At 45.6% G+C, this 56,717-nt stretch overlaps 4 protein-coding genes across 5 annotated transcripts in view; all 4 read left to right on the forward strand.

Annotated features, from left to right (window-relative positions):
• The first annotated feature begins 3,765 nt into the window (after positions 1-3,765).
• LOC135383938 (uncharacterized) lies at positions 3,766-28,647 on the forward strand. Of its 2 annotated transcripts, none has more exons than XM_064613221.1 (3): positions 3,766-3,887; positions 26,063-26,340; positions 28,448-28,647. In XM_064613221.1, the coding sequence occupies exons 1-3, from the start codon at positions 3,876-3,878 to the stop codon at positions 28,464-28,466; spliced, it is 309 nt and encodes a 102-aa protein (XP_064469291.1). In that variant the 5' UTR covers positions 3,766-3,875; the 3' UTR covers positions 28,467-28,647. The 2 variants fall into 2 exon arrangements, with proteins under 2 accessions (XP_064469291.1, XP_064469292.1); XM_064613222.1 differs by having other exon boundaries at positions 28,461-28,647.
• A 2,975-nt stretch (positions 28,648-31,622) lies between these two features.
• LOC135384940 (uncharacterized) lies at positions 31,623-39,745 on the forward strand. The gene is made up of 3 exons (XM_064614121.1): positions 31,623-31,692; positions 36,350-36,384; positions 37,797-39,745. The coding sequence occupies exons 1-3, from the start codon at positions 31,623-31,625 to the stop codon at positions 39,360-39,362; spliced, it is 1,671 nt and encodes a 556-aa protein (XP_064470191.1). The 3' UTR covers positions 39,363-39,745.
• Positions 39,746-44,601: 4,856 nt separating this feature from the next.
• LOC135384941 (rhomboid-related protein 4-like) lies at positions 44,602-45,318 on the forward strand. Its single transcript, XM_064614122.1, has one exon. It carries the CDS (start codon positions 44,602-44,604, stop codon positions 45,316-45,318), a length of 717 nt encoding a protein of 238 aa, XP_064470192.1.
• A 6,667-nt stretch (positions 45,319-51,985) lies between these two features.
• Positions 51,986-56,717, forward strand: part of LOC135385930 (rhomboid-related protein 4-like) — a 4,819-nt gene continuing 87 nt past the window's right edge. Inside the window, exon 1 of the mRNA XM_064615562.1 lies at positions 51,986-56,717. This exon is cut by the window's right edge and continues 87 nt beyond it. Within this exon, the coding sequence (XP_064471632.1) occupies positions 52,229-53,599 (1,371 nt within the window). The 5' untranslated portion in view covers positions 51,986-52,228 and the 3' untranslated portion in view covers positions 53,600-56,717.

Genomic DNA, 56,717 nt, shown 5'->3' on the forward strand with positions numbered 1-56,717 from the left:
GTTAAGTTTCCGCGTCCCTCAATCTCTTCCGCGTTCCATGGAGTGCCTTATCCACCGGCTCCGGCTGAATGTTCCCTACACTGCGCGGCTGCTTCACAAGATAGGGAAGGGGGATTCACCCAACTGCCCTGACTGTGGCGCCCTCAAGGATTCAGAGCATATACTGGTGTTGTGCACGCGATACTCTGAGGCCCGATCGAAACTTCAGCGCTCTCTCGCGGCCCTAGACAGTCGCACTCTTGGGTTATCTACGGTTTTGGGTTCCCGACCCCGGCATGAAAGTCTGGTTGCGCTGCGTGCCTTGGTCTCGTTCCTGTACGATATTGGTGCCAACGATAAGTTTTGACTTTTGTGCCTTTGTTTCCATAACTGTTCTTTTTCCTTTCTCTTTTTTTTTTTTTTTCACTGTCCTAACTTTGTGTGACCATTGGTATGTTTTCTGATTTGTCTACGTGGTATGGAGTAGCCGGCTTCCACGTTGGTGGTGCCAATTTTCTCCGTTTTTTTCTTTTTCATTCACTTACTCACTCCCATTAGCACGTGCGTTCTGAATAATTATTGGAGTACATTTACACGTGAGCTGCGTGGGCCCGACATGCTGCACGTGCCGCAGGGTAGGACTGCGGATAATTTCGACTACCTGGGGGTCTCTTTGACGTGCACCAGAAATTTGCTACCGTCGGACATACCGTAATCTGCTACCGTTTGCTACCGCCAGAAATTGCTACCGTCCGCCTCGGCAGGGATTGAACTCGTGATCTTGAGCTGAGCAAGCCAACACGTTACCAACTGAGCTACTGACGACGGCTGAAGTGCCGGCTGAAGTGTCCCCAAACAAAACTGAGAATGCACGCGAGTTGCTTGTGTGCATTCTGAGTTTCTCATGGGGACACTTCAATATCTTCCTACCACAACTTGCTGTATGCTCAGTGGGTCAAGCTTCGGACATAGTGAGTCACTTGGGATTTCAAAGTTAGAATGTAACACGGCCGAGCGCTTCTTATTGTGGAGGCATTGAGGGTTAACGCCTTGGCAGGGGCTAAATGCACAAAGAAAGAAGTTGGGCAGAACACTTGAGTTCGATACTGTCATGTCGACTATCTCTCCCGATTTATCGCCATGGCTTCAGCCTTTCGGAAACGTTCATGGTATGGGCAGAAAAGATGAAAACAGTTTCTTGTTTAAATGCATGATATGTTTTGCATAAAATTAAGCTTTTATCTTGTTCAAAGGCGACGGACTGCAATCTCAGAAAGCGCGTCAAGGTGTGTGTAATTTTACAAATTTGTTTTGGCCACATGACTAATTGGACACATGTGATTATCGAAAGTGGCGGACTAAGAACCTCTTTACTTTTTAGACATTACTTGTTTATAATTTTAGCCGAGTAATTTGTAACGGTAAAAATTTACATTTGTCACCCGAATAATAGTAACGGTAATCAATGACCTTCTTCGACTAACGTATACAAGTCTGGCTTCCGTGAATCAAGAATCGTCAACACTGGACGAAACGGCGCTGTGTCAAGGAGGTTTCGCGAAGCTAGAAAACAGCGCTTGGTTTCCAGTGTTGTTTTCGAGCGCTCTGGAGCAAAGCGCTGTATGTTAAAATATGCCCTTATTCTTTGTTTGTGTCTGTCTTTTCTTTTAACGAGGCCATGGTATTTGCTATTCGCACTTCTATTTTACCAGAGACTACGTCAGTTTGGAGCAGCCACTCTATCATCAGGACTAACGCCTCCATATGTTTCTTTTGCACCGAATATATAATCTTGAACTTGGTCCGCCTGGCACAGTTGAAGGCATATTAGACTGCGAGAAAGACCCATACATCGAGTCGCATATGAGTGGGTCAGTGGGTGCTAGTTTGCGCTCACCTGGCAGGGCGTGGCCGCATACGTTGGAGTCTAAACTAATTCTCGCACAAGGTCACTCTCATGTTGGTATAGTAAGGTTAGGTTGTGAAAGGTGTTCTCTCCTTTACTGCCCCCGTTAACGTTTCTCCCTGATACCAAATTCCGTCGTATCAAAATGAGCACGTGTCGTTTCCACTTTTGAGCGTCGCGTGCTGCTTTGTGAACGCTTCAAAGACAACGAGGATAGTGGTGGCGGTAACGTTACGTTGTTGATCAGTAAGTAAAGTAAGCTTATTAGCGACACTCTCTGGATAAAAGAACAAAATGACTTTTTTTTTCTTTTTTTCACACATGTGAAGCGGGATAAATAGTTCGATAACCTGTAAATGCAAACTTTGCTAATTACATCTTTAATAATGCACGATACGTTGTCTAGATGACTAGATAACGTAAAGTCAAGCGTGAGAGGATAATTAAGCAGCACTGCTGAGAGTCCTGGCTGTGATCTACGCTCATGAATAAGGAAAAGAAGAACTGGGGGGAGGTGGATATATTTATTCGAAACAGAGCAAAGGTCAGAAAAACGCGAGGTCGACTTGTTGTTCCATTAAAAAAAAAAGTGGAATGGAAAAGGAAAGAAGTGAGAAAAAGAATAGGAAAACTTACAAAACAAAAAGTTGGGTCATCTCTTGACCATTAAACGTGTTTGCAACTATCTGCAAATGCACTCTCATGTCTTACACAAGACATTCCTCACCGTCTAACCGGTGGTGTACACCATAACTCACCATCGGGAAACCATTTCACAGTGAAACAAAAAAATGCTGTGTTTCATTTCTCCTAGTCATCTAATTAGTACATTTCGAGGAAAAAGCAACAAACCCTGTCACGCTTCCTAGCAAAATGCAGCAATTTTATGCCCATTCTGCAGCGTTACACGCTCGAAAACGCAACGCAAGGCTGCAGTGGTCAAGGCTTCTTTTGCGTTGGGTGGTGATAATTGGCAGTGCCGTACTAGAATCCAAGATGTTAACGAGCAGACTGATAAGCGTCGGAAGTTTGTGTACCCAAGGAATCATGGCTGCAAACGGATACTTTAAACCTCGACCTTATAAATGTAGCCACGGTCCTGGTTTCTTTTTTCTTTTTTCTCATCTGTTTCATCATTCGTTTACGTGTTCTTACTATATCATGAGCGTGGCCGACTACAACAAGCAGTTCCACCACCACCACCACCACTACCACCTGACAGCTTAACGACAAAGTAGCTAAAACGTTGCCACGCAGCATTCAATTCAGTTTGGAACCTGTTTTAGAACCAGCTGAGGTGCAAGGAACAGTGTAGTGAACACCACCATCGCAATTTTCCGCGTTGTAAGAGTCCACTCACTATTTGAATTAATTGCAGTGATGACATGTTTGGCAATTGGTACTCCCTCAATTTAAACGTGTCTGTAGGTGGACTGTGGTAGAAGGGAATTAACTAAGCTGTTTATACTTGAAGACCGCTGCACGTGTGACACAGAATTATTCACTATTTCACTCGTAGGATTCCAGCTGCAGCATGCACTGTTCTGGGCGTCTCGTCTGCTGCATGACGTAGGAGAGAAATAACGTATACTTAAAAGCGGATGCAGTTCATTGAGTCACACTTGCCACAATGAGAAACCGCGTCGACGACAACTGGCCGTATAGCAAGACTCAGTACCCTTCGAGGTAAACTCGAAACAAGGGCAGCAGTATCACTGTCCCATGAATTATGAAACCGGATCTAGTCACAGAAACGGTGTGCATATATGTCTGCACTGGGCTGGGTCGGGGAAGGAAGGGGGACCAACGTCGCGAAGAGAAAGGGGGGCGTTTCCAGGGAGCGTTCGGGGTCACTGGTTTTCACTATGGCCGCGCCGCCGCCGCCGACGTAATAGGCAGCCCAAAACAGGATCGGCGGTGGCAGCAGCGCCGACGACAGCAGAGGCCAAACGCTTGCTCACCACCGGACGCATAGTATGCCAGCTTGGGGATGCCCACAACGGTAAGTCTGCCTCGCCTAATGCACGAGCCACTTTACGTACTCCCCGGTGCAATCGCTGTTATGCGTCGTTGTGGGGGGTTGGTAATTAATGAATTATCGTGACTGCATTGAGAGGCATTATCGAGAGGCATTGATTAGAAAAATCGGAAAATGATTTCTTTTTCGTGTTAGTGGTGGATAATTATAATAATGTGATGAAGTTCCGGATGCAACTGAGTCCGTGCATAGGGAAATGCTGTACCAGGGGGATCTATATGAAATAACATAGTATGATATTACACTTTTTTTAAGCTATGGGAATGATGTAGCTTAACTAGGTTCTCAAGTATCACATGGAAATCCGTGTGCGCCACGGCTGTATGGGTCGTCTTCGAGTGCTTTCGAAGTACTATCTATACTCTTGACATCAGGATACTCCATGATTTCGTTTCGTTTCTTCTTTTTTCTTTCTTTCTTTCTTTTTTTGGGTAGGTAGTCCCAGGTGTGACAAATGTATTGCGTATAAATATACCTGTACTATGCCGCTATCTGTACTATTGGTTATAGCTGTTCAGAGGGAGTTGGAGCTTTACGTCAGTACAAACGCGTTTTTCAAATAGTTGCTCGTACCGAAACTTGATTTTAGTGCATCCTATGTGAACTGGGAAGAGACATACCAGTCTCTAGTGCTTTGAGACTAACATCTCCTTTTTTTTTTTTCATTCAATGAGAGACTGCTTACACTACACGACTTCCCTCACATTCCGTGTAGATTTATTGCACCAATTACAGCAATACACCGATCAGGCAATCGGCTACATAGCTTTGGCTTCAGGCGAAACGCGTAGTCTCAGGAGAACACGCGCCTTCCGCGTGTAGAAGGGGTGTGTAGTGCTCTCCAGCGGTGAATCACCCCATGTCGTAGTCACGATTTATTTGTTGCTGTTGCGTACTCTGAATAATTACCCGAGGAGATGACAGCTGATAGAACTGATGTAAAACCCAATATTTGTGTCATGAGAAGCGCTGCATGGGCTCGAAAGATTTCTTGCTTTGGGTGTAACAAGTTCACTTCCCCATGCTCACGACGAAAGTAATGCCAGGCAGGGGTGGGCAGTAATAATATTATTGTATTATAAGAATAACACATAATACTGGAAGAAAATGCGTATTATAATAATAATACAGTGATACGTTTGAAACCGCGTATTATATACTGATACTGTATTATAATACACTGATAATACAGGAAATACATATTACTTTAGAACTTGCCTTTAGAAAACATCCACGCACATGCAATATGTATTTCGGTACGTAATTTGCCTGCGCTATCACACAATAGGCGTCTACACACAATTTGAATTTAACAGACACAAGTTGCTGTTTAACCTTAAAAATACAGATTTCACTGTGAACCACCACAAAAAAAAAAAAAAAGAAGATTTACTGTTTAGCATCGTGCGCCTTTCTATGGTTGGAAGAATGAGGCCTTCCGCCTCTTTTTTAAGTCGTTCAACCTGCAGGTTCGATATGTTAATAAAAACCATAGCCTTCTTCAGACCTAAAAATTGTATGACTGCTTCACGGCAGTTATATCGCAATATTGCTAATGCCTTTTTCTAGAATATGTGCCTTTATTAGCCTTTACTGCCTTTTTTCGGCGCCAAAACAAAGTTTTTTTAAGTGCCTAAAAATCCGCTTTCTGGTAATGACATGGTTCTGGTTTGAAGGCTCAAGTTACCTTTGTTATCAGTGCATACCAGAGCAGAGTCATACAGGAGCAATGGTCAATGTTAAGGCCAAGAAGTATTACTGTCTTTAATACCAGTAATACACATTTTTGCGTATTTATAATACTAATACAAATACCTTTTCAAGCTCGTATTATAATACGCAACACTAATACAAAAAAGTATTACAGTAATAATATTATAATACTTTGCGCAATAAATCTACTTTGTATTATAATACATGCCCGCCCTGTTCATCAGAGCCGGATTTTAGTGTGACTTTGCACGTCACGAAATTGTTCCTGTGCAAACTATTTCTTACATCAGCTTTACCGTGATGACAGAGCTGTACGAACGCGTTACATGTAACGCATTACCTAGTAGCGTTACTGTTTTTGGTGACTAAGTAACGACTTAAAATGTAACTAACAACGTACTTAGTTACAAAAATTGGTAACGCGTTACTGCAAGTTACTCATTCCTGTTTATTTTTATTTTTATTTATTTTTTCGTCTTCACTGTCACCAACCACGACCGCCGGTTGTGGCGGCACATGGCGGCATTCCACGAGGCTGAAGCTCGCGGAAAAATCCCCAGCGAAGGGAAAAGGATACCAGAGAGCAACGCCTTTCTCATTGCTCTAGTGTATACAGTGTTTCAGAACACTCAATGTGTTCTTTGTGTTCCTCCTTTCAAGGATTCACTGCGCTCAGGGCGTTTAGTGCTTTGTCTGTCTGTCCCCTGCTCGGGAACTCATGTCAGCCAGCTTTGAGTACCAGTTGCTACTGAAGTGCAATTGATCATGGATGAGCTGAAAAAAAAAAGTAGGCGATGCTTTCTTATTTCGGCTGTCTGATATGCAAATGTAACGTATAGAAGTAACTCGCTACTTCCAAGTAACGAGAACGCGTTCCTTTGATTTGTTAGTAACGGGTGTAGTTGCTATTTTTTCGAAGGAACCAGTAACGAATTTTGTTCCTCTTCTTTTTTTTTTCTTTTTTCTTTTTTTTTCTTTTTTTTTGAGGGGGGGGGGGCTATCGTGTACAGCTCTGCGTGATAAAACAGCTTAACGTACAGCAGTGTTTTCCAAACTGTGGGTTGCGACCCCCATGAAGGGGGGGGGGGGGCGTGGCAGATTCAGCATGGAGCCGCGAAGCTGCTCGGGGACGTGCCGAATTTTGATCAGTTTTAGCAGGAGCGTCACCGCCCTTCAGTATGCAATCCATGAAAATCTTCCTTCCCTTCTCTGTCGTGGTGTCGATGGAAACAAAATACAGGTCGCAGCTCAACATCGAGCCGAAACTGAGTGTTGCGCCCTTCAAGCTCCGTCATCATATTGAGAAACTGTACTCTGTTCTCTGTTAATGCAGTGAAGCTTGTGGCATCGCGAAAACCAGGGTAGGTGATCGCGATGCGACATTTTATATTTTTCGTGGGTTGCAGACAGAGCCGTCGCGAGGCGAGTTTGCAAGGCAAGGCAAATCTGAAGCGCCCTCCCCCCTCCCTCACTGCCGTCAGAATCCTTGTAGACAGAGTAAAGAGAACGCCCATTTACATTTTCGAGTCTGTAAGTTCAAATTCTCTTCATTCTTACTTCATAGTGCCCTACCAACCTGCCAGGGCTTGCCGTTGTGCGCCCTCTCTGGCGAGGGCGCCCAGGGCTGCTGCCACTCTCGCACCCCCGTCGCTACGGCTCTGGTTGCGGAGTTTGGGAAGCACGTTCGTGTACGTTTGGGAAGCACTGCCATATACAGTGATCTAGCTTCTTGCCAGTATCGTTACGACAGTGCTCGTCGTACCTGCACTCTAAAATCTGTACCTCTTAAAAACCCCTTTTATAAGGTACATTTTTGCAAGAATGTACCCTTTATTTTATGCGGTACGAAAGCACCTAAAAGGTACAGCACACAAGGTAGAGCATCATTTTTAAGGTACTGCCGTGTAAGAGGTACAGCGATTTTAGAGGTACCGTCGTCTAAAGGGTACAACCGTCTAAGAGGTACTGCCGTCGAACAGGTACGCCCGTCTAAGAGGTACATCCGTCTAAGAGGTACATCCGTCTAAGAGGTACATCCGTCTAAGAGGTACATCCGTCTAAGAGGTACGCCCGTCTAAGAGGTACGCCCGTCTAAGAGGTACGTCCGTCTAAGGGGTACAGTTGTCTAAGAAGTATACAGTCCGCACACGACAGAGAGGAGCATGTTTGTGGTGACATAATCCGCACGTGACGTATGGCAGTAAAATGCACGATGCGCATCATGTATTGTGCGCTTATGCTTTGGTATCGATAGTGGTAATACACACTCGCAGAAGTGTGCACCTGTAACATACGCGAAGGCGACCAACGTGTTGCAAGCACATGCGGAACAAAGACAAAAGGCGATCTGAATACTGATTCGCTCTTTATTTGACCTTCAGCGATTTCAGCAGCTGCGAAAGCCGTGGCTTTCTGTACGACTTCGGGAATTCGTTGTCGCCCATGACATATATTTGCAGCAGGCCTAACAACTGGCCAAAAGCAGTTGGGTATGGCAAGTTTTTTTACGTAGTAAACTCTCAAGCAGCACAGCAGCACAAACTCATATAAGCATGTCCGATGGTTCCAGCTGCACAGCCTCTCCGTCATTACACCAAACAAGGCTCTCCTGCCCGAAAAAGAGTTTCGGTCCGGGAGAGACCACCTCTTCGTGGACGCCGGAGAGAGGAACGCCGCAATTAGTTCGTGGTTGTGCCTTCCAAAAGATTTGTCTCAAACAAAGGAAGCAGTCCATATACCGTTGATATCAGGTCATACTTCGAATTTTTTTGGACGTAAGTATACGTCCACATCGACGAACGTCGGCGATTCTTTTGCTTCATGGCTGAAAAAGCCGCCAGGATGTTGGTCATCACCACCATAGCTTGATCAAAGCTTTTGCAGAATCTGACGTCGAATTCCAGTATCAGCTGAGAAACAAATGAAGTTTAGATATTAGAGATAAAACTACACTGTCGGCTTGAGCAGTAACAGAATAGCAAAACCGATCACATCGCTTGATTTATTTCGATCGTATGTATTGGCATCATCGTGGAAGACCAGCCATATTGGCGTATGAATAATTAGTGTTGACAAACTATACATCGCTACGCCGTTAAGTGAAGACGTCATTATTACACCCATGGGTGTTTTGCTGACTGGCTACTCTTGCTGGTGGCTGACCTTCCAGCAAAGCAATGTATAAAGGTGATCAGATTTCCCTCCAATATAAAATTATAATTTTATTCCTTACTCGGAGAGCTGGATTCGAAAGGGTCCATTGGAGGTGGCCATGCCACGGGGTAGTAGTGTTCGTTATACTGACGGGAGGTACATTGACGCGCGCAGACATTGTCTTAACCAGTGGAGCGCGTGTCATTGGACGCTGAGACGCAGCTGGAAGCGAGGTTGGGATGATCCACTATCCCCTTGAAGGGAGGTCGATACGCACAGCGGATGAGGTCGCGTTTCGGCATCTCCGTTGTTCGTACCGACCCTCCCTTCAACGGGATTGTAGATAATCCTGATCTTGTTTCCAGCTGTCCAGCAGCGCTCGATGACACGCGCTCCGCTGGTTAAGGCAAGTGTACGCGCCACTGTATCTACATCGGAAAATATTTCAGAGCTACAACTGGGACGATAACTTGCAGCGCTAGACAAGCACGAAATAATACACTGACGTGGAACGCTTCTAGGTTGTTAGAACACCCAATGCCATCGCATACGCACTCTGGCAAGCTAGCGTTCACAAAGCTCACCCCACATGCACGTAGTTGTAACGAAAATGAACAACGTTAAAGAGCAACTTACCATCAGGTGCACCTTCCCGGCCTCTCCATGTCCCTTAACCGGTCAACTTAACCGTGCGAGGACGGCGGCTTCCTGATCACAAATAACCTTCACACGCGGACGCGGCTGCACTTATAACGCATGTTTCTTCCGTAGGTATCAAAAGTTCGATTCGCTAGATATGAAGCAAGATAAAGGAAAAATAAGAAACTGACCCGCATGACCTCATGAAACCACTGGAAGGTGTGGCTTGTCGGTTCGTCGACAGCTTATCTGCTCCGGAATGTTATTTTTCTTTTAGTTTTCATGTTGGCCAAAAGAAAACCTGCCTCCTTCACGAACTCACGGAGAGAGTTCAATCTTTTTCTGTTTTATCGATGTAAATACCCAATAAGCAATAAACCACGCCTATACAGAACGGCATTTTCCTTCCTCACTGTCTAGCCTATGTTCCTAGTAAACTTGAAACAGACGCAGACAATTTAAACAAAAGTACCACCGTTGAGGCTCTTTTGCTGACGACGCAGACAGGAACGTTTTATCATCTGCCGTGAATGAAACAATCATAGTTGTAAATCAATCTTTATTTCCAAGTCCGTGCGATGTGCATGCATTATCTGACTGCATCGTACCCTTTGGGGCGTTCCTTGAACGCAAGAAGTGCTGAAAGCAGTGGAAACCACAATAAGATTTTGCGCAAGAGGTACTGCTTTATACGGTACAAGACACGGTGCATCATAAACTGACCGTTTACCCCATAAATATGCTTGTACCTCATACATACAAAGCGAGATCCTTTGTCTCGCCCAGTACCTCTTAAAGCAACTGCGGAAAAGCACTGATGTACCTGATATTTACCAGGTACAGCTCGATATAAGGTACGTTATAAGGTACCGATTTTAGAATGTGTATATTCTGTGCATCTGTATCCACGATCGATCCGGCCTGAAGTAGACAACTCTCGTACTATAGTTTTGCAGAATCAGAAGGTGCTCAAACGATTAGTGTCCTTACGAATCATACATGGATTACGCTTACATGGATAGTGACGCAGTTGATCGCAGCAGGGATCGATCCGCGGTATACTTTATATGTTCGTAACTGATTGATGATGAGCACCAATTTACGATGTTCTCTTACCATTCTCTTGCTGCTTTTACAAACATGTTCGAGCTGGAACATTTGAAACGGTGTGGTCTTTAATAATTCTTAATAGTGCTGGCCGACTCTGTCGTTCGCACGCGTGTGCCCTGCCGGAACTAGGACTGCATATTTTGTGTCATTGGGCCTTCGGCTAGAGATATTGAGAGTAGCAGCCTGAAATATACGTTGTTTGAGGAAATTTATTAAGCACCTGTCAAGACTATTCACAATTCATTATTTACACTACATACCTCGATGAGAAAATGCACAAGATGCTACGAAGTACAATATACGATGTTCACATCCCCAGGGAATGTGCACGACTATGGCTGTCTGCATATGATTGAATTTCGGTATATATACATTTAGACAACCAGGTCAGCGATGGTAACATGTGCACCCTAAATGTTAATGGAAGCGTGGTCGCGCTATGGACACAAGAAACCCTCTCCCCGCAATCTGCGTATCAGAAAGAACAGGAATTGCTGGATCGCGTCAAGAACCCTTCTGGGAACAGGACAGAATGTGACGCAAAATTCAACAGGAATAGGCCATCACAGCCGGGCATCGTTCCGGGATCTGCGCCGGTCACCGCGCTGTCCAAGTCCTAAATAGTCAGCGGCAGCTGAAGAGAAAGCTCATTCGTATTTGAAGGTACCGGCAGTTCACGGAAAAACGTATGTGAGACAGCAACGGACACTCAAGGTCTCACGTAAAGCTGCGAAAGAACTCTTCTAAGCCACTCACGACTTCGTCCATGTTATCAGCTAAGAGGCCACCAGGGCGGCGTAGTCTGCGCGGAGGCCGCTGACTGCTCTGAGAGTGATGTGTGCAGAGACGAACTGTCGATACTGCACCAGGCTCCAACAGCTCCCCATAGAGCCCATAGTTTGAGATAATTCACACAACACTGGGCGCACGACCAATGAGAGTGCAACGTTGTAGAAATTATGCAATACCAGTCGGCCAATCAGGAGCCTTAACCTTGGCTGACCTTTCGACCGGTTCTGGCTACCATCGACTTCTACCGGATTTCACGCCTACCGCAGTTACCCGATATTCAAAATAACTGAAGCTTCTTTTGGCTAAAAGAAATATTTATTTGACACAAAGCACTGATTCAAAGATCTGATACATGGATGCACTGTGGATACAAAGTCCACAGCGTTGCTGACGCACTGTAACTAAGTTCGAACTTGAAGCAAAACGAACACAGCTCTCGAAATCCGACGGGGCCCGCGCTTTTTCTTCACTCTCCAACCGCTCCAACTCACGAAGCATTCCAGTTCCGGAGTTGATAGGCTGTTCGTGGGATAATAGTCGTGTCCAGGAACAGCACAACACACGTTGAATCACATCGACGCATGAATAAACCAGCGAACACTTCTACAAACTGTTCTGCCGATTGACATCACCGAAACACGGAACACAAAGAGGACGCCTTGCCGGCCGATTTTATGATGAGCATCTTCTTTCGTTGTTTGCACAGCGGAAAAGGCGCTTGTGTGGCACGTAATCGTAATCCTGTCTTCGTTGTCAGGCCTCAAAGTCCGACGGCGCCCGAACGCGTTCTTCACGCTCCAACCGCACCAGCCCACGAAGCATTCCAGTTCCGTAGTTGATAGACTGTACGTGGGATAATAGTCGTGTCCAGGAACAGCACAACACGCGTAGAATCACAAACTGTTCTGCCGACTGACATAACCGAAACACGGAACACAAGAGGACGGACGCCGTGCCGATCGATGCGAGCTATTTCGAACCTATGCTGAAACTGCTGAAACGGCCGCCGGGACGCTGCACACACATGCGCGCGTACAAAATGCGATTTCAAAACGTTGTCGACCAATCGGAGTGCGCACGCAGTCTGGGCCAATGAGCTTGCAACGTTGTAGATTGGCGCAGTAGTACATACTCTACAGCCGCATCCTCGGTTACCTGAGGAGGACTGACTGCACCACGCCAAGTCCTGCACGTGATTGTGCTCGAAGGTGCTCCTCCCGTGCGGGCTCCGAACGGGCAGCTCCCGGTGACTCCAAGTATTCCTGCATTACTGATATTAAAGAACGCACATTACTGATCTTCCCGGTAAGCCGTTTCAATGACACACGTCGATCCCAAGCACGTTGTTGACCTAACGACTGGAAAAGGCGACGTGCCCAACGGCTGAAGATCTCCCATGTTTCCGGTGAGGAAGTTCAGTTTTAGAGGTACCCTGTCTGCTCAGCTGCTGTCTTTCGTCTTCCCTGAGTTCGCCCTTGTGTTGTTCGGCAGCCAACATCTGTGATGTACGTCAACCAACTACCACGTCTGCACACATTGATCAAGAGGTACTCTGCTATTCTAGATTTGTCCTCTGCCATAACACCATCATCATGAAGCAGAACAGTGTCCAACATCCAGCGCGCTGCAGAACCGTCTGAACGAACGTCGTGTCTTCGGATAGCAGAACAGTGCTGTGGTCACTCACGTGAACACCAAGTTGACTCAGAGAAATCACCTGGCAATCTAGAATAAATGGACGAAGATACGCGGGGACATAAACCGGATCGAGGCGGCTTGAGTAAACGACCACGAGTAAACGAAACCAAGTCGCTGAGTACGCAGTGCCATGTAAATACCTCCAGGCATCCGCAAGGTTACGGCACCCCAGTAAACGACCTATTCCACGAGCACACCATGTTGGCCTCACTCGACCAGGCCACGAATTCAATCCACGGAGTTGAAATCCCCACCGGACATTACGTCAGATGGTGATGAAGAGATAAAACTTGTGTACAGGTTTAGGAAAGAAGATAGTTTCCGTGACCCGAATTGGAGCGTAAATGTTAACAAGCCTAGGTTTTTTGGAAACGACGAAAAATTGTAACCACAGTACGCGCCCATCGGTGTCATGTCACGCTACACTATGCCGCAGCGAGGCCCTGGTGAGCACTATACCACGCCAACCCCACGTTGGTGGGTAGTGCCGGAACTGAAAAACGCTTTAATATCGCATATATCTGTTCAGCTCAGCACGTATAAGCTCAGCACATCGGAGAAACAATAGAAGCGGGCTTCTTGCAAGAGAAGCAGATCACACTGCGCGCGAACTGTATCACCTCAGTTTGCTATGCAGGCGAACGAAATCCTTTCACATTTAATGTCAATATAAGCTGCACCATAAAAAAGGTAAGGGAGTCGAAAAGCATACTCTGGAATTCATGATCAGGCCATTAATTGTGCGATATCTCGACATTTTCTACACATGAAACAGTCTTGGCTTTCTTCCGAGAACGGAGAGTCCCTCGCTTGGTATAGTTTCACTTACTCCAGAAGACGTTTGACGGCAATTTCTCCCTGCACCTGTACGGTCACCGTCGACGGTATCACTTAATACCCCGCCGTCATCTGAACCCTCAATGAGAAACAGCGACGTCGAAGAACCATTTGAGGAGAGGGACATTCGTTAGTCAATCATACCATTGAGAAGCTACAATACAATAATATATTATAGCTGGATAAGCTTTATACTCACTGCTTACCAGGTCCATGTTGAGAATAGGGCCCTGCTTTTCGCGGCAGGAGGCGTCGTTTGGCGGAGCGGGTGTAATGACGTGAGAAACCGTTAGCAGCTGGAGGAGCAGCTATAATGCCACACACTACCAGTGGCAGATCCGGGGCGGGGGGGGGGGGGGTGCGATCCCCACAAAAACTGTATGTTAAGCATAGTTTTCCCCTCTACCCTCCACAATTGCGCGCTTCGCGGGAGCGCGGGATCTTGCAGCACGGAATACATGTAATCGACCACCGCCCCTTTACCATAGGCAAGGTTCTTGGCCCATGGTCCAGTAGCGTTCATATGCACCAATGTCTCCGTCACCTTTGGGATTTCCTGTCACCAACAGGCCTCGCCACCCTGCTTTGATCACCTGAATCCTAATCTCCATCATCATCTCTCACTATCTACAAATGGCACTAGGGCAGCGCCCAGCCTGGTGGCCGGCATCAGCCCCATCTCATCATCGTCGCTTTATGTGTGTGTGTGTGTGCGCGCGCGAGCTTCGACAAAGAACCCCCCCCCCCTCCAAAAAAAAAAAAAAAAGAAATCTGGAGCCGCCCCTGCACACTGCTTATACTCTCCTCTCGTTCCTCCCATAAGCCTTGAGACATCCATAACTTAAAAACCCGAGACTAGGGACTAGGGACTAGGGAAAAAAACTTGAGACATGCCAGCGCTTCGAACCACAATTTTGATGCGTATTTTCGAACGAAAAAGCTACATATAAGGACGTTTGTGTGCGTGTGCAATGTGTCGATGTTGTTTCCTTTAGATGGCACGCTTACAACTAAGTTTTTAGTAGTATAGCCTTAACGTTTGCTTTCTATTTTTAAGTGAAGAGGTTTTCTGTTGTATTGGTATCTTTCGTAGCAGGGAGCTGTCGTGAATCGTAATAGGGCGAAATGTTCCCGACGGAATAATGGTTTGGAGCAATTGTTTAGGCCAACGCGTGATTTTCGTGAATCGTGTCGGCCATTGGTTTATCAAGGATCGTACGCACGGACCAGACCAGGGATTGGAGAGAGGTCATTATTTCAGTTACGTTCGTTACGATTGTTGTCTTCTTTGCAATTAACCCGTACACTGCAACGAGTCAGGGTACACCCACTAACGTTCCTGACATCCCTTCCTTCAAATACTGTGTTTTTAATTCAGGCTATCGTCTCTAATGTGGTTACTTGCTGAGTGGTGCTGTAAAACCGACAGGTTTTTTCTGTTGCTTGAACAGTGTTACGTAAATACTTTGCACGCCTAACGACTGAAATATTAACATTACTTGTTCCCCCAACCCATGTGCAAACGGATGCTTCATGCACTTGATTTGGTATTTTGTTATAAATAGTGCACAAAGTATTCCAGTGAATTATGAACAAAACTATGAATCATGAAAACTGCCATGACACCATACTCTACCCCCGCACCCCTTAAACCCTCCAAAATCGTAGGACACCCCGCAAATTGCCTGCCAAAACAAACGGACAAAAACAACCAGAAACGAATATGGATGTCACACACCCCGTACGCGACCCCCCCCCCCCCCCCACCTCCCGACACGGAAATTCTGGGAATATCCCTGCCCTTGCCTGTCAACATCAACATTTCGCATACCCATTAGTCTGTCCTTCATGATGATTTCTATTTCTCTTGCATTCTGTTTGCTCCTTGTTCCGAGAGTTACATATTACATGTATGTATAAAAGACAGTATATAGTGTGTGAAGATAAACGGTTCTCTGTATGCTGGTTGTGGCACACTCGACACGAGTGTAGGAAGGGAGTTGCCTCAGGACAGAAGCCGCCGATATTTCGAACAGAGACTGTTCTTCTTCTGGGGAACAGTCTCTGTTCGAAATATCGGCGGCTTCTGTCCTGAGGCAACTCCCTTCCTACATCTCTACCGATTCGCTGGATTTCTACCCATCTACGTTCGACACGAGTGTGTTCGTCGTAAAAGGTGTTACGCTGTCTCTGCGCACAGATACGCTTGTCTCTTTTGCGGCTTACAGCACACAGGTTTCAGATATGTCGAAATGGTCAACTCTGTCACATTGACGCTACATAAAAGTGCCTACTCTCATTAACTGATACATTTTAGTTAGTTCACATATGCCCAAGCAAAACACATTTTTTCAACGCCATATTTCCAGTTCAAATGTGGTGTAAAATGGGTGTATAATGCGGGAAGACCCTTTTCAACACCTCACATTTACCCTGTCGACGTAGAATAAGATGTGGTGTATTTTGATTACACCTAAAGTGATGCTGTTTTTACAACGACGATAAAACCTGAAACACGGACCAGAAAAAGACAACACGACACGTTCTCGGACGACAACGTGTCGTGTTGTCTTTTTCTGTTCCGTGTCTCAGGTTTTATCGTCGTTTTACAATGTACCAGCTCGCCTGCACCCTTGCGCTTCTACCATTGCTGTTTTTACACCTTTTATTTCACCTTGCGGAATAAGAAAGGGTGTTTCTATATAAAAACACTTTTTTGAGCCATTAAAGGTGCAAAAGAAATTACTGTGTTCTAGTCCAAAATGATGCATGCTTCACGTTTCAAGCATGTCAAGCAGAGTTGCATTCACGCGCTTTCTCGTGATAGACTACTGTGGTCTCGCAGCTTAAGTTTTCCCAGTCAGTTTTCCCACGCACGACGCAGAGCATGCGCCCTTTCAATCATGCACGCTATTGGTCGCGTCCATATTAACTGTCGCCCAGCGGTACGTATCCGAAAATAGTGAGCTTTGGTATATCGTGCGCTTTCGTCTTTGCGTACGTAAGGGATAGCGTGGTGTTTCAGCGCAATGCGCAGAGCTGTGTTTATGTCTTGCGCGTGTGCAGAACCACCAACGATATCCGTTACGTATACGCTAAGGCGATAGCGTACGATATACTCTCTCATAATCTTCTTGGTGCTACTCGTTTTCCACCCGTGGTTACTACTCTTCGAGTATGCCCACTGCTCCTTTATGTTCGCCTCCATAATAAACTCTTGCGCGCTATCTGGTAAGCTCCGGTCAGTACTATTGATTGATTGTGGAAAGTCCGGATGCTATCAAATCTTCGAGCTGTGCGACAAATAAATTCGCGGGGTTCCCGTTTTGTCTCTTGAAGATATCAATCTAAACGCCTGGTAAAGCGTCGTGCTACGTGTTGTTGGTTGTATAAAATAAATATTCTGCGCTTCGTTGTTTGCATAAACACCCACCGACGGACAGACGTTTTTAAGCGTTCATTGCTGTTGCTTCGTTGCGAAATTCTATGGGTGAAATACACATAAACTGCAAGGTAACAGTGGGCGCTCAGGGTAGCTTCGCATTTTTGCGGCGACCTAGAAAGTCTGCGCATAATTAAACCAAAGCAGAGAAAGAGAAGTGGGGAAACCACGGAACAATGAGTGACTCCCATTTTTGAATTATTTAGCAGCCTTTGGTTTCTTTGCATTATTGTACTATTTTATGTGCCTCTTAAAACTCGAAGGCGTAGCATTTTCCAGTGCTCGGCACCACTTGACTTCCGTCTGGGTCAACCATCGTACACCCACAGAGTATGTCAGGAATTCGTTGTCGATTCGCTGAAAGTAGGAGTATAGATTATCTTCTTCCTTCCCTGTTTTTCTTTTTTTTTTTTTTTTTTTTTTGTCGCTTACGACCTACAGCTAAGAGATATGTAGATGTATGTTAGGTCCGAAAGAACCCAAATCTGAGTGAAGGGATCCGCGTGGTGTTTTGCACACGACTTCGTATATTTATAACTGCGGTGGCTCTTGGTTATCATTGTGCCGATTCATACTTGTGGTGAAATGTAATACAATCCTTTCTTACGCGCACCTATATGGTTGGCAAGATTCTGGACGCAAAATGCAGGATAGATAATACTCAAGATGTGAACGACCTTCTTGCGGTCTGCGATGTTTTTTTCTAAATTTATGTATGGGTAACAGTGAGTAGCAAGACGCAATGCAAGAATTAATGCTTTAAGCATTAATGCGTAAATGCAAGAATTATAGAGTTAATTAATAAGTAATTAACCATGACAAAATTCAAAATTTAACATATCCCTATGACCGAACAACAAAAACAATATTACTGAAAGTGGATAGCAGTAACAGTTCTTCAATTTTGCCAGTAGCACCCATAAAACCCGGTACATAAATCCTGGTAAATAATGTCCTCGTAATAATGTTCCTGCAAATATATTAGGTAAACAGAGAGATGAAGAAATAAATTACACAGAAGGGAATGTCAGGAATTCGTTGTCGATTCGCTGAAAGTAGGAGTATAGATTATCTTCTTCCTTCCCTGTTTTTCTTTTTTTTTTTTTTTTTTTTTTTGTCGCTTACGACCTACAGCTAAGAGATATGTAGATGTATGTTAGGTCCGAAAGAACCCAAATCTGAGTGGAAGCGGAAGCTTCTCAGCTATATGGGGTCTAAAACCCGACACGAACTCCGCAATTTCAGACATGTAGGGCGGCGAACATAAACATGCCAATAACAATGGGAGCGCATAGCGACCTCTGTGGACTGCTATCATTACCATGCCGGCTCGCTAGACGTGGTGCATTTTTGCATAGGTGACTCTCATGGTCATTCTGCTGACAGTTCTGTTATTCGTTTTCACGATGTACCAATGTTCTTGCATTTTGAGAGAATATATGTCAGGAACTATTTCGTATGAACAAACTTTTCAATGGAGGTTCATGAAGCCGGCTACTTAGCCCATAACTTAGCCGATAGAGGGTTGGGGACATGTAACACTGTTGCTCGACGGATGGGCGACTGTTTCCAACCAGGCGTCGCCCCGCGTCTTTTCACGGCAATTAGAGTCGTAATTAATAAATATTTAGTTTTCTGTCGCACATAAAATTTGCAGTGTCTTTCGGAATAAGCTTTCAAATGCCGCTGCCAATATTAACAGCTTGCCTACTGCTTTACAGTATACCTTTAAGCTATGCCGGATGTTTCACGATGGTCCCCCTGCTGAATAACGTGTCGTCAGTCAGTAGGCATGTAGGCAATTAATTAAATAAAACTCCTAATTTTTAAATTTTACTTAGGGCGCTTTCAGAACCTCTGGTTTAAAATTAAATAATCCGGGACTTTACGTCGCGAGACATCTGCGACCATGAGCGACGCCACTATGGTCGGGTCTGTGGATTAATTTTGTCCACTTGAGGGTTCTTTTAACGTGCGCCGAAACCTCGACATACAACACAACACATTTAACGTCCTCGCGGAAGACGGCGTGTCTGAGCAACTTGTACCACCTTTCCACCAAGTGGCCACCGTCCTCGGCCGGGTTCGAACCCACGATCTTGGGATCAGCAGGCGGACACGCTACCGACTGAACCACCCATTGCAACCTTCAGCGAAAAATATACAAAAAAAAAGTGATAATAAATGCGTCGACACTTTCTGATTTTTCGAGTAATTACTTGGTTTCGGCGTACATATTTCTCACGTAGTTGTCTCGCGGCGTATAACCACGAATCATTATTAGAGTTTCAGTATGTCGTACGCTATCCCCTTTGTGCACGTAAGGGGTAGCGTTGGTGGTTCTGCGTACGCGCGAGACATAAACAGACCTTTGCGCATTGCACAGAACCACCACGCTATACGAAAAGGCGATAGCGTACGATATACTAAAACTTTGAGCGGAGGTGCGTACCAACGCGCTCTTTCGCTCAGCTATCCGGCTGCCAATTGCGTGTTCATCCGCCAAGTTCACACACTGATATAGCAGGCGATAAGGAACAGCCGCAAGAGACTCTTCGATATTCCGTCTCCTTCTTTACCCTTCGCTGTGCTGTCGTTCGGTAGGTAAGGCAGCGTCCCTTTATCGTGATGATGGCGAATGCACCGCGAGTGTTGTGTATACTAGTCGGGAAGAGAAGGGGAATGCATACCGAAGAGTCTATTCTGTTTGTTTCTTGTCTTCCGATACCCTCGAGTGTGAACCAGACGGATGAACACGAAATTGGCAGTCGGACAGCTTAGCGAAAGGGCGCATTGATACGCTGCTCCGCGCAAGAAACCGAAACCAATTAATTACTCCTAAAAATCAAGAAGTGTCGACGCATTTTTCTTTTTCCTAGAATATTTTTCGTTGAAGGTTCCAATCGGTAAGACAGAGGGCACCAACGCGTCCCAGGTAAAATTTAGAAGCTAAGAGTCTTATTTAATTAGCGTATGGAAATGAGCCGCTCACTGCTCAGTTCTCTGGGTCGATGTCTCAGGGATGGTCACCGAAAAGAAAGCTTTTCGATAGCGCCACTAGTTTACGAATTATTCAGCCAGGAGGCCTTCGTGAAACACCATGTATACTCAGACACGTACAAGATACTCAAAGATGTATTTAAGATAAGATAATAAATACTAACGTTAGAATGTAATTAAGATAGAGTATAAATACATGAAAATTAAAGTAATTTAAATAGAGTACAAAATACTTAAAAAAGTATTTGAAATACAATTAAGATACTATTTATCCTGAATGAATCATCAAAACTCCGCGCGCTACGCAAGCCGCCGCTGTGTGATAGGAGTCATCTAAACACAAGTCCCAAAAAGATCACAAAGAGATACCACATAACTCCACTAAGTATATCTATATGTGACCATTAACAAAGCAAACTCCTAGCAGGTCCCTGCTCGGCGAGGTCAGAATTCGGCGTCACCGCGTCAGGGCACACATAATAGAACCCTCACTGGCCAAGGATTAGGACACACGGGGTAGGATCTGTAAATGGAGACTTCCAAGAAGGCCAATGTCCAGGTCAAGTCAAGAGGGACCGAACAAGCAAGATAATGGAAAGACGAGACACAGAAAGTTTGAGAGGGAGATCCAAAATATGTATTTAGAGTATTGAGTAGAAAATACCATAAAATGTATTTTAAATAGAGTACCAATACATAAAACAAAAAGTATTGAGTAGAGTACCAAAATACCGCAAATTGTATTTAAAATACAGTATTTTAAATACAATACTCCAAATACGTACAAGTCTGTGTATACTTAACATGTATTCCACAGCCTGGGGAAACATGCTGAAATGTGGGCATCCAGCATTTTGCACCTCCCCCTGACCTCCCAGTTAATGGGCCCCAACCCAATAGCAGGTCCACATTGCCACGATAAAACCTCCCCGCATTATTATCCCCTCTCATTTTTTATCACCAATGAACAGATTCTTTTTCACAAGATTAATCAATAGCGTGTAAGCGGTCATATCACTGTCGCTGCGGGACGGCGGGCGTGTCCATATCGCCTGGGGACCCAAGCGCGTGCTACAAGCACTAACAAGAGTACTTAGCGACCCACCTTTGTGTAACACGGGCGACGGTTGCAAAAGGAGACGAGGGCAGAGCACCGTAGTGATTTTTATTTCCTTATTGCATTAGTCGTTGAATCCACGACGCAAGTCTAATCGTCTGGAAATAAAGGGGACAAGGAACGACACGAGTGGGAGAACGCAAAGTGGAGTGGGGCACAAAAATAATACAGTCTGACACACAAACATCGTAAGAAGACGAACAAATAGCCAGAAACAAAGAACCACTGCTGGAAAGACGTGTACCGTTGGATTCAAACGTTGCTTGTCTCTGTGAACATGATTGGAGATGCGCAGGGCCGGTGCTTGGGACTGGGCAATGCAAAGGGCTTATTCTCCACGTTGCGTTGAGGACTCATCAGGACAACCAATTCAGCCACGGCATATGTGAGCTATCCGCACGGTGGTAGAGGAGAGATAGTGACAAAATATTGCTACTCTTCTCATCCATGTGCGCAAGTTTTTGGTACTGTGTAGCCCACTGCCAGAGATTTCCAGAAATCATGTTATTAAAGGATGAAATATTAAATATAAAGGGTCGAAAATACGAATTCGATTTTTCAAATTGAGTTTGAAAATCCAAATGAGTTTACAAAGGAATGCAATATAGCTTTTATTGTCATCATTACACTGATCACACATATAATTGACATCGACCAATAATACTCGTGGGTACTGGTAGCTCGGAGGCACCACAAAAACCATTAGGCTTCGACCGCAGTGGTGCCGTCCTCACTTCATGATTTAGTTGGAAAATTAGTTTAATCTTCGACATGTCGCCGTTTTAGCTCTATCTTCCAGCATGTACGATATTGAAGTCCTATTGTTGCTAACTTTAAAATGCTTTGACGGTCATTAATGCTTCTGACGCCACCTTCATGGATAAGTTATAAATTGCCTCACTAATATACAGTTCACTTGAAATGTGTACAAAAACTGCGTCAGCAGTGGCTCCAACGTTACATAACTTTGAGATGGAGTTGGACGGACTAAAAATAAAACAATCAATTGATTCAGGCGGCATAGCTGTCACTGCTTTTGTTGATCTTTGCTAAGGCTCTTGATTGCGTTAGGCACAAGATCCTCTTACATATGCTAGCTATAGCTACGGAATTAAGGGGGGGGGGGGTTATTGCAAACATACCATACACCCTGATGTCCGTGCGTGAAATTGTGTGTGTGTGGGGGGGGGCTGCCAGGCATAAACGGAAAGATGGCGTGGCCCCGCTGGTCGTTGACAGCCGCTGACGGTAAACGGTGGTGGTCCTGCCGGTGTCCCCGTTTAGCCAGACGAGTTGTTAAGTTGTTGGTGATGGAATCACCAAGCGAGTTCAAGAAAGGCAAGACAGGAGGTTTCTTAAGGCTTTACGTTGGAAATGAGACGAATTAAGAGTATATCGATGGTGTCGATTCGTTCACGATGCCCCATGACCTCCTCGGCCTGTGTGGCGAGCGTCGCTTTTAATCTCTACTGCGACGACGATGATGATGACGGATCTACGGAAGTAATGGCGATGACGCTATCGCTCAACAGGGCGAGGCCCCCGCAGCCTAAGATCAGGGAGGCAGCTGCCCCCCTGCCCCCCCCCCCTTTCGACGCCCTTGATTTAAGTACTTGTGATGTACCCTGCTTTCGCAAACGCAACTTCTGTACATTATACTTCCTTCAACTTAATACGCCATCCATTGCAAAATACGTCCTGCCCCCAAACTGAACGACAGAAACAAGTCACGCAACTTCCTAAAGTGTCAATCCCTGTCACAGCAGGAGACGCAATATCACGCCTCTCTTCCACGTATGTACCTGCGAGGCATCTTTCCGACATCACGCTTCAACGCTCTAATTTCACGCTGCCACTTCACCGATGCCTCAAGAGCGTGGATGGCAATTGGCGCGACATGCACCCCGTAAGGACTGTGTGCCGTTGATTGAGAAAATGGGTTGGACGACCCCCATTAAATTATGCACTTCGATCGAGCTTGCTACAGGGAGGTAGAAGAAGGCAGGAAATTTATGTTTCTCATTAATCGGCATTATAGATGTCGCCATGTGGCATAACGTCAGGTTCTAGCGAAAGGAGGAGTGTTTCTAGTGCACATGTTTCTCTGCGATCAGGGTACCCATTAGCGATGCTCGTGCATAATGTCATATAAAAGGACCTTGCGACCAACTTCGCCGAGTTTCGACATTCAACACCTGCGTGACCTTTGAATCAATTCGTCCTCGAACTGTGTTTCAGTGGCTTGGGAAAACATGTGTTACTGCTTCGCGGCATGCATACAAAGTAAAGATCAATTCGTCTTCAGAGGCGCGGCAAGGGGAGATTACGATGCTGCAGCAACCCTCCCCCTGAAATGTTATCAAGCCCTAATACGGGCGCTGCTATTCTCTTCACAGTCGGTTCATGGGAATTCAGGGTAGTGTTCCACAGAACGGATCATCACTGATGAGGGCAGGGGGAACCTGGGGGAACCTATAGTGATCAGGTAACCTATAAGGGAACCTATAGGATCAGTCAACGGGCGTTGTGCCCGATGATGTTAGTCAGTCACTCCTTTTCTCTTTCTCTCTCTTTCTTTTTTTTTTTTTTTTTTTGATGCAGCCTTTTCTTCCCTCCCCTCGGAGGTCCCCAGCCGCCTCCGAAGAAAATTCCTCGCCAGCGCCGCTGACGGCATGAAGATTTCTTGCTAACAGATCCTGGGAACTTTTCCACTTATCAGACTAGTACGCTAAACGGGGCTTATGTAATCCACTTCGCCCCACGAGTTCACAAGCAAGAATAAACGTCAGGATCAAGTGAGAAATCACACTGCGCATATCGTTACCGCTTCGGCAGTCGTGATTTCTTTTTGTTCTTGTTGTTATGCTTGCCCGATAGACGTAACCTTCACACATCCATATATGAGCACATACAATGTAGCTATTGTGTGGTCTGGCTTCTAGTCAAGTTCACGCTGTAGAATGCACGAACAGCCTCCGGGCTTGTGTATGCCAGCACATAATGAGGTACTGCCCAGCAGTCTAGACTACATTATACAATACAAAAATTCAGAGACATTAGTCCCGACACAGGCAGAACTAGATACTCCAATTCACGTTGTCTATGGTAAAGCAGCTCAATAATTTAATAGCTAATATTTCGATGGGACGAGACTTGTCTCTTCCATTTGAGTACCTACGTCCTTGTGCGTACCGTCCCTACACCACCACGAAAAGTGATAATCACAGATCTACCACATGGTAATAACACCACCACCAAAAAAATTAAGTCTGACGTAAATTGCGACCAAAAATTTAAAAAAAAAGCTGTTTCGAACGCGTTTCTATTCGTCGTCTTGTTCTTTTGAAGTGTTTGCTATGGTTTAACTAGGAACGGCTATATCTCGCTAATATGGGTCACCTTCGTGGGGGTATAGACTATGGGTCACCATCGTCGCGTCCTTGTGTCAATACATAATGATTCTCATCTTTCAAAAACGTTTCGTCGAGGACATTGGAGTGCAAAGCATTTTCACCGCCCATTAGTGCCGCTGCCGCTGATCTCGAAGTTTTAGCTCGATGACCTTTCCTTTCTTACCTGAAAACAATAATGTAGGAAGTCATGGAGACTTTCTTTCATCACATCCAGAACTGATCCCATCCCAGCATAATACTTTGACGTTTTCGCAAATCCAGACCATAAAGGAAGCAGAACAAAAAATCAGCACGGCATCCCCATTCAAAAATCCACCATTGCGACGCCACTCACAACGCCACGAAAACTGCAGATGCCACAACCACAGACTTAGAACAAGCGCAACAATTAAAGCCTTGTCATTGCAAAGCGACCATGAAAGTACAGAAGTTCACAAGAGCATGCAAGTACCACTTTAAGGACTCGAACCTGCTTCGGGACTTGGGCGAGGTCCTGGTATATTGTCGAGAGCGGCCTTGGCAGCTTGACCAAATCGGTAGCTCACCTAATCGGCAAAGACCGACTGAGGAGCGACAGGAATCATCGGTCTTCTGTTATCTTCATGTCTGCGGAAAGTGAGGATGCGAAGCTACACAACATTTTTTAAATGATTTCCAATCCAAAGACCGGTGTGTGTGTGTGTGTGGGAGGGGGGGAGCATGCCTTACATGCTACCCTTCTAGATACTTTTTAACACATTATTTAAACCTTGTCTCATCGCACAGACGCGTTTCTTGTGTCCCCTTCTCCAGGAGCAGGCGAAGACCCCCGCCCAGATTCATGAAATCGCGAGATCGCATGGTGATATGGAGCAACAGTACTCTATTTAAAAACGCTGCTTCACACGCGCTGCTTAGCCTAAATTTGTCAAATTCCCGTGCTTGGAGGCTCAAAAAGCATCAACTATCAACGTAAACGAGCTATAGGTCAAGGGGTAGAAAAACCACTCCAACAGGCGTCATGATTGACAATGACGTCGCCGGCACATTCGCATCAAGCCGTTCGCTTTTTCTGTTTCTTCTTTTTTTCTGCAAATTTTGTGGCCCGTTGTATTCTTCTCTGGGGAGGAAAGCCAGACTCTGAGAAAGAAGGTACATGTGAAACGTTGCGAGTGCGTATTAATGTAACGCAGTTGTTCGTAATATTTATGTCACTTTATCGAGGTCGTTTCTTTTTCCCTAACAGAAATTAGTAATCCTGCTCGTTGCCCTCCTCGGAGCGTCCCATGCCTACATCTTGACCGGAGTGGCCCCCGGGCTAGGCCCTGAAGAGCCCAGCTTTATGTACACAAACTTTGGCCTCATCTACGGAACCAGGGATCTGCAAGAGCAGTTCCGAGGAGGTCCAGCTACGGATGAAATCAACCATCACCAGATGAGCATCATCGGCACCGTCGGCATGATACCGGAAAATGTTACGCCGTATCAAGGAGACAATGATGTGGCGGAAGCGGAGAAAAAATAGTAAGCAAACGCAGTAAGAAATAATGTATACGACGTATCCACTTGCGTAGTTTTCCATCCGGGTCCCACATGGGATTCACGCTCGACCTGTCAAATGCCCCAGCCGCAGCTCTGAGAGCAAAGTTCACTCAGAGAACATACGTTTCATTTTATTGCATACATGAGAACGGGTATTTCCACTATTTCGAGTGTCACAGCCAGTACACGCTACCGCTCGCTTGCTCTAGCAGCTCCTTGCAGGACTACAATGCCGCCACGGCGCCCAGCCAGCTCAATGTGCCCGATTTCCTTTCTCCAACAAACCACAATCATGATTATGTGCCTCACACAACGCGCAGTTATACCATGTACTTCGGTTAAGCAGAGTGAAAATGCACTCTGGGAAGTAAGAAGTGTCTAAGATTTGCGTATAAGGGCAGAGGTCAATTTAATCAACGCTGTCTATAATGAAATTCTGCATAATGCTTCCCCTTTCTATATCGCCACGTGGACATACAAACACGTGATGTCATTAGCATTAGTCAATCGCCGCAGACCATAGGCTTTCTGCGGATACCAGTGACTGGACATGCAGCTCATGGTGGATCGTCTACATGGCTACGGCATCCGAAAACTTGGTCGTGATTGATAGTCACTTAATGGCTACGTCACGTTGTTTTTAGGCTGTTAGGCTTTGTTTACTCTACGTGGAGTCGGCTTTATGCAGCCAATCGTCCCCATCATCATCTCCTCTGTCTGTGCGTCCGCGGGAAATATCAGCGAAACAGGAATTGCCCTGCGGCAGTGAAAATGGCTGCTTGAGCTCAATCATAACAATCTAGTTCTACAGATTCCACGCGTGTCAAAAAAGATTAATTTCCGGGCGCAAGTAATTAATGGGGACGATCAATAATATTACCTTAACATTTCGCAAAGAATATGCCGAAACGAGGTTCAAATGCGACATACCTCATCGGTGTCCTCTTACGAATGTTAAAATCGCGATGTGCAACTCAAGCCGGTTTTAATGCGGAGAATAGTTGCTTCTTACGTCGTTGCACGGTAGGACAATATTGGTCAAAGCAAGCGACGAAGAAACTATGCGGCTCTAAAGAAACCATAAAAATTGAGAAAGAAAGGCTCTTCACGCAATTCTAGGTCGTTTCACGACCGCAAGATATTGGGCAGCCTTCGGGCCATATCGCGCGAAAGGAGGGAGGTATAGAGCTTACAGCTACACTCCCTCCATAAAGCAAATGGCTCAACACCAATATGCCTTACAGATGTTTGCATTACGTTTGTGTCCGCCCGTTTTGTTTGCTGTTACTGTACATTATTGCGAACATGTGGCAGTATTAAGGAGATAAATATTTACTCGTGCTCGTTTGGACGTTGAGTAGGAACAGGGTTGGTACGGTGTGCCTTTGCAGCTTGTTCTAAATACCGAGTTCTACTTTACGACTTGCACTTCACAGCATTGAACTTTACGGCTTGGTACTATACCGTGGGTGAACAACTATTAATGCGGTTATTATCTTTAAGATATACACCGTTACATTCCATGAAGCATGCATACAGTTATAAATTACAATCCCTCCAAAGATGACTGTTTTTCGGTCTTCCATTTTGCTTTTCTTTCTTGTGTGCCGGTTTGGAATTGATCAAGACAGGTTCCTTCTCAGCGATAAGTGACCAGACCGATGAGGATGATTATTGTGGGGCAGAATCATCATCTTCGCCATAGTCATCGTAACCTTCGTCACCTTGGTGGCGACCTGTGCACACGAGCCTGTGGTTCTTGCAGCTTGCTGTACCTTGCTTGACTAAAATCAGCCTCTTACCCATTCCGCTTCCCTTTAAAAATCTTTGTTCACGGTACATGTAACTGCAGAGGCGTTCACTTTCAAAAAATGTACAAAGCGCACACCCATGCGTGGCTCGTACTGTAGAAGGCTAGTTTCTCCTTGAATAGCGCGCTCTGTCTTTTTCTGGCGTGAATGATCTATTGAGGTCAAATATGGAACGCGTTGTAAGCACTGGGTAATTGTTTTTACATTAAATTTCTTTCGAGTGGCGTTGACAAAGAGACCCACCCCCAGCAGATTGAGTATGACTAACTGAAGGACAGTGTTTGGTTTCAGGTGTGATTATTCGTCACTGGAACGGACATGCATTGTGCCAGAAGACGTGTGGAGAGCTCCACAGGAATGCCGAGTTTCGTGTTCAACGCATACCTGTAACTTATGTGTTGTTACATTTCGTTTGCATTTTGCTGACTTAGTGATATTCCTAGCTCACCTTTTTGTGAGTAATAAACGTTTGATTTGTGGTGCGTGTATATATTGTATTTTTCCCTTTGTGATATTGTACGCTCCCATTGTTCTTCGGTAGGCGCAATATTTCTTTGTGATGTTCAAAATACGGAAGGGCAAATTAGGTACTAGAGACCATTTTCCACGACGCCTTAAACGCGCGTGTCTCGTGCATTTGTTGTTGTCTTAGGGATAATCCCGAAGGATTCTCTGTTCCTTCTTTAGCCACAGATAGTTCAGAAGGTTGGGACGAAAATTACGGCATAATGACACCTTTTATTGTTAGTTTGATGAAATTGGACTCTACGACAGCTATATTTTCTCTCTTCAATGACACAGTGAGAAATTTTAATTACATGAACGTATGGGGACGTACACAAAGAGTAATAGGCTTTTACACCTTCTACAAAGACACAGGGAACACCCTACTTTGCACACCCAAGGCCAAGGCGTGTGCTTGTCGATTGTGTGCCATGGATAAGCTCCTATGACCACTACGCTGCCCTTTACCGGCACAGGCTCCTTCAGTAAACGCGTCTTTTGTGTTTCTAGGGCAACACCGAGAATACAATGAGCGATTTCTCAGAACTTGCGTGAAACACATTTGCATGGTTATTGATCGCATATTGCACACGGCTTCAGTCATGTTGCTGTTGTCGATTTCATATCAGGGACATGAAGTTCAAATTGTCTGAGACTGCGCTTGTCGACGTATCGCGATAACCACTTCATTTGCATACAGCAGAAGAAACCCAGAGAAGAACAATAGGACAGGCAATGACCTCGAATAAAAATGTAGCGTTTAGCACGACCCTCTTTGTGGGATCAATGGCTTGCGCTCTGAGAGAGATAAGTTCGGATTGCGGCTGTAACACTCTTGTTTTCTGTTGCGCAATGTCTGAATACACGCCACGAACTGTGACAGAAACGTTCTGTGTACGATGGAATATAGTGATTACAGAGCCATAGCCAAGATCCTAATTTACGTTCTGATTTCGATAACTGAGATGTCCAGGAGAGCTTTGGATAGACATGTGATGCAAATACCGAACGATATTGGGCATTAACAAGACGAGAAGTCCTTTATCATTGACCTGTAAGAATCGGCATACTGGAAGCGACGTGAACTAATATGTGGAAGTTGACGAGGACGTGTGCACTCACAAGCTATCCTGAGGGCACGTTCACTAATCATGGACGCTCACACGGACTACACGCCTACTACACGGACTACTCGCCACACCCATTAGAACATTAGTGATACAGCGTCTATCCATCTTCACCCCTTGTAGCTGAATAGTGAATGCCAATCGCGTTTCACGCACGAATAAAGGTGATTGACGATGTGTGAGCACACTGGTGTTGTGGTTCATGCTTCGAGGAGTTTAACGTAGCGTTGTCAGTGTGACTCTTCAAGCAAACCGTAAGTAGTAGGGCTGTGCGATTATTCGAATACCGAAGCGAATAGTTGTATATTGAATTCAAATTATGAATCTATCATGAAAATCTATATTCGAATTTCGAAGATAATGCCTCTGTCAAACCGAATACTTATATTCAAATATCCGCAATCTGCACGCGCAACCCGAAAAACGCCACACCGAGACGACACACAAAGCACACAACAAAGTGAGCACTGCTGCCTACTTATAAGATAGCATGCACTTCTCCTCCATCCACCTACGACAACTTGCGTCCCTAGCACGTCGAAACAACAACGAGGAGCAAGTTTCCTTCACTCTAAACATACCATGTATCGTTCGACGTATTGTGCTGCGCTTTCGATTACGGGTACTCAACTTGGCGTCTCGCACGCTTAGTGTACTCTGTGGCAGTGGTTTTTCCAGAATCGCAAGCATGGGGAGAGGGGGGGAAAGGGGGTCATTATAACGGTTGTGCCGTAACGGCATTTACGCAGCGATTTTCCTACAGCCCGAAATTTCTGAGATTGCCCACCCCCTCCCCACAAATACAGCTTGGCTACCACTACATATGCTCACAAACATATTCCTCTACATATATACCCACCCCACTTGGAAGCTCGGCACCCCCTGAGAGGTCGATTTCGAGGTAAATCACTGGCTTTACGTATCGTTGCCGACATCCAATGTGTCTAAAGCGAACATAACGAACCAAGCGTTCGCGGGTGTGGGGATCTGGATAAGTCGCTGCCCAGTGGAGCCATGCAAGAAACGTCCCATGACGTTTCTGTTGCATGTACAAGGTCTTGGAATATCTGTGTTATGAGTATTTGGGTAAGCGTGTTGAATACTGAACACTGCACCGCAACCGACTACCGTCGAATACCGCAACTATACGCTTCATCGCCTGATGCGGGAACCGGCGGCTGCTATTTTTCGATTCGCTTTCGCTGCGCCTGCGCTTCGTATTCGCTCCGGTTGTGTAATTATTCGTTTCCTGCTCGCTTCCGCTGTATAACAGTTTGCTTCCTATTTGCTTCGGTTTTGAAATAACTATTCGCACAGTTCTAGTAAGTAGATCAGGACAAACACGGTTGGACGTCAGCCTGAGTTAATAATCACGCAGCTGACCCTCCACTAGCAAAAGAGAGTGGAAGGAAACACAGGAAACATAGGAAGGTTTAGTATAACGTTGCGCAGAAACGACGTCGAAATAAATACAGGCGTTGATCCAGGTGTCGATACGCGGAAGTCGCGGCACAGGCTACGCTCGGTGTAATGTTTGACGTTCGAGAAGAAAGGGCAAGTAAGTACACATATCACGCGAATGCAATGGGAACTTAGCTAAGATGTCTGACTCGTGTAGTTACGCCATTGTCGTCACCATTTCTTCCTCAATTTCGAAAATAACACAGTCTGAAAGCTGGATGCCAGTTAGACGGTGAAACTACAAACACAACCAAGGACAACGAGCTCCGGAACAAATGGTTGTTCCCATAAAACAGCTACTTAAACCAGTGCCCAACGATACACAGTAGTTCATAAAAGAGCTTTTACGAGGTCACTCGAAATGGTCGAGCTGATCGATGAGACGACAATGCAGAAAGGAGAAGCACATTCTGATGCAAACAATGAGCCAAGTAAGTATTTCTTTATCTTCTGCGGTCTCAACATTTCTACAGCGGAGAACCTACACTATGGAAGCAAACAACCAAGAAGTGTGAACGTAACAGCTGAAGGAAACGTGCCGGGGTTGTGGTCCACTTTACCCCTCTCAATTCAGCTTCAGAGGACAACTGAGACTGTGGATAACCAATCATGCCGTTGCATTGAGGTGACAAAGCATAATGCAGAGGTTAATGGCCACGCGCAGCAACTTCTGTTTCAGCAGGGTATTAGGCAACGATGATTATGTCTGGCAAGTTTGCAGAGTGAACTCCCACGTCTACATTATGTGAGCGAGATCATGACACTGTCGCGTGGATTGTATGGGTGTGTATTGTGGCACCGCATAAAAGTTGCTAGGTATAGTGGGAAAGTACTCTCTGTTTCTGCAAAAATGCATCACATGTAGAAGAACGCGAGAGGAAAAAAAGTCCCTCCATGTTCATCAATTTTACATTCAGTGCATTATGGACAGGAATTATGTCGTAGTAGCCCTTCCAATTGTGCCTCCAATTGCAATAGCATCTGCGAAGAAAGGAGTACACAAGAAAGGTATATACAAGAAGAGTAGTGCAAGTGGCAATGTCAGTTTTACAACCTATTAAGAAAACGTGGGAACGGGTCCTCACGACGGCGATATCAAGCACGCGAACAACCGTAATTACTCAACGTACATCGCTAAGAAGCTGACGGGTCACCTCGCAGAAAAGCTTAATAAACGCCACCGAGCTGGAACGAAGGTCGAAAATGGAACAAAAGCTTACTGTGGCGTTAACGGGCGCGCCGTGCGCAGAACAGTGACCGGTAAAAGCCAATTATTTGTCTAACGAGTTCGTGGCTGATCACGACGAATACGCCCGCTCAATTTCTGGGAGGAAATGCGAATTCGAACACGATGCAGTAAAAAAACAAAACAAAATATCGCTTTGTCCATACGGTCACGACCGTACTTGAGGTTCTTGGCTATAATGAATCGTGAGTTGATAAATGACCCCCCCCCCCCCACCCCCCCCAAAAAAAAGGCGCACGGTAGCAGAAGCCGAGGCTGTTGAATTCGCCGACTGCCACCGTATAGCGAAACGAACGAACAGCCAGTAATTGCGCGTTAATTTGGCTATAGGTGTACCGAATTTAAATAATCGCTGCGCTTCACTTGCAGTTGTAAAATAGTGTATAATGATTTTATGATGAACAACCTTCAAATAAACTGATTAATTTGGCATAGAAGCTCCGGCGTTTTAGATGAAATTATACGAGAAATCATTCCGATCGAACTCACGCTCACGTTACACAGTGTGATTGCGGCAAATATCTAAAATCTCTTGTGGGAGCTATTTCGACGGGTGTACATCATACCTGTCGCCCTGTAGCGGTTGATATGAGCCTCAGTTTCTTGGTGGTGGTGGTGGTGGTGGTGGTGGTGGTGGAGGTGACGAAAACCGACTTGCCGTTGTTGGCCTCACGAATGTGGGCTGCGTCACGACTGTAGCCAGGATGAGATGAGGTGATGTGATAACAGATGAAGGAATCATGACGGCCGAAAGTTACGATCTAGGGCAGTCACTGCCAGAGTTGATGAGAAGTCCGAGCAGTACTCATAGCCTTTGACCGAGGCCAGATTCCTGGAGAAAGCAGACGAGGCTGCGTATTTTGGAGTGTCTCAGTTTCTTGATGTGATGTGAGTAAAGAAAAAAATGGGGATGTAAGTTTCGACGAAGTCAAACTGGCTACCCCAGTACACTTAATACAGAAAGTTCAATCTGATGATGAGATGATGAAAACGCAAAAGGATGATGTCCAGAGACGAACAGAGATGATAATTGAGTTCAACATGTAGGTCAAAAGTTCAAGAGCTGCGCCCAAGTTAGTGGCGGAATCACCGGGGGCACACACAGGACACATCACACATTCACCGTCACATTCACATTCAGTTTCTTGAAAATGCTCCCAGCGTAGTTGTTCACCAATTAACCAATGCCCTTACGAAACTCATAAAATTCCTAAGAGACATCAAAATACAAAACGTGCCAACCAGAGAGACGCCGCATTCAAGGCTCTCGTAGGCTTCATCTCAAGTTGTCCTCTTGATGTTCAGTACTAATTCATCTGTACGTGACGCCCTGGTTCCTGTGTGGCGCGATCCTCTGACGGTCATGTGCCCGTGAACAGTGCGCCGTACAGCCTAGCCTAGTCTCTCTCTCTCTTTTTTGTTTTGTTTTGTTTTGTTTTTTGTTTTCTCTGAGTAGCAGAACTTGTCATGTGACAAGTTCAACCTCTCCGTATTATTTTTAGTCCGTCCAACTCCAACTCCAACAAAACTAGCATATTTACGCCCTGATTACAAGTCCAATAGTGCTGTTTCTAAGCCAAGTACTTTCTTTTAATATACATTACAGCTGGGGTGGGGGCAGACGACTGTACGCATAATGCAGGGGATATAATATATTTCAAAAGTGAAATAAAAGTAGTAGTCGATAAAGCCAGAGAACGGAGGGGCAACGTCACCTTAAGAGTTTATTCAAGGTTGCGAACTCTTAGGGCGACGGAAGATAGTTACGAATTAGTTATAGACGGAACCTTCAACGAGCACAAACGAGTTTAAAATGCGCGCAAAGCTTCTTAGCAGCTTTATTAAATGCACGGTTAATGTTAATATTATCAATGAAACGTATTATGACGTATTAGAAATGTGCATGTGGTGCGTAATGATAAACCTATCATGACTCTTGGTATAAGCGTGCGAGGATCAAACAGAGTCTGTGCGGAAAGTGTTCGTAACTATTTTCCGATTGATAAATAAATAAATAAATGAAATAAAAGTAACAACAACAACTTTATTATGAGTTGATGAATGGAGAGTTTCATCGCCAGAGGCGATACTCTACCCCATTGCTGGTGGTGATGCGGGGTTGAAATAATGAGCCCCTTAACAATAACGATCGAAGTCCTATGGTGTCGAGAAAGGTGAAGAGACCTTTGAGGGGGGGGGGGGGGGCAGAGCGTTGGCGGGCGGGATGTGGCCGGGGGCATTAACGAGAAGACGATGTGGCCCCGCTGGTCGTTGATGGTCGGTGATGGGTAAATGCGGTGGCCCTGCTGACGTCCCCAGGCGAAATTTAACAATTGCGAGACAAAGGTTTTTAGGGCTTTCGGTGAATAATGGCCCAACGAATTCCTCGCCATGCGTGGCACGCGTCGCTTTTAAGCATTTCTGCCACGGTGGAGATCAGCAGTCTTGACGGAAGGGGGAGTCGTACCTTTGGTAGTGCATTTGGGAGAGAAAACGAGGGAGAAATCCTCCTCCTCTATGTAATCTCCCCATAGAACCCCTCCCGAAATATTTTTTCTGGCTACGCCACTGATGGAGATTATGGGTCTGCGAAGGTGAGGGTGGTGATCCTGACGCTCACCATGCATGAGTTTAGATTATATCGATCATCTCATTGATGATATTGTTACAACCAATAGTTCCACGCGGAGTTAGTTTAGGCGAATAGCACACGGATTTGATGGGAAACCTCAGCTTAGAAAACCATGTCCCACATGGAGGTTGTAATATTTCGCGCCAAAAGCTAAGGAACACGTCTGTTGCTGACGGTCAAATGAAAAAGGCTCTCTCTTGTGACGAACAACGAGAATTGGTCCAGCGGCTAAGGTAAACCAAAGCCGGCACGCTCCGCAGGACAGGATAAGTGCTGCCCAGCTTCTGCGCTTCAGTTCACAAAATAACTCCCGGTAGGAAGCACAATGGCATCGTGACGAGACCTCTGGTGTACGAGACCTATGTACGTGTCGCACTTACATCAAACTCTTTCATAACAAGGCCAATTCTGCTTCCGAAGAAGGATAATTGGTAATCCACGCGGAGAAAGGCACTGTAATTGGTTTAATCACTGTATTCAATTATATCGCTTCTGAGTTGTAATCTGATGAGTTCCTAATTGACGCTGACCACTCATTAGGTCGTGCTTCATTAATAAGCCTCCATCATATGGAGACAGCAACCAAACAATAATCAACAGGGTCTGTTGCAACTATCAACCGCCTCACACTCCGCCTTATTGAAAGGTCGTTCCAAGCAAGTGTTTTTTGTTGCTGCGTGAGGGTGCAATAAGCGGTTGATAGTTAGGACAGGTCCTGTGAATTCGTGTTTCGCATGTTTATTGCCGAACGCCAACAAGTCCATCTTTTTTTACTTCGTCTTTGCAAGAAGCCTGTTTGTTTTTCGTTCCAAACTGCTTACCACGTTATTATGCTACTGCTTGCAAAACTGCTTACCACACTACTTCACTCGTTTCCACTTCATTCCCACATTACCTATCTAATCTCACACGCAATGGGGCTGAGTACCGCACTTCAGCGGTGAGGCACCCCGCGTGATCATATACGTGTCGTTGATGCTGTTTTGAAGGATGATATATTCAGTACGACCAACGTGGGCCAATGTACTATAGCGCCTGATAAAATCGCCTAATAGCTCAGGCGATGGAATCTCCATGGGATATAGCCAGAGGCGAACCACTCCTCTGGCGTGGTCTTCGTCAGCTCTGCGAATCCATCTAAGAAAGCAATAAGAAGAAAGCTAAAGTGATAAATGCCTCAGGAACACCATACCAAAACATAAATAAGAAGCCTCAGTCGACACGAATTCCTGCGTTTTTTCTCAGGTAAGCGACATTTCCGCATGGAAGCTGTGACCGGAAGTTTGTTAGTGATTCTTTGTAATGCGTCTTGTAGGATACCGCTCAATAGTGTTTAGATAATGTTTGCATGGTTTTTGGCGCTTTATACCTCAGTGTTGTGAGCATGGAACTTGATGTGTGTATTCCTGCTGCCGTTGCTCATCTATATGGGCGGCGCGTAGCCAATATGGTGACAAGACAGGGTCAGGATGAGTTGTCACTTCATTCACTGACCACTTTACTTTCTAATATTTTTATCCGCTCATGGTTAGTATAGCGATCTTTTGTGTGTATGCGTGTGCGAGCACAAGGCTTGCTTGCTTGTGCGCTTTGTTTGTGGGCACCTCATACGTTGTCTTTGCTTATGTTGGCGATGGAGGATCCACAAAGCGGTACAGGAGCAAAGTATCTTCGTACAAATGGGGGACAAACTTTCAGCCTCAACACTCTACTGTCACTTTGCCACGGTTACTTTTTATACTCTCCACCATTGTTGTGTTCGCCGCGCTTTCCCTGGATGTGTTTGAGTAACGGTGGTGCATAATGGTTGTTTATTTTTCTTCATTGCTTCTCGAAATAGCCACCACCATCTTAAAGAGCGCAGTTCTAGAAAATTAGTCATCAGCTTTGAGACACAGTGATCTACAAAGATTTTGCACGATCACTTATCACTGCGCGTAATGAAGTGAAAACTATACAGAAATTTCGCCCCCGGTCCGAAGGGTATGTGAAGTGTGATACGGGTGCTGGCTGCGATCGGTTCCGCCATGATGCTAACCAATCTTTTCCACTAGCGCTGCTTAGAGCTTACCGCAAAGTAAAGCAATACGTATTTTTGGTTGAGCAAGACAGGAAGGAATCCGCTCTGGAGCACACAAATCTATTGCGTGCATATATATAACGCGTCGGCCATGTTATGGCTTCACATCACGGGAGATCAACGGACCCGACAGACCTGTGTACAAACAGGTACGCTGGCACACCGGATAGCCATGTGGAGAATGGTATGTTTCTCAACGGCTTTTACTGTTTTCTGGGTAGCATCTGATGAGATAAGACTGCATGACCGGAAGCGTACTATCAAGCAGTGTTTTAAAATCACATGGTCGTTTACATCGTAGAACCTATTCTGTCGAAAAGCAAAACGTTTCCTGAAGGGCATTTTTGTGCGTATGTACTTACGTGACATTCTCTTTACACATTTTTTTTCCTAAATATTAAAATCAGAACGAGCGTTTGCGAAATATTAATGAACGAGCGTTTCTCAGTAACTGCTATACACAGATTGTGTGTCCACACGTTCCATTGCGCGTGACTTTGTTTTTCGTCCTTTTGAACATTAGAAATTGTATTTATTGTACCATCGCCATGGAATCATTCTGCGTATTTCGTTACAGTGTGTTTGTGCTGCTGTTTTTCTGGCTATCGCTGGAATTGCCACAGCTGGCCATACACGAAGTTACGGCACTGGCTCTGGAATAGGATACGGCGGCATCGGTGGATTAGGAGGAGGCCTTGGCCTCGGTTACACACGCGGCAACGTATACAGAAAGGTCGGTGGTCGACAAGGCATAGCGCAACGCATCGGCAGTGGTTACGGCATGGGACAAGGCTACGCTGGTGGGCTTGGCTTCATCGGACCAAATGGACATCTTATCCGTGGAATCGGAGGTGGTCTCGGAGGAAATGGTATAGGTCACGGCGCCATTGAAGCCCTCAGCGGAGGAATAGGAGTCGGACATGGGACATTTGGTAGTGCCTCCGGTGCTTGCAGTTCAGGAATACGGGGAAGTTGGAATGGGGGTCCCTACAATAGCCATGGTGGTGACATAGGAGGAGGATTTGGTGGTCTGGGAGAGGCATTTGGGCAAACTTTTTTCCTCGGAGGCTCTGATGCTTATGGCGCTCATACAGGCTTTGGTGGTATTCAGGGAGGCGCTGGGAAACTCGGGAGAGGGTTAGGTTGTAGTCTTGTAGGGGGGTTTGGTGAGACAGGTGGGGTGCACGGAGATGTGTTTGGGGGAGGTTTTCCTGGTGTCCTGGGCGGAGTAAGCAGAGGTTTCGGTGCTGCTGGAAATTTTCCTGGTGGATTTGGTGGCCATGGAGCTGGTCTGGGAGGTGGTTTAGGCAGCGGGATTGGTGGCATAAAGAGCCCAGTGGCGAGTATTGGAGATGGATTTCATGGTAACGGGATAAGTTTAGATGGTGGTCTTCATAACAGCTTTGGTGTAATCAAATCTGGAATTGGTAACGTTGGTGTTGGAATCGGCGGTCACGGTGTCGGGCTGGTTGGTGGTCTTGGTGGGGGACTCAATAGTGGTAACAGGGGCTTCCAGAGCGTCGATGTCGGTTTCCGAAGAAATGAACTGGGGCTTGGGAATGGCCTAGGTGGGGGACTTCGTGGATTTAAGGAAGCAATTGGAAATATAGGCGACGGATACGGAGGCCATAGGACCAGAATTGGAGAGGGTTTTGCTGGTGGGTTTGGCGGCAGCAACGCAGGAATAGGAGACGTTGGTAGTGGCATTGGAGGTTATGGTGGAGTGCTGGGCGTGGGCATAGGTGCAGCATATGGTGGCGTGAAGACAGGAACGCTAAACTTGGGGGGTAGGTTAGGCGGAGTCAGAAGTGGCCTAGATGGAAGCCATGGAAACATTAAGAGGGGTGTCACAAGACTTGGAGGTGACTATAGGTATGATGTCGCACATGGTCATGGGCTCAATGCTATCAATTTGAGACAAGGACACGTTGGCGGTGGGATTGCTGGGCTCCATGCTGGTGGTTTCCAACAAACAGGATACCATGTTCCTGGGGCATTGAAAGTCGGAGCCACAGGGCTAAATAAGAATTATGCAGAACATACAGGAGGTATCTTACAGCGATGGCCAGTCAACAGAGAAATGACTGAAATCGGTAGCGACAGCAAGTTACATTCCAACATAAACTACAAAAAGAGCTCATAAAGCCGTGCTCTATATGCACCTACAGAACTATATGTAAATACTGTAGCTGAATTGCCATGTTGTTTTAGCAAGCACAATCTTGGTGCATGGACGTGATTAGAGCTCCGTCATAGAGTTAATATTCAACTATAATCAAAGACAGCTTCATAATCTCATTCTTTGGCCCCTACACGACATATCAGGAGCTCTATGAGGAATATTCCATTCCTTCTTATCTGGGAGCTGGGCACAAAATTTCTGACAATACAAATTTTAAACTCCTCTTACATGGATCTTTCACGTTAAGGTGTACGTTTTCTTGCTGCATTATCATTCCTCTATATGACACTGTGCGGGATATGATACGTGACAGCAAATGCCATGAAAAGCCGCCAAACTTTCGTTGACTGGAGTATAGGCCTGTGTAACATAAAGAAACCATTGTGCTTTATGACAATGCATCAAGGCACGTGTACAGGTTGCAAGCCTTGTAATACGTGTCAATAAATGTTTGTCGAGTAATTTGTCTCTGATTACATCTCCAATATCGAAACTGAAGTACAATATCCAACATCTGAATATTACCTCTTGCAAGGCAGTTCTACTATTACTGTTCCAGAAATTCGTTGAAGTGACAATCGAACTCACCTGGTTGGGCCACTCTTGATAGCAATAGTGTATGCCTTGCAAAATGGGGATATTGCAGACTTTCTATTCGGATACGATGTCACAATTGGTCGCTCAGCAAACAATAGTTACGAGCGTTGTCTTCTCTTGCATTGTCCTTCCTTCACCGAACATTTGCTCTTCTGCTCCTCATGTTCCGCATGCGTTCTCTTATAATGCCACAAATAAAACGAGGCACAGCTGTGATGTTATGAAAGATAAGAATGCTTCTTCCACACTTTCTAACTGCCGACTTCATTTAAGACTGGAATAAAATTCCTTCAACCTCGAGATGGAAAAACATAAAAAAAAAAGGGATACACACTTTGTTGAATAACAGCTTGGCTTGTGTTCGTTTCAACCAAAGCGCATGCCTATCCTTTGGAGAGCTATTCACATGCGTCTATCCTAGGCGTCTTGTTCGAATGTTATGCAAATGTGGGGTGCCACACGCACTTGCTTCCGCAGACAGAGTGCAATGTGGTTGTCCCTAGTGTGTCATTGAAATCGTTCCAGTTGTCATATCCGAAGAGAAAATACATGCTGATTCGCGGAACGGAATGTGCGTCACTTCGTTACAGTCGAGAAGAAGGCGGTGCATCACCACCGACGCTCTATGGGAATCCCCATACATTTTTCAACTCCCGTAGCGCCGCGAAAATTCGGTTGATCTCCGTGCAACTGCTTTTAAATGGAAGAGGATGCTTAGATCTAGTGCCTGATCGAAGCAGATTTTGCGTTTTAGACTCAGAAATTTTTATATCGTCGTCGAAAGGTTTGGGAAAAGCTATATTTCGAGATTCCGCTCGCTTACAAAATAGAGCCGCCCAAAATCGAAAATCTGGCTCGATCACGCACTAGAAAAACATATCAAGAACCAATACCAACAAAAAGATTTCATCTATGTTAAGCCGTTGACTCGGCACACGAGTTTTTGTCAGGTATGGTCATCCGTGGAGTACGCCGCTTCAGAATGGGCAGCGCAGTGCTGCCATCTCTCATGGAGGGTATCGTCACAAGGCACAACAATTTGAGCGCTGGAAATGCTATACCGCTGCACGTGCAGGTGGACGACGAAGCCGACGTTGACTGTGACGCAGGAGCACGAGCACACGCAGCTTAGCCCTGCCGCAAATACGTGAACGGACTATACTATACATGAGCTGTTCATTCATCGATGTTTATTTTCTCGGGGGGAGGGGCGGGGGAGGGCATGAACGTGGCATGTCATTCCCCCATATAACGCCGGGACGATCGCGTTCAGCCTCACTTCATTGGAAATTGTGTATTAAAAACAGGAATGCAAGAAAAAATTCAGAGCACCAGTCAGCTATCGTATAAAGGAAACACTTGAAGCAAAACCATTGCGGACAGGCACGAAAGCTTCTGGCTGTTTGAGATATGGAAATAGCGAGTTTTAGTATACCGCTACCGGGAGCCCCGTAGGTTACCGCGTCTACCGCACTCTATCAACAGCTAAGATTCTGTATCACGCACGCTGTCATTGGTTCCGGTGGGCACGGTAACTTACCGGCGACGTTACCAACGGTATACTAAAACTCGCTAATAATTCATGAGTGCAGAACAGGGTTGCGCACTGAGATCACACTGGAGATCACTGAGATCACACTGAGTCACTAAGTCACTTAGTCACTGAGTCGCTAAGTCACTGAGATCACACTAAGTCGTGTTGCAGGCAATGCTCGCAGCTTGTTGATGAATGTTGACAATAACGCCGCCGAGCACTTCAATTCCGTTATCGCGAAGTTTGTTGGGGGAAAGCGGATCAACTTCTGTCAGAGGCGGTCTTACCAAACACGCGCATTTGCCGCAGCCGTAACAGTGAACTCACGTGAAGGTTTGCATCATCGTGTGCACAAGGAGATGTGTCAAACAAAGCCAGGGAAGTACACTTTGAGCCTTCAAAAACGTTGTAGTGCACGTGAGCACGTGAAGAGGCAAGGGCCAAGCGCCGTCTCAACACCAAAGCGAAGAAGGCCAGCCTTCCAGCCCTGCGTAAGAAGCCCGAGCGCCGAATTGCTGACTACGGGGAACAAGCGCAAAGACCAGACATGGAGCCAACGTCCTTCGCGACGGCATGCATCGACTACAAAAAATTGCTTGAGCTCTCAGAGGAGGAGCATGCCGCATTACAGGAAGACACCATAGAGCAGTCGCTGAGCCTCCGGTGGAAACAAGAAAGGAGAAAGCGGCTTACTGCGTCTTTTTTTTGGTAGAGTATGCAGGATGCGCCCCTCTACAAGTGCTTTAGTTACATGTCAGTATTTTGGGCTTTAGTTACATGTCAATATTGTGGGCTTTAGTTACGTCTGTCTGTCACTAATGCACCTGTTCAGTAGCTTCAAGGCGCTCGGAAACCATCACCCATTGTTGTGCACTTGCGGACATGAAAGTCGTTTCTGAACGCAGAAAAGGATTGCGCAGTGAACTAACACTGCAGTGCAAAATGTACAGACTAAAGGGTGTGGCTGACACTGAGCGTCCACCAAGCATCGGACAAGATCATATGGACGTGAACACCGCTGTAGTTTTGGGAGTCCTCTCTAGTGGAGCGCGATATTGAGCCCATGCTCAGTTCTGTGCTGCGCTGAACATGCCGTGTATAGTGACCGGAACATTCGTGAAATATCAGGACCAACTGGCGGACCGTAGCAAGGGTATAGGACAGAGTCACGTACCGGAACTGAGGAAGTAAGTGCGGTCTGTGGAAGTGCACGCATGTCTACCGGTACCAGATCCACGGCCAACTCCACGTATAACCAACCGTCAGTACTGCCTCTTCGTTGTAGGTACTGGACGACGCCTTGCGGAACGAGAAAAGGGTGGTGTACCTTGCGCGAATTTATAGCGACTGCCTCCTGCTAGAGCTTGTTGACCCTCGCTATCCTCGAAGCATGCGAATTAGAGTTCCCGATTACAGAAGGAAGTACGCCAGGCCAGAACAATTGTAATCAGTGTGCCGTGTGCTTTTTGCTAATCGAGACAAGGTCGTGATGTCGGCAGCCACGACGAGGACGAAAAAGAAAGCTAGAGAGGATTTCTGGAAGTTCCTGCGCGGATAGGCAAGATGACACTCACAATGACAATTTGTTACGAAATGCTCTCACTCCGAGATCCAGACTGACAGAACCACGAGCTGAAGGTCACTTCCAGACGAATGGGACATCAGAGACCCAGTTCGCGGCATGCTGCTCTGTGCTTGGGTGAAGTCTGGGGCCGTGGTTAGTGACGACCAGGATGAGCACAACGGACCCGAATTATACAGACGACCAAACTGGAAACCTCCATTCGCACTTTACGTTCCAAGCAGCTGTATGGTCCAGGCAGACACATTTTTCTCCTCTACCCTGCTTTTCTTCCCTTTTCTTCTTCTCTTTTGCCTTTTTCCTCCTTCTCCACTGATGTCCAAGGATATGGGAAACGTCATGCAGCCTCTTTGCAGTTTTATTTCATTTCCGCTGACTGTGCAAGTAAATGAAGTGTTTTGTACCACCACAACGTGGTCTGAGATTTGTAAGCCCAGAGTGACAGAAAATAACAAAAACAGGTTGCGGCTTCGTTTCGCAATTTCCGCGTAATGTCGGTAAGCTATAACATGCCGACACCAACGTGTTTCAACCGCGTCGTGTCCAACCTAGGTTTTTTGTGTTACGAGGAATTTCATTTATTATATGCGAAAGCATTGCCGAAATCACACGAAACGACTGGTGACTAACCCTTCGCCCGACAAGAACACAGCACGGAACAGCAACAGATCGACGAAGAAGTTCAGGAGACAGCTGAACAGCCTGGGCGCATTCAAAAGCCGCGCCACTAATTGTTCCGTCTGGCTGAGCGCGATATGCGTGTTTACAGTATTGGACTTGGCATGGGTGAGCACGAGCGGTCATATGTTTGCACAAGATTTCGCTTGACCCGTCGCGCGCAAAGAGAAAACAAAAATAACAGAATAAGAAGACGTTACATCAGCGGTACCGCATTTCCAAGCAAGCGCCAAAATGTTGTGAAGCGGTGTCTGCGCGAACCATTTCGCTCGCTGCGCCATCCCTCGATTGTAGACGACGAAGTGCCGGCTCTGATGCACCGCCTTAAGACTGGTCAGAATAAATATTCCTATTCTTCCTCTTTTTCTGACATTCATCCACTAGGGAGATGAAGTCCAATAGATGAAGGCCACATGACTTCATACTTCTTCTTCCTCCTTCACCACACTTGAGACATCCAAGCTCTTCTTCATCGATCGTGCAAATGCATTCGTTGGTATTGAATACATTTGTTGGTAGGATATCGGAGAACACAAACAGGAAAAAGGAAAACTAAGGTCATGCGACAAGAGTTCAGAAATTTGTAAATCAACATTTTACTTTGATTATGCTTCATTCGCTAAGAGCACCAAGGAAGCACCATGAGCATGTGCCAGTGTTTCCGTTGAAAATGACGTAGGGCGGTTCGATCGATGTCACAACAGGAACTCCCCGAAGTCTCAATATATGGGAATCTGGCAGGTTTGGCTATGGCAGCGTTTAAAGCACGTAACGTCTAACGATGCTCACCTGACCAAGAAGGGATCACTATGCCACGTCGCAGAGACACCGCTGGCGTCTTGCTCTTGCTCATACACATTCTCTTCAAAGTGGGTCTAGTCAACATTCCCCCAGTGACGCTTCGAACAGTGATCCTGCTGTCTTGTATCTATATGCACGTTGTGGACCTCCCTTGGGCAACACCGCTTGAAGTGTGCGTCGGAGTTGAACCAGTAGTCTTCAAGGATGAATGGTGGCGCATCTTCTGCGGACCTCTGGAGCACGCGGACAGCCTTCACCTATACTGTAACATGGTGTCTTTCATATGGAAAGGAACTATACTTGAAACTGAGCTTGGAAGCAGGACATTCATGTATGTTCTTTGTGCCTTTACCGTGCTCACAGGACTGATGTTTGTCCTTCTGGAATACATCTGCGGTGTGTTTATAGACAAGGGACACTTCGACAGGTGCGCCGTTGGTTTCTCATCGGTCGTGTTTTCCCTGAAGGTTCTCAACAATCACTATTTCCCAGGGAAAACGCCACGTATCCTGAATATAGACTTAGCGTTGCCTTCTGGCTATGTGGTATGGGTGGAACTCGTCGTAAACCAGATTATATCGCCAAACTCTTCCTTTATTGGCCATCTCTCTGGTATTTTGATAGGGCTACTTTTCGTCTACTTCATAGAGCCGATGTTTGATGCCAGCGCCAACATGTGGATGAGAAGGCTTTCTCGTTCAAGATCCTCTACTTCGGAAGATTAGCGAAACTACGCCTGTTGAGCCTATTTACATAGACATGGAATAATTGTAGCACACGAGTTAATAACGATGGCACTACGAAAAATTGTTTTAACGTTGCTCAAGCTAGCACCAGCAAGGTTCACGGCGAAGAGCATGCAGGAAATCGAAGCCGGAGTGCACGCCAAGAAGCTCGCGAGGACGATTACTTCACGATAAAATTCAGAAATAAAATTAAATACACGTTTCGCTTGATGTGTCACGTTCCACCCACCAAGTCGTTGATCAGTTAGAATCATTTAGGGTAGTGCTCCTGCGAGGAAAATCAAAATAGTAGATGGCTGGAGAGCATACCGAGAGCGCCTTTATAACTGGTCTCATAAATGTGTAAAGTTACTCGTGAAAGAAGACTCACTCCTTGTTACGGCCACTTTCCGAAAGTGTTCAGATTTAATATTTCTAAGTAGTTGTACTGAGCGCACACTATTTGTACAATATCCCTGCAGTCTCCACACGGGCTAATACTTTTCTATTGTATGCATGCGAACGAAAACCGAAGGCAAACTTCGCGGAACCTACATATTACGGCAGCGATTTTGCATTTTTGAAGACAGTGGTGCCACCTAAATACAGAAGGCGAGACTTAATGCTAGGTTAACCTATAACGTGGAGCACAAATAACACATGCGAACCACACCACCACACGAATGGTGGTGGTAGTGGTGATGGAACTGCTTGCCGTGGTCGGCCATGCTCAGTCGGGCAACGTCGCGACTATCGCAGGAGGGGATGGTGCGTCCTGGGCCGACTTCACAGGGAACTGTGGCGACATTTGTCTTAGAGCCCATGAGGAAAACCCGGATTCGAACCCAGGTCACCTCCCAGTCATCGTCGTCACACACACACACACTCTCTCTACTGTGCAAAGGATGTCAGCCAATCATCGCACCGCAGATGATTCCAAACACAGGCTTTCTGTGGCTACCAGTGGCTATCCATGCGGCTTGTCTCCATAGCCACGGTCGCCGCAAGCACGATCGTGATCGGCGGACCTCTTAATTGGTGCGTCATGTCGTTTTATAAAAATCATAAGGAGATCATATTAAAATACATTGGACTTCGCTCATACCCAGTGATGTTATTTTAATTGATTCACAATTTGTATGATTTTTATTTCTTATCGTTTGCATTTGACGTACTGCCGAGTGCGCACATCAAATACTTTGACCACAATCGTTTTCCTCGTCCGTGTTTTTCACGGAGCCAAAACAGATCCATTGGAACCAGGGGGCCCGATTGCCCCTAGAATTCTATTTTTGAAGCAAACGGGCGACAAATACGGCAGTGCGAAATGGGCCTAACCGTGTCTTCATACTTGTAGTTCAAAAACTATTCCAAAAGCCGGGAGAAGTCGTTACGAAATAAAGAAATGCGCTGACTTAACGTAACAACTGTTTAATCAGACGTTTCGTCCTTCATACGACGGACATCATCAGTGCCAGACTCAATGAGAGAGCCGAAAACCAGTCGCTATTTCTGAACTGCTTTTCAGAACTGAACTTTCACTTCACTGAACTTTCACTTCCGTTTCGTCATGATCGTCAGCGTCGCGATGATTCATGATTATATGACGACCACCGTCCCACCGAGGCAGCTTCATCTGCAAGGCGTGCGCATGCGAGCTCTGCTTTCCACGAAGTATTGTCAACGTGTCTTCCCACTTCGCCTATTCCCATTTCGCCTAATGCTTTTTAGCGGATTATCTCGCAATCCCTTAGGAGGTTCACCAACTTCCAACTCAAGGGGGTCCCATTTGGCCTAACGTATGCTGCAGACAGTCCCACTTCGCCTACTGATCCGTGTCACGTGATGAAAGAAGGCGGTCCACTAGCGTGCTGCCAAAAGTCACTTTCGCATCTTCACACAACCTTACAACCTCGTTGGTTTTATTCAAGCATAGCATTGCGTTATGTGCATTTTTTAGTACTTCCTCAAAAGTAAATGCGAGAAATATGTTATTCTTTGTCGGGAAGTCAAAGTTAGTTATGCATCTCCACATAGCAACTTTATCTCTTTGCTAGTTCTATACTCAAGCGTGCTGTCAAAAGTCACTTTACCTGTTATATTTCGTATCTGTGTGCTAAACTAATGAGGTCTGTCACAGGTCACGTGCACAGGGACCACGTCACGACCATCTGGTTGGTCACGGCGTACCCTTCGCCGTGCCTTCGTGTCCCCTCCGCTCTATTCACGAGTGGAGTTTTTTTTCTTTCGTTCCTTCTTTTCTTTTTTGTTCTTGGAATGAGCCAAAATCCAGAAATCTGCCTCTTATTTTTTTTTTTTTTCATTCCAAGTCGAATTCCCTGAGCCGCACGAAAAACCTCTGTCCCTGCTAGTTATTTTGCAAAGCGGTACACTCTAAAAACTGAACTTCACCGCATAGCACGTCCTGCGCCAACCATTGGACGAATGATAGGATTATCGCCTCTGATTCGAGAAGAGAGGGAGGCGTACGCCTTTTTGTGTCGATTATCATATATCCAAATTGACGCAAAAAGGCGTATGCCCCCTTTGTCTTCGAATCAGGAGCGAAAACCCTATCATACGTGGCAATGGTTGGCGCAGAAGTTGCGGTGAAGTTCAGTTTTTACAGTGCAGCGGGTCCATTCCCGTGTCCAGTCTGAATGGAAACTTATCTCTTTTTTACGTTAAACATTCATCCATCTATCCATTCATTCATGAATTCATTCATGAATCAACGAAAATGAAATAAAATGAATTGATTATTATCGAGTAAAACACTCGATAATAATCAATTCATTTTATTATTTGTGGTATCGCACACACCTTCGTTTGCAAATGTAAAGGGTCCTTGTTTCGGACGACGTAAGGTTGTGGTGGGACGAGCGCATTCATTTCTTGCAGACGTCACTATCGGGGCGGGGCATGCAAGTAACGCCCACTTGTCGACAGTCCCGTTTCGCCTAATGAGATTGCGCGGCAGTCCTATTTCGCCTAACGCCAGTCACCCCTCCCGCCTCTTTAATCCGATAATCCGGATTAGGCAAAATGGGAATAGGCGAAATGGGATGTAACCATTGTCAAAGGGGTGGATTAATAATTAGGAGTACATCTACACGTAAGGTGAGTCAGCCTATTTGTGTGGCAACATGCTGCACGTGACGCAGGGTAGGACTGCAAATAATTTGGACCACCTGGGGTTCTTTTGACGTGCGCCGGAAATCTCTGACACACGTTGCTGGAAGCAATGTTCCCCCACATTGCAAACTTCCTGCACATTGCTACCGTCCTCAGTCAACGCCACCTAGATACGGAAGGCCTGCTTATTGCCTCCTCTCCCTCCTTCGCTACGTGGACGTTCGTCTGCTAATGCGATTCGCCGTTCTGCGAATTCAAGAACTCGTAAATGATTGCAACCAACTTGTAACCTGCATGTTGATCTTAGAGTGCCACTGCGGACTCGGACAACAGCGTTTGTTTTATTTAGTCCATGAAGTTTAATGAAGTCCATTATTTGGTGCCTCAAGGATTCTATACGCGAAATTTCAATCCTGTTTACGAACGCTGTGCATTTCTGTCAATTTTTGAAGATCTGCTGAGCCTCCACAAGTTTCGACGACGCGAGGAGCGAGTGACGTAATCATAGGCCCACAAATTGCAATGATGTCATGTTCTGGAGAGGGCACTCGTCTCCCAGCAACGGCACCGCGGCGTCCGGGGAAGGTCACGTGGTGGAAAAGTCACATGATGCTGATCGAAAGAGGGGAAAATGCGAGATATCTGTTGGAGTGTTCGGTGGATACGTCACGTGGGGCTTCGCTAACGGAGTGCAAAAAGTGAGCCCCCGGAAGAAGCGAAGGGTAACAACGGTCCCAGATGCGAGCCGGGCGCTCCGTTGGAGCCTAACATGACGTCACAGTTCTCAACAATAAAAATTACTTTTCTCTAGCTTTCGTGTCACGCAGAGCCAAAGTATTTTGCAGGAATGTTGAGTAAGACAAGAAGATTTTAGTAACATAACATTGGTAGGATTCTGAAGACACGAGATTTAGTCCGTAGTGGCACATTAATCTGTAGACAAAAAGTGCAACCGTTTTGCGCATAATTTTAAAGTTTTCCCACTTAGTACGCGGGGTCGTTCAATCACTACTGGCAGACGACGATGGTTCGTCTCCATGGCTACTACCGCTGAAGCACGTTCGTGATTCGCTACCGCCGTTGAGAACACGATCCTGATTGGCTGACTCTTAGTTGATACGTCACGTCGACGAGTAAGCAGGCTTTCTCTATCTAGGAGTTGTTGCCTCAGCCGGAATCAAGAAAAAAAGGGGTGGCTTGTTAGCCAACACATCATAATGTTCCATTGGCTAGATCGTGGAAAGATATAAGCCGGAACAGGGCCACGTGGGAGTAGGAAACACTTGTTTAGCCGCATCTTTTTCCATTGGAGGTCGTTCCAGAAAAAAGCGGGACAACACCGCAAGCAGGCAAGTTGGACAGCGGGGCCACGACCGTAAGAGCGGGACCTGTCCTGTCTATATCGGGACGTCTGATCACATCATCTAGGGTTTTCCAGAGATGCTCAGGGACAAATGTCGGCAAAGTTCACTGTGGAGTTGACCCAAGACGTGCGATCACAATCCCCTCCTGGGCAAATATGAGCAGGCAAACAGCTCGGTAAATAGCGACACTGCCGTTCCTGTTTTATTTCAGAGTGGATGGCGATTATGGGTATGAATTGCAGTGGAGGCCAAAAGTCTTGCATTACTTGCGCGCCTCGTATATTTTATGCCCTGAGACGACATTTTGCTCGGCGGGTTCCGAGTAATACAAAAGTGCAGCGTCATAGATAATTCTGGGGGAACTTTTGTCAACCAATGTCGCGTGAGTCAGCTCCATTTATACATAAAGTTACATCCAAGAAACTGCGATCACTGAATTTTTTTATTTTTTGAGCTGGGCTGCGATAGTCATCAACCAATGAAGGTGCTGCACAGCGGGCATGTTTGCGCCGGTCGTTATGGCATATTAGAGGTCTGTTTCCTCTATTTGTCATGAATAGCGCTGTGCGATTAGTGATTTTAAACCCGGAGCGAATATGAAGTAAATACTTATATGCCTGAAGCCAATACGAAGCGAATAGTTATGTAAAACAAACCGTCCATACAGCATATTTACGGAAATACAGCATACACCACTTGTTTCATAGCCTAACGGGACGTTGTGGAGCTTACGAGTGCATCTTCGTGACTATTCCAACATGTTCGTTTTGAAAGAAACATTGCTCCGGTTCGAAATTCAAATATATAATTTGATATTCGATTCGATATCCGAAAAATCCAAATATTCGCACACAAGCCGTGAGCAATGAATCCTCGGACATGCGTCGACAAGAATATAACCGCGATCTGGTCATGATGCTTGCGGAAGATGAGTACAATGGAAGACACAAGAAGAGTGGATCTATCTATCACCTACGAATACCTGTGAGACCAACGAGGATTTCGCGAAGTCAAGATCGCGCATTGCAGCACATTAATCAACACGAGCAGTGGCGTAGCCAGACCTCCAAGGTAGGGGCGGCTCGATACGAATGCCAGCCCCAGTTCCACCCCACTCCCCGCTGATACTGGGTGCGCCACCACACACATACTTGGGCATACCGCAAGATAGCAGATGCAACTCTAGCATAATTGATTTGAACGTTCACAATGCGATTACATTTAGGCTGTCATGAGGCCGTGTCACCAGATTCCAGAATGGAAGTATTTTGAAAGGCTCATACTTTGATAAATCATTTAAAAATGTAGATAGACGCCAGGAACTGCAAGAACTTTCGCGATCGTCACCTTGGTCCCCCCTCCCCGCCCATACAGCATTTTCTTCTCGGATTCGCACGGTTTGCGTGGGTCGGCCCGTGGCAAGTAGGGGGGCTCGAGCCCCCCTAGCCCCCCGTGGCTACGCCACTGAACACGAGCGGTGCCTCGAATGCCTGAGGAGACGAGGGCCGGAACCGGAGACACGGAACAATAAAATAAAATTTTGTCTTAATTGACGATTAATGGCAACGAGGAATGGCGAAGAGAAAATAGCTGCTGCCAACTTGAAAATCGCTTTCTAGCAAAACGCACATTGTGCTGCAATTCTTCATTTCATATCTACCGTCAAACAGTTTTCTAGCCCCAGTTTGTCTCTCGTTTCATCCACGGGGTACCCTCGCGCCTCTATAATAAGTAAGCCGTCTCCAGCAACATCATTGATAACAAGTACACTGAAAACATCCCTCAAAGAGCCTCACTCACTGTACACCTGCGCCTGTTTGTTTTCACGTATAGTCACCGCTCCTTTTGTCGCTCCCCAACTACAACGTCCAGCAACACTGGAAAGGCAGCCGCATAGAGCGCTATTAGTAGCATCATCCACGTCATCCACGGAGCTAAAAAAAAAAAAAAAAGAGAATAGGTCGTTTTCTACTATAAGCACTTCTGCGATTTCAACCAGCGAAAAATACATAGATTCTGTTGTTCCGATGTGGTACTGTAAAAATTACATATCGAAGAATGACTCATGAAACTATGTTTCGGTTTCTTACGTACTACATTCCTACGCGGAAGCGCATTCAAGCTAGATAGCGGATAGCGGGCAAAATACAAGTGTTAGTCCAGATGGATTGATTCAACTCGTTCGTGCTCGAAGCTCCTCGGCTCTAATTTGAAATATTCGCCGGGCCTTGCGTCATTTGCAGTTGACAAGCTATGCGTGACATATAAAGCAACGTCATTTTCTCCGTTATGTGCGCTGTTACTATTTGCATTTGAGTAGAACGGCGGTGACGGCTTCCATCAATGTGGTCCGTGGCTACCACATTGCAACACATGAATTTTCTAAATCCCGCTTAGTTTAGCCATCAAAAATGCCGGCGACGGGTCGACGACGGGACAACACAGGAGTTCTGCTGCTGCTTCACTTCATACTGTCTCAAGTCGGGCTGGAGAACGTGCCGCCGGTTACACTCCTGACAGTAATATTGCAAGCATGTGTTTTTATGCGTGTTGTTGACCTTCCGTGGGCTACGTCGTCCAGTGCTTGTATCAGCTTCGACACAGTGTGGCGCAAACAAGAGTGGTGGCGTATCTTCTATGGGGCTGTCGAGCATGGCGATAGCTTCCATCTGTACTATAACATGGTCTCATTCACGTGGAAGGGAATACTGCTCGAGCCCGAACTTGGGAGTCTTGGCTTTCTCTACCTGCTCGGCCTTTTAACAAGCTTAACAGGAGTGACACTTGTAGTATTGTGCTATCTGCTTGGAACATATGTGGACGCTGGATTTTATTACCAATGCGCAGTTGGATTCTCAGGTGTCATATTTGCATTGAAAGTAATTAATAACCACTATCTAAGGGGACGGAACCCACGAATTTTTAATATCAATTTGAACATCCCCTCAGGTTATGTTGTGTGGGTGGAACTTATATTGATACAGCTTATCACTCCAAATGCGTCATTTGTCGGCCATCTCGCAGGCATCCTAGTTGGGCTTGCTTACGCTCACAATATTATTAGTCCTTTGACCGACTTCATATGGCAAGCTTCAGGACGTGACCGCACATACATACGACAAGGAACACTATACACGCACCGTTACACAGCAGCACAACAAGATTTATTTAGCAGAATTACCTCATGCCCCGTGACCGTGGTCCTTTCAGGGCTCTTAATAGGCCTGTATATGCGGTCATTTCCACATGCATGGGCTCGTTACTTGCACAGAACTTGCATAAATGCGCACCTTGTAATGCAGCAGAAGAAATTTGATGTGTTGGTGCTCTCGTCACTACACTGCTACAGTGTAACGCATCTGGTGTATATTGTGATATCCTTGCTTGGTGTAGGTTATTATATAGAAAGAAGAATGGGATGGCTTAAATTTGCCTTTTTGACTCTGCTGATGACCGTGGTGACCAATACCATGTACTGTTTTGTGATGGACTCTATACTTCCGCATGCTGAGGAACTTGCAGGATTGCAATCATTTGAAATGCCCCATAAATGCTTCGTTGGACTGACAGGCACACTCATTGCTCTGAAGGTAGTCTACAGCTATTATCACCGATACGCAGATTACATCTTCCTATGCTTTCTGCTTCCTATACCAAAGCCTCTCGGTGTTGCACTCGAAATTGCGATACTGCACATCGTGCTTCCCAACGCATGGGTCGTAGGAAATTTGTGTGGATGTGTCACTGGCATGGCGTATGTTTTCATGAAGTGGCTCGATTAGCTGATAGGTTACTACCGCGAATGCTCATTTATACAAAACGCATGCTTTTAAGTCATGTGACATATGTACCAGTGCATCATGACCTTCTGATATCGAGCTCTACAAAAATTTGTATGAGATGAAACATACCCATAAAATTCCGTTGGCCTAGATTCCTGCACAGTTTGATAAAATTTATTCAAAATATTTTAGTTCCGACGCAACTAGCTGAGAACTTTGTATACTTACATGTTATTTTTCCAGAATTGTAAGGTGTGCTCCCTTGTTATTGGAACATTGCACGGGGGTAAAAAGGCATCCTTGTGAATGCAGAGAGTACCTCACTTCTGTGTTGGTATAGAAGTTGGAAGATGCAAAGTCGCCACTTGTGTTGTGTATTTGTTGTGCTAGGCTTCTTACATTCCTGTCACTGTCATTTTACCAATGGAGCAAAGAAGTGGCCTTAACGCATGCTTTGTGGCAGGGATGTTGTCTTGTGGAATGTCTTTGATACACTTGCACTGTGAATGTAGCTGACTAGAAATAGCTGTTCTGTTGCAAGCACAACTGAAGTTTTCGAGGGATATCTTATGTCTTTTAATTACGTAATTGATTTATTTATATTATTATTAATTCCCCCCCCTCTATGCTCTCTAATTTCTTTGACAACCAGGCACTGATGTCTCCACTGGGTGATGGGCGCCTAGTGGCTCGGCTGAATACATGCCAAGCATAGTATTTGTTTTGTCACTCAGCTACTAACACGGATGTTTTGTGAGCATGCGTCAAAAGTAATGAAACATAATTCCCAAAGTTCCAACACGTTGCACCATAGCATGTCGTTTGACATAACAGCACTTAGCATACAATACAAGTAAGCATGTTTCTGCATTCATGCTGGGTGCATTGTGGAATTATTTGCTCTGGCACTGTTTCATTTCTGTTTACCCATATAATCAATGTGTAATCTGTGAAATGTGTACCACTTTGCTGTGCTACTCACAGAGTAAAGAAATATTTCAGGAGATGCAACTGTGATTTGTGCAGGTGGTGTGCCAAACGTTGCATTCAAAATTGCATACTTGTCATGTTGCATTCAAAATTGCATACCTGTCATGTTGCTAAGATTGCAGGCACAAAATGGTGCGTAATACATGCAGGCTGAAAATGGAGAATCTGAGATGAAGATTTAGTGAAAAACATACATTTTGAAGTTCAAGCTTTTGTGGAGAGTTTGCTGAACTTCTGTGCAAAAAAAAAATATATATATATCTCTGCGATTGCCTGGGGCTTAACTAAGTTATATGAAACTTGCTTTTCTTCTTATTGTACATTGCAAGATCTAAAATGCGAACTTGCTCAACATTTTTCAGTACTGTACAGTTCTGAAAACTGAGGTCAGTCACTTGGTTATGACTACCAAATAGTGCCTTTGTCAGTCACGAGCTGTCAACACATTGTGTATGTTTCTGTGATGACAATATGGTGTGTAGCACGAAGACAATAGCTCCACACAGAAACTATGCATGTAGCATTAAAAAGCTTAAACTTAAATAGGACATTCTACGGCTACTAAACACCGGCCTGGTAGCACACCGACTAAGCATGGTTACCAATGCAAGAGTGTGCACAAAAAAAAAAAAGAAGCAATGCATTTGCAGTTTCTATTCAAATAAGAAGCTGGGTCTAGGAGGCAACAATAAGTAGTTTGACGTATACCAGTGGCATGGCCGAGTGGGCTAAGGCGTCCGCTCCGTGGTGGTAACCAAGGTCATGCTGAAGACTGGGAGTTGGTGCGGTCGAATCCTACCGCCGGCTGTGCTGTCTGAGGTTTTCCCTGGGTTTTCCGAAGACTTTCCAGACAAATGTCGGCACATTTCCCCTGAAGTCTGCCGAGGACGCATACTAATCCCACTGTCCCCTTCTCCTTCCTGCTGTCCTCTCTCAGTCTGTCCACATCTGTACGCCGATCATAGCCACAGTTGCTTCGCAGCACTAACACGCAATTAAAAAAAAAAAAAGTTTGACGTATAAACGGTTTCACACCTGTGCCTTTGTCATACTTTAGCGTTTCAGAGTTGATAATCTGATTCCACCATTGAGAGCCCAAATAAACTTTTTAAAGACAGGCCAACCTGCACATATGTGTTGTGTGTTGTTGCAAACTGGTCACACATGACAAAGTGAAAAACCTAAGACATGAAAAACGATGACAGCATGCTTCCTTCATGCACATGTCTAGGCTTTTTCCTCGTTAATTCTTTTGTATGTACTTCAGCATGATTTTAACTTTGTTGAGCATTTGCATTATGAAGGTTACATATAATAATCTTGGACAGGTGTCGATGCGGGATCTTTCTGAGGGCCTCGTCTGGGCTTGTACCGCGGCTACTTACTACGGTTACTTGAAGCACTATGTGATGAGAAGTGGGGGGGTCAGGACATCCAGACCCCTCCCCCCCCCTTGATCCTGATCTTGAATATGATACGCAGGTCATATGTATAATACCTTCATATATATCCACTTGTCATGTGTTTTGCGTGCTATTTCATGTTAGCTATCTTTAAAGTATGAATTTTTGCGTATGTCCATATGAACAGTGCCATAAATTGAAAATAACAATCCCGTTCAGAGGCGTACTTCAATTTCGTGCATTAGTAGTTTAACGTTTTATATCGGTTGTGCATCCATGTTTGGCAGTGTTTGCAGACGTGCACACAGAGGTGGGGACAAAAAATGTTTGGGCTGACACGAAGTTACTACAAAATTTCATTTCTCTTGTGTACAAATTAAGTCAACGTGTCGGCCAATTTGTTCTAATACGTTAGCTTAATATTGTTGCCTGTAAAAGAGTCTTATGTTATATGACTATCATTATTAGTTCAATGTTTGAGTGTGTGTTACAAAAAATGCGCATTACTGAGGTGGGTGCTAAGCGCAGCCATAGCTTTGGTCACAACTACAGTTTCCATGTGTATTGCAGGTGGGCGTGCTTTGCCACATGTATTCGACCGGATTGTATCTGATAATTCTGATATTTTGTGAATACTAAGGACAAGTTTCACCGTAAGCCAGCTTTGCATGTATTGGAGCTACTTTTTTGAGTGATTGTTTCATTACATCTACTCCTGGTAATTA

Source organism: Ornithodoros turicata, chromosome 2, assembly GCF_037126465.1.
Source record: "Ornithodoros turicata isolate Travis chromosome 2, ASM3712646v1, whole genome shotgun sequence".
Lineage (NCBI taxonomy): Eukaryota > Metazoa > Arthropoda > Arachnida > Ixodida > Argasidae > Ornithodoros > Ornithodoros turicata.

What these genes read in the sequence shown, in the direction of transcription:
- LOC135384940 (XM_064614121.1), top strand. Translation starts at nt 31,623, where the DNA reads ATGGTCGAGCTGATCGATGAGACGACAATGCAGAAAGGAGAAGCACAT. An exon ending in TGATGCAAACAATGAGCCAA is followed by an intron (nt 31,693 to 36,349) that starts GTAAGTATTTCT and finishes ATAAATAAGAAG; the next exon opens with CCTCAGTCGACACGAATTCC. An exon ending in ATTCCTGCGTTTTTTCTCAG is followed by an intron (nt 36,385 to 37,796) that starts GTAAGCGACATT and finishes ATTTCGTTACAG; the next exon opens with TGTGTTTGTGCTGCTGTTTT.
- LOC135384941 (XM_064614122.1), top strand. Translation starts at nt 44,602, where the DNA reads ATGCCACGTCGCAGAGACACCGCTGGCGTCTTGCTCTTGCTCATACAC.